Below are 59992 nucleotides of genomic sequence, written 5' to 3'. Positions count from 1 at the left end.
CTTTCCTTTTCTTGGTGTGTATTCATCAGTGCACCTTATTCCAAAGGAAAAAAAAATGTTTGATTTCTTAATCTCTTATTAAAATGAACGTGCTCCGTCTCTGAAATGACTTTTCTGTTGACGTCCCTTGGGCCAAAATGCGATGCATGGAGATGCTCTGGAGGGTGAATGTGACCTTCAGCCTCTGTGTGCGGGGCACCATCTCATTCCCTGCATGTAGACACTCAAAAATGACATTGGATTCCTTGAACTAACCCTAACCTCAAATTCAGGTCTTGCTCCTTTCAAGTATGGGAACCTCACTTTCTGCAATCATTCACTTTCCACTGAATCAGTGTTATTATTGCTAAGTCTCCCTGTAGTCAATAATTTTATCCCTTAAAACTCATCTTTAATCACCAAAATGACATATTTATTTATGTGAAAAAAAATTCTTCATGCCTTAAAATAGCTTAATTGCAACCTGGTCTCATAGGAGAGACGTACCCGTGGGCACATTTTCGCGAGACACAAAATTACGTACCGACAAGTACATCTCGCTGCAGTTTCCGACAGAAACGAACGCTAGAGGCCGGTAAAACGTCGATAAGCGCTTTTGCTCGTTTTCACACACAGGAGGCGTTTCTCAATGTCAAGGAAGGATCCTCGGAAGCCAGAATTTCGAGGATGCTACGTCATCGACATCCGTCAAAGGACTGTTCCAATGTCGAGGATCCTCGGAATTTCAAACAAGGACTGAGTCCTTCGTTTGAAAAATATCCTATACACAGGAAAGGATGCATATGTGTATCCTTCGCGCTCTTCGCGCTCTCAAATCACCCACAATCCTATGCGTGCAGCTTTGCAATCTTGTTCAAAAATGTTTAAAAAAATGTTGGACGTTAGCGGGCAATATGCTTTCAAATGTAAGTATATTTACGTTACCAAACATTTGTTATAACTGTAGTAAATATGTCAGATAAATAAAGTTTAACGTTTAAATGCCAGTGCAAATTACTACCGTATTGATATTATAAATGATACAAGTACAAATTACGTTATTGATGGCTAACTGAACCGGACCGTTGTTAGCTTGTTTGCCATCACCGGCATCCTTTGTAAATAACTAGTTAAGTTGTCTAAAGTAATTTAACGTTAATATTATACCATTCACAGTGTTATTCATAGCTTCTCGTATTTTTTAACAGGGACCACAAACAGAGGCGTTCATATGTCTCCGTGTAGAAAACAAGCAGCTGTTTACCGGGGGGTAATGACGCAATGACGTGCACTTGCTAGTCTGTTCCATTTACGTGTTCTCTGAATGCTAAAGAGGAGCCTCTCCTAGACTCTGAAGGAAGTGACTTGGAAGGACCAGTCCTGCCAAGGAAGTATCCTTGACATTGAGAAACACCTAGGGTGCTTCTCAATTCTTATTTGTGCATCCTCGTTTCCTTCCTTGCTTCCTTTCGTCGCGTCTTAGCTCCACCCCTCCAGGATGCCAGGGAAGGACGCAAGGAAAAGACAAGGGACGGAGGAATTGAATCAAGTGAAATGATGGCTGCGTCCGAAAACTGGAAAATGCTGCCTTACAAGGACACATTTCAAGGTAGTAAGGCATCAAGGCACGTCCGAATCCATTGTTAGCTTCACTTCCTCTCTCATGAGATACCTTCATCTGATCGATTTTTGAAGGAAGCATAGATGTATCCTTAGCTGCCTTTGATATCCCACAATCCTGTGCTTTCCATTCTGTGACAGTTGAGCTAGAAAAATAAAGATGGCGTCCGAAAGTTGCGTTTGCTGCTCAGTTTTTGTACAAATGTATGATTTTGATCAACATATTTAAATTTTGATATCATTTCTATCGAGAAATTACTACTGTAGTAATTAAATATTTGTTTAGTTCTCACCAAAGCTCGCACTATATTGCTGTAGATCATTAAACTGTTACGCTGCCTCAGAAGTCTGTCCGAAATCAGTTTCGTGAGGTACCTTCATGCACAAACGCTGCCGTACAAGTCATTCTCTTATAAGATAGCGAGGCAGTAAGACAGCTATCTAGGTTTTTGGACGCAGCCCATAAATCCTCGCTCCCTTTAGCGTCACTTCAAAGCGTCATCAGCTGCGCTCGAAGGATCTACCCACTTGTAGTTAAAGTTTGGTTATTTTAAAAAATATAATAAATATGAATAAAGCAAGATGCCTAGTTGAAATATATGAGATATAAAGTTTATTTAATCTGTAAAAGTAAAGCATACATTTAAATTATTGTGACAGATAAGAAGGGGGAGGAGACTTTATGCGTGCGTCACGTTTCTCAATGAGAAAGACTTCCGCAAAGGATGCACCTGTGTATCCTCGCTCATGATCCTCAGGAAGCTTCCTCACTCCTCAATCCTCGCCTCCTCACAGTGCAATAGAGTGCCCCAGGGATGACGCGTTTTTGTAGGCAAAACCCAGAAGCGAGTTAGCATTTTAGGACTTCCGGTTCCAACGCCGTAAAGTCTATGGGTTTTTTGAATGGGTTTTTGCTAAATCGCCTGAAATAAGGTCTATGGTTAACAAAGCCTCTAAATACTTTCACGTTTTTATCTATGACATAAAACACACCAGTTATAACCAACTTGTGATTTTTTAAACTTTTACTGTGTCTTAAATTCGGCGGTTGCTAACAAATTGCTAAAAGGGACTAAGTTACTTCCTTTGGCGGGGACTTTAGAGGTCATCATGACAAACGGGACATTTGGACAGCATTTCTCATTTAAAAGTGGATAAGTATTCATACACAGCGCATATCATAATCAGCGAGCATGTATTTACATAGAGTTGTTTTCTAAATAAAGTTTGAGTACGGTTGGTGGTGGTGACGTTGATCCGCGACCATGGTGTGCTGTAGTCCGTTTATAGCCTACTGTTAGCCTTTTATATCTGACGACTTTATATAGGCTTCAAAATCTATAAATGTTGTGTTAACTTGTAAAGATTATCTTGATAGACAAAACCTGTAAGTGTCATAACCCTTTGTTAAACACAGAGCTTATTTTCTGCGATTTTCCAAAAGTCTATGGGAAAAATTAATAGGCTTTCAGTCGAGGGAACCCGTGCGCTGCTAACTTCTGGGTTGGCCTACAAAAACGCGTCATCCCTGGGGCACTCTATTAGAGAATTGAGATGTCCTTCAAGATGGCTGAGCTTGAACGTTTTCCGGGTCATAGGATGGAGGACGGACGAGCGAGGAGACGAGGAGGGATATTGAGAAGCACCCACAGTTTCGATGATGGCTGGGGTTTCCGGCTCTATGCGTTGGACTTTCCGGCTCTATGCGTTGGACTTTCCGGCTCTATGCGTTTCGCTTTTTTTGGCCGTAACCAAGCTTGCTCGGTAGCTCAGCCAATACGGAGTTGGACTTACGACGAGGAGCACACCCCTGCCTAGGTACGAATCCAGTGAAAGGCGATAGCAAAAAAAAAAAAAAAAAAAAAAAGAGAGAGATCTAAACGAGCTGAAAAACGGATCGCGGATACTTCTTACGTCACGTTTGTTTTGTTAACATTATCGGGTAAGTTTAGGTGTAGTGTCAGTGGAAAGTTATTTTAAAACGCAACGGAGCGCAAATGTCAAATCAAGAACTGATTCGTCTAAAAACCAACGTCATAAAAACGTACCGCATTCACCATATTATCTTCTCCGGAAAAAAAAAAAAAAGGAACATGCTTTTAGCGCCACTCAGTGGACATTTTGCAGCGAAACCGCAGCGATATGTACTCATTGGTACGTATGTTTTCGTCATGAAACCAGGTTGCAAATGTAACTCTACACCCTTGCTTCATTTAGTATACGCGGATCTATGAATATGCTAATTAGCCCCGCCTCCACTCACTCACACAAGCTCAGAGATCCACTCTGTCAACTTACTGAGTTAAACGCTGCACAATGGTATCGCTTTTCACAATGTCGGACACATAACGGTATAATCTTTTGTTTGACGATGTTATCAAACAGCTAATAATGTGTTGCTACAAAAAAACATGTTCCTGTTCGTCATCTCAGAGTCAGATGGCTGACTTCTAACAATCAGCATCCCTACAAACGCTTTGAACACCCTAGAACATCAGTGGAGAAAGGCATATAGTTCATAACATCTTAATATACATGACACACCCACTATTTTGCTAAATCTACCTGATTTTTCATATCAACAGAACAATATACTTGGTTTCTCTTGAGACTCCCCTGCTTCAGAGCGGTCATAGTTAATGATATGCTAAAGCATGTTGATGTGATTGGTTACAAGATTGTTTGTGACATCACAAACACCAGCAATTTCCAACCATATTTTTGAAACTGTAGATCAACTGCAGTTTTAAAGAGAAAGTACTCAGCAATGGTGTTGACTTATGAATTTGCACATGGTTTGTCTTAAAAACACCACATAGACATATAAACAACATTAAAAACTTGATTATAACCACAGAGGGACTTTAAAACTCGTTAATGTTAATTGAAATAAAGATTAAATAAAATAAAACAAATATTACATGACAGACTTAAAAAACTGGCATCTAACTGAAATAAAATGTTGAAGTTAAAGTACTAAACTTAAATGAAATTAAATAAAACTAAATTAAGGCTAAATAGAAACATTTTTAAAAGTCTAGATAACTTTCCATAAACTACAATAAATGCTGACAATTTAAACAACACGTAGACAGCAAATTGACAGTGCAAAATAATTAGACAAATTAATAGTATCTGCTCATGTTGTAGGCCTCTACCATTAATTTGTCAAACTAATTTGCACTGTAAATGAATAGACTGGACAATGTCCATATTGACTTTACTGCAATGATAGTATAAGGATAAAAGAGGGTAGTGTAAGCCAAAATGTAAATGATTTCCACTCAAATATTTACACATTAAAGCATGCAAAATAATCTGACCTGTATGACATTTGTGGTTGTTTAATGAGGACGCTGAAGCATAGAAACATGTAGAGGAAGGCATGAGGCACAGATACATGATTTAAAGGGGCGTTTACCTCAGAGTGGAAGGTAAGATGAAAGCAGTTGAGAAATAATTTATCTGTGCAAACAGTAAGGTTGACTGTGGAGGGGGTTTTCCTCTGGGGTAGCAGGGTTACCTAGGGTGGCTAAGCTCTCTTTTAAACAAGGCTACACATTTCTGATTGCTAGTGGAGAACTGTTGTTACCAGAGCAGAGCATGTCCCAGGAGCCATTTTGTTCCCTTTTTCAATAGAATGCTGAAGTGAGGGCATATTTTTGTACGCCAACTCTGAAGTTAACATCACCCTGATTCCCTTGACGAAAAAAGAAAAGAAAAAGAAAACCATTGTGTGGGGGAAATCCATTGGCTTACTGCAGAATATAAGTACTGTGACCAACAATTTTTTTAAAAAAAGGTTTGTTTTATCATGATAATCTTCACAAATAAACAGAACTCTTATTCAAAATACAATCGCTGGAAGTAAAAAATAAACATAAGCTATTCACGAACTACACCACAGTCACATGACTTCAGCATCACCATTCAGTGTTGCCAAGTCCGTGGGACTTTAACACTGTTGCCACAGGTTGTTTTCATGTTCGTGGGTTGATGTGACCACAAATAACATGATATTTAGCCCCTGGAATGCGAATTTCACCATGGAAACCCTGTCAAAACACATATTTTACCCCCCAGAACGCGATTTTTACAGAGGGACCCCCCTGAAACGTGACCGGGCTAGTTTTGGGGTAGTTTGGAGTAGAAATTGGGCGGGCTTTGTTGTTGAAACCCAGCAACCCTGCCACCATCATGCTTCTGACAAATCCTTCAGTATTTATTTAAAAACATTTTCCTGAAAGTTTGAGTTGGAATAGTTTGTAAGTCTCTGCTCAGATTACATATGGTCCCTCTCTATATATAGTGTTAAAGTAACACTGAAGCAGAGTTAAAATTAAAGGTGCCATCGAATCAAAAATTGAATTTACCTCAGCATAGTTGAATAACAAGAGTTTAGTACATGGAAATGACATACAGTGAGTCTCAAACTCCATTGTTTCCTCCTTCTTATATAAATCACATTTGTTTAAAAGACCTCCGAAGAACAGGCGAATCTCAACATTTCACCGACTGTTACGTAACAGTCGGGATCATTAATATGTACGCCCCCAATATTTGCATATGCCAGCCCATGTTCAAGGCATTAGACAAGGGCAGCCAGTATTAACGTCTGGATCTGTGCACAGCTGAATCATCAGACTAGGTAAGCAAGCAAGAACAATGGAGCAATAATAACTGACATGATCCATGATTTCATGATATTTTTAGTGATATTTGTAAATTGTCTTTCTAAATGTTTCGTTAGCATGTTGCTAATGTACTGTTAAATGTGGTTAAAGTTACCATCGTTTATTACTGTATTCATGGAGACAAGAGCCGTCGCTATTTTCATTATTAAACACTTGCCGTCTGTATAATTCATAAACACAACTTCATTCTTTATAAATCTCTACAACAGTGTGTAATGTTAGCTTTAGCCACAGAGCATATAGCCTCAAACTCATTCAGAATCAAATGTAAACATACAAATAAATACCATACTTACGCGATTAGACATGCTGCATGACGAATACTTTGTATAGATCCATTTTGAGGGTTATATTAGCTGTGTAAACTTTGTTTATGCAATGATAGAGTCAAGAGCTCTGGGGGGGCGGAGAGCGCAAGCAATTAAAGGGGCCGCAGCCTGAATCGGCGCATTTCTAATGATGCCCCAAAAAAGGCAGTTAAAAAAATTATTTTAAAAAAAATCTATGTAGTATTTTGAGCTGAAACTTTACAGACACATTCAGGGGACACCTTAGACTCATAGGCGTAATTTGCGGGTGGGACGGGTGGGACATGTCCCCACCACTTTTTGAAAGGGTCGATATTGTCCCCACCACTTTTTGAAACATCTCGCGGCATCTCGCGGATATCTAATCCAAAATAAACACCTCTAGTTGATTATCAATTTGTGTTAATAATAGGCGATGTGGCGCTGGGATGTGTTGTTTTTAAAATCATGTTGAGTGCTCGTTGTCGCTGTTATCCGAGGCACAACAGTGTTCTCTTGGCGCTCGTTCACATTGCGATGTCTTCACACGGACGAGCGCTTCAATCTATGAATAGAGAGTTGCAGAGACTCTCTATTCGTTACGTTGAAATCACAAATCAAAATACACATAAACGTGTCCTTGCTCTTGATATACAATCACTGATGAACATCTTTGGTTTTAATGAGAAAAAAAAAAATGGTTGGATTCGAACCCAGAACCTCTTGCACGGCAAACAAAAATACTGCCATTCATCCATCAGGACATTCAATTACCAAGAGCGGATCCTAATATTTATTAACTATCGAGACTGACGACATATTGTATTATAGCAGATGTAAGGAAGAAATTATCATATTAATATTAATATCTAATTATTATTATTGTAATAATACAATCCCCCCCCCCCATACACGTTCCTGTCCCACCCACTTTTTAAAGCAAAGTTACGCCACTGCTTAGACTTATATTACATCTTGTAAAAAAACATTTGATGGCACCTTTAATTAGATAATTAAGTGATTAATTAAGTTATGATTGAGCATTAGTGATGAACACCTGCTGTTAACAAGCAGAATCACTGAACTACAACTGACTTCAGCCATTCTTAGATGAAATCAACTGAACATAAAAGACATTAAATCTCTCAAGATCTGATTAAACAGCTCCATATTATCTCATTAACTTTAACTCTGTTTCAGTGTTATTTTAACTCTGTGTAGAGAGGGACCATATGTTCTCTGAGCAGAGTTGATTTAACTCTGGGGATTTTTCTGTGTAAACACAATGGGCCTCATTCATGAAACACGAGCAGAATTAATTTTTTGTGTAAATCGTTCGTAAAGCCATTTTAACGTAAATTTTTGGATTCATGAAAATGTTTGTATTTTCAAAATACACCTGCTCCCTACCACATATAAATGGTGCATAAAACAACCAAACGTTCTGTGTTCTTTTAGGCAAACTGATCACACTGCATTTTGATGCACTATTTACTAGTTGCCAAAAGTACAGACTTTGGTACCACGTCGGTACTGAAATTTAACAAATGTGACACTTTGAGCGCTGTTGAGCGGATTCGTAAACATCTCTGATTGGTCTTTGTGTTCACATGCTCATCATGCAGATATGTCTGTGATTGGCTTCAATGATCAACGCTTCAAAAACATGTTGTAAATAAACATCAGTGGCCTTATACATATAAACACTGGAGAGTTTGAAAGAAGGCATCTATTGCAGACCAGTCCACTGATAGACCCTTTCTTTCAAACACTCCCACTTTCAAATTCAAACACTTCGGTGTGCTTTTAAATGCTCCCATGTGTTGATCATTGAGACCAATCACAGACATATGCTGAGCGCGTGAACACAATGGCCAATCAGAGGTGTTTAAGAATCCGCTCAACAGCGCTCAAAGTGTCACATTTTTAAAATTTCAGTATCGATTGGTACCAAAGTCTGTACTTTTGACAACTTTGCTGTTCAACTTTGGATAAAATGCAGTACTCATCACTGTTACTTTTTACCCAGCTGTCCAATCACAGTGGAGATTGGACATTACACTGTTCAATCTCTCCCCGTCATTCTCATATGCTATTAACATTGCAGCGCTTCCAGGTTCTATGTACGAATGTACTGATCGGCCAATTCTGAGCCGGCCGACCATGGAGGTTTTCATTAAAATATTTACATTTTTGTTTCGAAGATAAACAATGGTCTTATTGGTGTGGAATGACATGAGGGTGAGTAATTAATGACTTTTAATGAATTTCATTTTTGGGTGAACTAACCCTTTAACAGTCACTTTAGCAATAGTTGTCTCTTTATCCATGTTTATGGATGGATATGTCTATGGCCCTCCCAACTCATAAACTTTTTATCAAAATCATTTCATTTCCAAGTCGTAAATATGACCGTTCATGTTCAATTTCCCACTAGGAAACTTACGATAATTCCAAAAGCACATGAAGGCAAAAGAAGTTGTGACAAAATTTTCAAGAATTGCATTGTTTGTTTATGTTTTTAGTGTCAGCCTTCCGATACAGAGAGATTGACTTGATAGAGTTCAACAAAGAGTTCAAGTCTCTGAATTCACCTTAAAAGGAGTCTTGATTCTGGATGTCAAGTTCTTGTGTCAAGTTCTCCACTTTCATTTACATCTAAAGCATGATCCAGTTACAGCTGATGTAAGCGGCTGTGAAGATTTTGAGTGGCAGCATTAAATCTTGCTTGATCATCCCTAAGGAGTCATCATTATGATCCCTGAGCCAGCAGAGCGGTAAGGAAAAGCATGCATTATTTCAGTCCAAGTTGACATTGTGAGTCTACAACAGATGTTTATTTGAAAGCTGAAACCATTTATCTTCAATTTAGTTAGTGCAATTGAAGAAAGTCCCAAATTAACAGTTCACATAGTCCAACAACATGACTGATTCCATATCATTCTGCCCTAAAATGCAAGTATTAATGTGTTTAGCACACCTTACATAACAGTGCAACTTAATGGCATAGTCCTCACGTCTGTTCTGCATTAAAAATATTAGCTATATCTCTGAAAAGCAACAACTGTGACTGCAGCAGCTAACCTATTAGTGTTGGTTCATTAAAACAGTCTCAGTCTTTCTCAGTGCTTTAATACAATATCCTTCCTTTAACATGGAAAAAGGCTCAAGTCTTTCATCATTATTGTCAAGGGAAGCAAGTCATCTGAGCTAAACACATGATTCAAGGAATGAGAGACCGAGAGAGGTTAACAGCATGAAGCCTCCTTTAAGTACCAATTGGCTACAGGAAAAACTTCTGTAGAAAAACCCTGCTGGGAAATGGAATAAATGTTCTGTGATTAACTGCAATAAATAATAAATTACATTCTCCTGCTGCAGGACATAATTCTCATGGGCACCTTTAATAATATTACATCTGAAAATGCTGTCGTGGTGTTACCTGGAGCTGTGCTCCCACAAAACTTTAATGAGAAGACCAACCTCAGCACAATAAAGTCAATTAGCCTTTTCCAAGGCCCATATTTACAAAATATAGACTTCTGGGAATCCGTACTCTGGTCACATGAGACCAAATCAATCATTCTGAATCTAACAGCATCCAAAATGTTTTGATGTTGCTAGAGAAGGAGTACAGTGAGAAGTGCCTGGTTCCTACAGTAAAGTTCAGCGGTAGTATAGCTCTTATATAGGGATGTATGAGTGCTGAAGGTGTGAGGGAGTTGTGCTTTATCAATGCTGTCATGAATTCCCAAACCACTGTGTAATTTAATACACAAACGTGAAACAGAAGATGTTACCCTTTCCTCATTCCCTGCATTGTTGGGCACTTTTTCTACATGACAATGAGGATATGCATTCTCCCAAGGTGAAAAACCTTCTGTATTGTACTCAATCTTAACACTCTTGAGCACCTGTGGATGATTCTGTAGAGACAGGAGACAGAATATATTTAAAATTATGGAGGAAATACTAAGTACTAGAACATTATGCATTTGTTGAATTAAATCTAGGGTGTACTCATTTCTGCAATCCTTAATTTAAAAGTTGGAAGTTGGAGGGGGGAATCACAAAAGTAGTCTTCAAAAGTTTAAAGAAATTAATACTTTTATTCAGCAAACTTGATCAAACGTGACAGTAAATAGATTTATATAATGTTACAAAAGATTTCTATTAATTCAGAATAGAATTCTTAAAGGTGCCCTAGATTCAGAAATTGAATTTACCTCGGCATAGATGAATAACAAGAGTTCAGTACATGGAAATGAAATACAGTGAGTCTCAAACTCCATTGTTTCCTCCTTCTTATATAAATCTCATTTGTTTAAAAGACCTCTGAAGAACAGGAGAATCTCAACATAACACCGACTGTTACATAACAGTTGGGATCATTAATATGTATGACCCCAATATTTGCATATGCCAGCCCATGTTCAAGGCATTAGACAAGGGCAGCCAGTATTAACGTCTGGATCTGTGCACAGCTGAATCATCAGACTAGGTAAGCAAGCAAGGACAAGAGTGAAAAATGGCAGATGGAGCAATAATAACTGACATGATCCATGATATCATGATATTTTTAGTGATATTTGTAAATTTTCTTTCTGTTTCGTTAGCATGTTGCTAATGTACTGTTAAATGTGGTTAAAGTTACCATTACTGTATTCACGGAGACAAGAGAGCTGTCACTATTTTCATTTTTAAACACTTGCAGTCTGTATAATTCATAAACACAACTTCATTCTTTATAAATCTCTCCAACAGTGTGTAATGTTAGCTTTAGCCACGGAGCACCATCAAACTCATTCAGAATCAAATGTAAACATCAAAATCCATTGAAATCCATTTTGAGGGTTAAATTAGCTGTGTGAACTTTGTTTATGTTGTTTAAGGCAAGCGCGAGCTCTTGGGGCATGGAGCACGAGATTTAAAGGGCCACACACCCTGAATCGGCTCATTTCTAATGATGCCCCAAAATAGGCAGTTAAAAAAAATGAATAAAAAAAAAATCTATGGGGTATTTTGAGCTGAAACTTCACAGACACATTCAGGGGACACCTTAGACTTATATTACATCTTTTAAAAAAAAAAGTTCTAGGGCACCTTTAACAATCCTGAAAAAAAGAGAAAAAAAAATGTATCTCAGTTTTCACAAAAAGACCCAAAACAGCACAGCTGTTTTCAACATTGATAATAATAGGAAATCTGTGCAGCAAATCAGCATATTAGAATGTTTTCTGAAGGATCATATCACACTGAAGACTGGAGTAATGATGCTGAAAATTAAAATAAAATTAAAAGTGTAACAATATTTCAAAATATTACTGTTTTTTTATTAAATAAATGCAGGTGAAAGGTCCACGGTTCTACACACTGAAAAAAAAAATAGTATAGAAATAATTTTTCTTCTGAAATTGCTGATAAATTTTACAATTAATTACAAAGAAACAGCGAGTAACAAGTAGGAAAACTTTTGTTGTAAAACAAACAGTATATACTCCAATAATAATATTGTTTTATTTACAACTTTGAAAAACAATTTTTTACAGTGTACAGCTTAAAAACCCATGTCTTAAACACACACATTCTGCCTTACTTCTCACCTGCTGCCTCAGCCTAAATTCTCATCAGCTGACCTTTAAAACTCCAGAGTGAGTGAGTAACCCCACACACACACACCACTAGAGAATTTAGACCATTCACATGATTACAAGCAGGAAGTCGGCATGACTGCTGAACTATTTCACATCGTCTTTTGCCAAACCCACGGTGCACTGCAGGGGACACAGTGGTAACATCGGCGTCCAGTAAATCTTGCACACCACCGGTCACACAGTTCTGTTCCTTTAGCCTGAAGAATAGTTAGCAAAAAACTGACACTAAAAAGCACTGACATCAGCCAGTGTTGGCTGTAGCTGGTAAAAACAGATTTGCGAGCATTCAACATCCTCTAGCTTCATCTTTTGTCTGCCGATGCATTTAGTTCAGGCAATTGAACGATGGCCCAGCAAAAAAGGGCATTAACAGTCCAGCCTGAGGCTGATTCCTTCAGCTTTAACACACAAAAACTGATGAGCCAGGCTGTTACGCAGCAGATAAATGTATATAGCTTTAAAACATAGTGTAACATACAGTATGGCCAAAATAACCAATAATGGTTACAATAATGGTACAGTTTTCCCTTAAAATAATGTTTGTATAAAATAAGAATTGCTGCAGGAAACAGCTTTTTATTTGTCAGTCAGTTGCTGTCTTTGCTAAAACGCTGAAGTCTCGGAGAGGCTAATTCCTTCGGTTGAGCACATGATTTACTCCAGGGAAAAGGAGAGAGATACAATGAAAAATAAAGCTGCGAGCAGCAATTATCAGGCTTCAGACCCTTTAAGGCCTTTAAGCACATGCATAAAAAGTTATGATGTTTTATTTAGTAAGCCTATAACCATCTCGATCATAGATCGAAAGACCATTTACAGCCAATACAGGCAATTTACCATATTGTTTTTAAAGTTTTTTGACAGTTATCGAGGTTGAGCCAAAAACCTAGGACTAGTTCACCAAAGTTGTTTTTTGAAATAATCTCCAATATTTAAGGAACGATTCGATGGACAGCGGCAGTTCTAGAGACAAAGTTGCTCAGAATGAGGAGTTCTACCATGTGGTATGAATATCATGGGTGTGTGCGAAAAATCTTGTCATTCACAATCCTTTATGCATGTGAAAAACACGAAGGCGCCCCCCGGTGGCCAAGTTCTTTTGAATTTCTCACAGGCCTTTAGGGCCGTGAGTCAAACAGGCCTAGTGAGTTTTGTTCCAATCGGCCTCCGTTAACTCTGATAGCTGCTCACAATTCATTGGCCGAAGGCAGACATGTTTTTTGAGATAGGTCAATGTCCTCACAGACAATCATAGCACCTCGGACAAAGACACTGCATGCCAATTTTCATGTCAATAGGACTAACTATAAAGTAGTTATAGCTGTTTTTTTTCTGTTATAGTGCCACCAAGTGGCCAGTCGCCCCGATCTTTTTCACGCAACCACAGAATGAGCTTTTACATAGGTGTGCTGATTTCGGTGAAAATAGAGTTATAGCCATTTTGGTAAAAGTGGCTCCACTTCAAACGTTTTGGCGGCCCTTAGAATTAGTGAATCGAAATTCCAACTTTTTTCCGGCAATTATTGACAATCAGTCTCCGGAGATTCTCGCTGCACTGGTTTGTTTCTGATCGGGCCAAAAGCCTGGGACTAGTTTGCAAAAATAGGTTTTTCAAAAGATCCAAAATACTGAAAATTTCGCTGACGTATGACGGGCGAATCTGAGAAGCCTAACCTACTTTTGACCTCTGTAGCGCCCCCGTCTGGCCGATCGGGGCGAGTCTTGGTGACGGTGTGAGCACTACCATCCCTCAAAGTTTCAAGTCTCTACAACTCTCTGCTGATCCTTGGACAATTGATTGATTAAAATAGGGTTTCAGTGCAGCTCTTAAGACAGAGATTGGGAGTAAATAAAACTGATATTCCTAAATATGATCATCTACGTCAAATCTCACCCCCTCTGATGGGTCCTGGGTGACTCTCCATGACAATCGGAGCAGTCTAATGATTTTCAGTCCCAACCATCAATCTTACTGACCGTCCCAGTCATTAAAAGTGTATCAGTCAATAATCCAAAAAGCAAATGGGCACAACTTTTGAGACTGAAACTAGTCTAACCATTACCATATTTTTGACTACCAGCATACTGGTTCACTGACTGAGGCTGAGACTATGGGAAGGAAGTGGCATCTGTTCTCAGAAAATCATATTGATGAACTGAATTGAACCTGAAGTCACTGTCATAAAAAAGGTTGAAATCAAAAACATTTAGCTCACACAAACTACACTATATGTTGGTGGAAACTGATCAACCAGAGGTTCTCTTTGACAAGAATGTGATTTCTTTGTAAATATGAATGACATTAAGGAAGGTTATTAGGTCAAATCCCAGACTGCATTCAAATGGTATAGGAGGTTTGAAGTGGACAAGATGTGTTTGAGACTTTTTTCCATTGCAGACATACCATTTAGGACTTTATTATTCGGTATTATTTTGAGTATTATTTTTTTTTTATAATATATCTCTGTTTCTAGAAATTAAATCCATATGTTTCACAGCACCGAATTGAATCAGTTTCCAATTAATCAATTCTGTTGTGAAAATAACAATTATGTGCTTAATTTTTGTGACTAAATAAAATAAAGTCATTTTGTGTTGCATTAGGGAACTGACCTTGACCTAATGTTTTCTAAAACTACATCATTGCAACAGGAGACAAAAATAGCATTTTTTCCTTTATAGAAAGTACGACCATTGCATCCTGTGGTCACTGCATTACTGAGTTTATGAACCTTTTTTTGTAATTTGTCATTGTAGGGCCTCACACAATAAGAACCCATGAAAAAGCCTGGAAAAAAATGTTTATCAGCCATTCGTCACCATGTAAGCTTCTCACTAAGTGACTCACTAATGATTAATTTATGACAGCCCGTCATTTTAGGAGTGTAACTTTAAGGAAAAGTTAAAAAAAAATGTTTAGTGTTTGTGTGTTTACTGTTTTACACAATATTGCAATTTGTAGTATACAGGTATTTAAATGTGACCCTGGACCACAAAACCAGTCATAAGTCGCACTGGTATATTTATAGCAATAACCAAAAATACATTGTCAAAATGATCGATTTTTCTTTTATGCCAAAAATCATTAGGATATTAAGTAAAAATCATGTTACAGGAAGATATTTTGTAAATTTCTACTGAAAATATATCAAAAATGTATTTATTTGAGTGGATATGCATTGGTAAGGACATTTGGACAACTTTATTTAGATTGTTTTTGTACCATTTTCCAGATTTTTCTCAGCCAAATATTGTCCTATTCTAACATAGAATACTATACATCAATTGAAAGCTTATTAATCCCAATTTTTTTTTTTTTAAAAAATGGACCTTATGACTGTTTTTGTGGTCACAAATATTAAATACCAACTGATATTAAACATTAGTAATCTTTTTGGTAATTAAAAAAACATTCAATGGCATTTTTAAATACATTTTATTTTTTTTAAATGGTTGACGATTAATATTATTGAGGCATAGTCATGCATGAAGATAAAAAAATATATATATAGCTGATGAAAACTTATGAAAACTACTGAATATTATCATTAAAATTCACTTCTGCTCTCCAAGGCTGAATTCATTTGAACAAAAATACAATTAAAATTTTGAAATATTATTACAATATAAAATAGCTGTTTTATATTTGAACATATTTTAAAATGTAATTTATTTCTGTGACAGCAAAGCTGAATTTTCAGCATCATTGTTACAATCTTAAGTGTCACATGATCCTTTAGAAATCAGAGTAATATGCTTTACTTTTTGTGGAAACCGTGACATTTTTTTTAGGATTATTTGATGAATAGGAAGTTCAGAAGGATACTTTTTATTTGAAATGTAACATTATTAATGTCATTTTTGGTCATTTTAATGAATAAAAGTATACAATTCTTTAAAAAAATCTTCTGATCTCAAACATCTGAAAGGTAGGCCTGATGTAATCACAAGAAAATAACACATAGCATCGTATAATTAAGGGAAACTTAGTATTGAAAATACCTAAATGTTTCATTAACACATAATTCAAAAAATAATGTGATCATTTCTGAATTTATTATTAATTAGTGTGATATACAGTAGTTTACAATTTTAAAATGACCTATGGTTTAAAGGATTAGTTTCAAATTAAAATATCCTGATAATTTACTCACCCCCATGTCATCCAAGATGTTCATGTCTTTCTTTCATCAGTCGAAAAGAAATGAAGGTTTTTTAATGAAAACATTCCAGGATTTTTCTCCATATAGTGGACTTCAATGGCCTCCAGACGGTTGAAGGTCAAAATTAGTTTCATTGCAGCTTCTACATGATCCCAGACGAGGAATAAGAGTCTTATCTAGAGAAACCATCGCTCATTTTCTAAAAATAAATTACAAATTGTATACGTTTTAACCATAAATGCTTGAACTAGCTCTCTTCTTCTTCTCTATTTGAATTCCAGCAGTGTAGACACTGCTAAGTGTATTACTGCCCTCCACAGGTTAAAGTTTGAACTAAATTGTCATGTACAATACGCTAATGTAAGTATATAACAATTAGTTCAAACTTTAACCTGTGGAGGGCAGTAATACACTTAGCAGTGTCTACACTGCTGGAATTCAAATAGAGAAGAAGAAGAAGAGAGCTAGTTCAAGCATTTATGGTTAAAACGTATAATTAAAAAAAAAAAAATAAGAAAATGAGCGATGGTTTCTCTAGATAAGACTCTTATTCCTCGTCTGGGATCATATACAACGCTTTGAAGCTGCACTGAAACTAATTTTGACCTTCAACCGTTTGGAGGCCATTGAAGTCCACTATATGGAGAAAAATCCTGGAATGTTTTCCTCAAAAACCTTAATTTATTTTCAACTGAAGAGAGAAAGACATGAACATCTTGGATGACATGGGGGCGAGTAAATTATCATGACATTTTAATTTGAAAGTGAACTAATACTCTAAATAGAAATAGCTTACACTGTTTGTATGGCACAAGCCATGCCTTTTCCAAGGATTATAGTAGTCCAGTAGTAGGCTCAGTGTGCAAACGTCATCAGCATCACGTGAACGCGCTCACATGTAGAAGTCACAGCAGCTGCATGAGAGGGAGATGAAACCTCAACTTGAGAGCACGGATCCTAAAGACGGCACTTATATATATTTCATGAAATAACAATACACCTAGCTCGCCCTGTATTTGGTTTTTATGCCAAAGAAAATATGTTTTTTAGTCTTATCATCATCAGACAACTGTGATGCCCGGCTGCATTCCGTCCAAAATGCCCAGTGATTAATTTCAGCTGATTATAATTAGCATTTTCTCGCAACAGGACACAATTATTTTAATAATACAGCATCAGAGCGAGCGCGTGGACGCACCTGGGACGGAATCTCACACACATGCACGCCGCGGCGCGCTCCACTCCCACACTGCACGCGGGATCCGCGCGCTGGACATGAGGAGGACCTCATCCCGAGCCTGATTTCCTGCGGTCCCGGCCATCTGTGTGGCTTCGCTTCGACTCTTACAAAATGACACAGCCACAGACGACCACGGAGCTGGAGCAGAGCTGCAGTCTATCAAAAAAGAACATGATCACCAAAATTTTTAAAGTTCGCAAAAGAAGAGAAATGCTGTTTGTGCAGGTGTGCTTCATCTGCAGCGTCCTGTTCGCGGCGTGGTGTATGTCGGTGCTGCTCACAAAAACGGGTAAGTGATTGTCCCTGTATGTTTTGGTGATGCTTTACATCACTATTTATGAGGGTCATTATCGTATAATGTATTATTAATTCGCAGCAGTACATACTTGTCTTTTTTTTTTTTGTTCAATTATTCACAGTGGTCTGAATGGAAAGGCGAGCATCCCTTCCCTCAGAATTCAAATGATTACACAATAACGTCCATTATTTTGTGTGTATGACGGTTGGCATAACGTTAGTTACACATTGTACTGTATATTCTCATTTGTGTGTATAGACAACGCGGATTTAAAGCTGTTTAATTTCCAACATGACACTTGCGCACAATCTCAGCGTCTGTAATGGGTTTACAAAAATAATAACAATAGTAATACACCGTTTCATAGTATTCGACGACTGGCTGCCATTTCAAGCTGTCAGAGTTTGAATCGAGAGTCAACCGTTTAAATGGGCGTGTCAGTGTTCTGATGGGCGGAGTCAACGTCGCTTACTTTCATGAATATATTACTTGAATTAAAGGGTTAGTTCACCCAAAAATGAAATGTCACTAATTACTCACCCTCATTGCATTCCACACCTGTAAGACCTTTGTTCATCTTCAGAACACACATTAAGATATTTTTGTTGAAATTCAATGGCTCCGTGAGGCCTGCATAGCCAGCAATGACGTTTCCTCTCTCAAGATCCATTAATGTACTAAAAACATATTTAAATCAGTTCATGTGAGTACAGTGGTTCAATATTAATATTATAAAGCGACAAGAATATTTTTAGTGCACCAAAAAAAAAAAAAAAAATAACGACTTGTATAGTGATGGCCGATTTCAAAACACTGTTTCAGGAAGCTTCGGAGAGTTATGAATCTTTTGTGTCGAATCATGATCCGGATAGCGTGTCAAACCGCCAAACGGCTGAAATCCTGTAACTCTGGTGCTCCGAACTGCTGATTCGACACGCTGATTCATTACGCTCCTAATCTTCTTGATGCAGTGTTTTGAAATCGGCCATCGCTATATAAGTTGTTATTTTGGTTTTTTTGCCGCAACAAAAATATTCTCGTTGCTTTTTAATATTGATATTGAGCCACTGTACTCACCTGAACTGATTTAAATATGTTTTTAGTATCTTTATGGATCATGAGAGAGGAAATGTCATTGCTGGCTATGAAGGCCTCACGGAGCCATCAGATTTCATCAAACATATCTTAATTTGTGTTCTGAAGATGAAAGATCTTTCAGGTGTGAAACCGCATGAAGGTGAGTAATAAATGACAGAATTTTCATTTTTGGGTTAAAGTTTAGAATTACAATCATATTTCTACTCCAGTTAGTTTTTTTTTTATTTAGTTTTTTTTTTTTTTTATAAATATAAACATTTAAATCGCGGCTGTCATAACTGATTTATTCAAACATGCATTAAATATTGAAGAACAATAATAATTATAATGAATATGTAACTGTGCATAGCTATATTTATCAGAATGTTGCTTTCTATAGTTCACTTTTCTAGCTGACTGAGTTTATGGTCACTCAATATAGTTATTCTGAGGTAAATGAGACGTTATGTTAGGTATTGTTTACGAGCTGTTTTACTGACGTCTTTCCGAGGTTGAAACACTGAGTGATTACACAAGACGTTATACGGATTTTGGTAAGTTGTACTGTATTTTTTAACATGCCTTCAGATGTTTAGTCGTGTTTATCTTGTGTTGTAACTGGTATTAAAGCGTGGGAGAGGATGTTCACGTTGCCGCTTCTCTGAGGCGCTACAGCGATCTGTCATGCCACATTACACGGTGCCAAAACGGTATTTATTTTTTGAATCTCATAATAAGATGGACGTCATTTGAAATCTGATATTTTGCTTCATATTAACAGTAACGGGAGGCGCTACATATTCTGCGCATTCATCAACTTAAAAACAGACTAGACTAATCGATTCTTGGGATTTAAGAATTGATATTGCTTCATAAAAATGAGAATCGATTAAAATCGAGAAATTGATATAGATAAATTGATATATATATTATTTATTTTTTTATTTTTTTTTACCCAGCCCTAATACTTACATCACCATGTTGGCATTTGCCTGCCCCTTATTTGCTAACAACTATGAAATTCATTTACTCAGATGTTGCTAAACAATTACAATTTAACTAGGGACCTGTGGCTCTTAAAGTCGTTATGAAACACAAATAGCGACAGATCTTTTCTTCCATATTGTGATGTACATGCTACTGTAATGGGATATCAAAAAAACATTAACGGTGGGGACTTGGTTTTATCTGTCATTCATAGATGCTGATTTATTTTTCTGCCGGTGGGTGCCCCATGCCTCATCCTCCTCTCCCCCAAAGCAATGAGAAATGCACATCTTTCATCTTTCTTTTAATTGGGAACTTGCAAGTACGAATACATTACCAACCAAAAATAAGCACATCTTTATTCTCATCTGTTTACGTCTGCAAAATGATAACTGGGCTAAGCAAGGTGACACACAAACATATGCAACATTTTAACATGCTCATTACTCAATAATTATACTTTGTGTTAGTTTATCAAGAGGAATATTTAATTTGCATGACCTTAAAACATAAGTGTTCTCACACTGTGTATTAGTAATGTGAAGTCAGACTCATGTCTGTGAATCATTTTGTTTGTCTCAATGTTAAAAAATTATTCAAATTTAATGATTTTATTTTTCTTTTATTCAATGGGAAAAGTGCAATCAGTTAGCATCTTTGATTGTATTTTATGGAAGAAATAAGGTAATACAGGTTTGGAAAAACACAAATTCTTTAAAGATAAAACTGGAGATGTATGCAGAGCTCTGAGACCCCCGCTGATCATTAGCCAGCAGACCGTCTGATATTGAAAGTCTGTTTTGTTGTTTTTTTTTTTTCTCTCTCTCTCTCTTTGAGTACTATGTAAGGAAGATGAAGAATTTAAAGCAGGGCAGTTTTACAAATTGGATTACAAATCACAACTGTAAGATGAATATGGAGGGTATAACAATCTCATGTGTAAATTTAAGTATGGACATGAAAAATTGCCCTAGAGGACGCAGGAAATGGAATCAATTCCAGACAAGGATCTACACAGACAGCACAGTATCCAAACTATGATATACCATTATAGCGTAACCCACACTTGATAAAATTAAAAAAAAAAAAAAAAAAAAAAAAAAACCTTGACAAAATGTGACATTTCAGCAAAATACTATGTTGCTTCTTGCATATCTTGTGACGTGTTCAAAGTGAAATGTTCGTAGAAATTATATATGACAAGTTTGTTGTTGTTCAGTCATGTCAACTGCATCTGGGCCAAATTTTATCAAAGCAATCATAGCAATTTGGCAAAGGCTGCGATTATTTTATGCGCAGCTTGTCAGAGCTGTACGACTCTGTGATCAGTAGTAAATGCTGCTCCATCTGAAAGCCAGATGGCGCTCTTAAGCAGAAAGTCCAAATATGCCCTGCCGTAGAAGTAGATAACATCATACTATCACTGATGCTGAAACAGAAGATTGAAACGCTTTGATTAAACATGACTAATAAACACACGACTGCCTTATTCTGTGTAAGAAGCCACATCACCTCACAGAAGGATGCTCAACTGTCATTTAGAAGTGAGTTTGGAGTAAAAACATGTTATTATATGTTGTCTTTTATTGGACAAGATGTTAATAAATGCTTCTCATGTCTGATGATGTTTGATGTTTGGTACGTGTTGCTTTTTCAAATTTACCTTATAAGCGACTCAAACTCGCACTGCTTTCAGATGGATTAGCATTTGGAGCCATACTTCATTGACAAGCTGGACATAAAAAAAAAAAAAATTCGCTGGCTTTGCAATTTCACAATCGCACTAAGCCAAATCATTTAAGCGTGATTTCAATGTTATTTTTTTAATCGTGCAATTAATTGTGCAGCTTGCATGTGTAAATGCCACAAAGCATAAAATATTTATAATTACTTAGAATAAGAATAAATATCTTCCAGTGCTGTTTAGCATGTTTTTAGATGCTGGGAACTGGGAAATCTATTTAGGGTGCCTTATTTTATTAATTAAAATATTAATTCTCATATCACACGGAGAAGGACAATGGTATATTGCCCTATAGATATTTTTTCCCACCCCTACTACCAACCATACCAGAGATCCATTTCTATTGGTTGAACTGTCAAGTGATGTTGGAAAACAGTGCATCATGATGATCAGATCCTGGAAGTCCTGTAGCTTTAGCCAAGCAGCGTGTCATGTCACACCATGAGGATTTTCTCAAGGTCTACACATCATGGTGAATTGAGACAACCTGCTCTAAATTATGATGTGCGATTTACTATAGTTTACTAATGTTGTACGAAGTTAAAAAGCAGAATGTGGTGCAAAAGCCTCATCTGTATACAGTTTACATCAAAATCATCATCTTTCATCAATTGCAATTGATCATCAATTGCAATCAGTTCGTGAGATTGGCCAAATTCAGTGACTACTAGGGGTGTGACAAGACCCCAGATCTCACAAGATTAAAATACGACAAGATTTCTTATCAGAGTAAAAAAACTCACAATTCTGCCATGACAGATGGTGTGAGGGTGAAATTAGGATAGAATATGCATCTAACACGAGCTGCAGAGTTTTACATAGTGCAGCAGGAAACGGAGTTCACTGATCACGTGACGAGATGACTGACAAGACCATGGTGGAGGATTTGTTGCACAACAGAGCCAAAGCATCTGACCAATGTCTTATCTTGTCAAATGCATGCCTATTCAGAATATACCCGACCGCGTACTCTGTGAAAAGCGAAAGTAAAATGTGAGCGCATATTTAAACGTGGTTTCTAATACCCCGCATTTTGAAAGGCTCCCTTATGCAAGCAATTGTCTCCCAATATGAAAGCTGTGTTTGCACTTTAAATATTGAGAGTATTTTGATTATGGTTGCACTTATTGTTTGCACTTAAGACTAAGAGAGGACTGTTATTCATTTTTTTATTTATACTGTTTATTTTTATGAGCAATTTGTGGAAAAGAGTTCTGTTAGAAGGTCAGAAGTTCTCATATGAAATCATCCAGGAGAGAAGCCAGGCAGTTGAGTTTGTGGCAAACCTTTTACAGTGATTTGAGTATTGTTGTCTTGCATATGACAATTCATACTCAAAGTAGAACTGAAATGAAATCCATTACAAGATGATTAGTTAAAGCATTTCAAATGCATTGAATATGCAAGACTATTTTTCTAGTCATGTATTTTGGCATTGAGGATTTCTTAAAATTGCTGCGTGAAAATCTTACAGAAGAGGATTGGGGCCAAGCAATAATAAAAAAAAATAAGACCATCTCAAGATTAAATTTGTTAAATTTCCAGAAAATGTCGTTAAAATTCGAGCAAAAAGTCGAGATAAAATGTTGAGAATAGTCATTAAATTATGTGAGACTTGTTCAATTTCGAGAAGTCGAGAATAAAGTCATTAAATTACGAGAACAAATACGTTTAATTACAAATTTGTTCTCATAATTTAACAACTTTTTTTCTTGTAATTTAATGACTTTATTCTCATAATTTAATGAGTTTATTCTCGTAATTTTACGACTTTTTTCTTGTAATTTAATGAGGTTATTCTCAACATTTTATTTCCACTTCTTTCTCAAAATTTAACGCGTTTTTTTTTCTGGAAATTTAACAGCTTTAATCTCGAGATGGTTTTATTTTTTTATTATTGCTTGGCCCTAATCCTCTTCCTTAAAATAATCTTGTTCTCGTGAGCGAACTGTCTCGTCACACCCCTAGTGTCTACCGATCGAGTCATAGAATGTGATTTATGCAGAGCATTCCTAGTATAAAATAACCTCCTGCACAGGTTGTTATAAATGGAGCACAGATCAAACCCCTGTGGTACAAGCACATCTCAGACACAAATGATTTCTCATTACAGGAGATTTTGTATCACACCTCTCCACTTGCTCTCATTGTCTGCAGAGTGTACATCATTGCCCGCCTGGGTGAGCAACACTAGTGGGTGCGGTTGAGTTTAATTACGCCGAAATTACAAGCGGCTTATAAGGGATTACCTGCACATGATATTGTAATAATGAGGATGCTGAATATGTGCTTTCTGCTTAATGGCTCCACGGATACTGGCATATCTGATAAGCCTGTCAGGAGTCCATCTGCTGTGCACTCCTGCTTCCCAAATCTCATTCCTGTTCTTTTGCACCTTCTCATTTACCTCCATCGATAACTGTAGTGAAGTTAGTGTGGGCTGAAAATGCTGCTTAATGAACTTTATGGCTGCTGAGTTAATTATCCTGTCCTCCTTCTTTGACAGTTCGTTACACAACTTTACTGGCACTTTTTTCTGCTTCTCATAAGCTGTAAGTGGGTCATTCTCTTCTTGATTAAGGAGCAGTTGGAATAATTTGACAGGTTTTGCTGCAGTAGATTTCAGCATGTGGAGATTTTTCAGACTCTATCTGGATACTCCTTATTTACTGTAGTAAGTATTTATAGAATCAAGAGTGGCCCTTAAAAGATTTTCTGTGCATTAAAGGAGTAGTTCACCCGAAAATGAAAATTGTCATCACTCACATAAAAAATACTGTTTTTGGTGAGCGTGAAAAAAAAAAAAAAAAAAGCATTTTATTTGAGGAATGAGAGGGGAAAAAAATGCATTTTATTTGCACTTTTCAGGGGAATTGATATGTAAAAGGCATGTTATATAGTTGACTATATTAAACTGGCGTAGAAAATAATGTAACTTTTTTTTAAAATAACACATTTCACTCCTTTAAGTAAACGGTACAGTAACAGTTTTCACTTTGAGTCAAACATAATGAAGGTAAAGAGCCAAAAACCACTTAAACCATTTGTAATTGGGCTTATTGAAACTGATGGTTTGAAAGTGGTATTTGGACTGATTTATTATTGACTGGTTAGTTCACCCAAAAATAAAATTTCAACTTCAACACAAATTTAAGATATTTTAATGAAATCTGAGATTGACAGTCCATGCAATTACCGATTTGTCGGTTTGAAAAGAGATCTAATCCATATGAGTTGCGTGGTTTAGTCCAAATTTTCTCAAGATACATGATTGCTCTAGCCTGACGTGGTCATACTCCATTCTAGTTCGAATATGAGTCTGATACTGCTCCATTGGGTTTTGATTATGGGGGCGTATTTCAACCGATCCAGGAAAGACCTCAATTGAATAGACCTACAACCAATCAGAGCTACAGAGTAAGTGACGCATGTTGAGCGACGCATAGTTGTCAACAGAACTCTTCTTGGCGACCATCGGGGCCAGCTGATAAATCAAACTTTTGCCGAATCCCGCAGGAAGGACATCTTTCCCATCGACAAATGCCTTGATCGCAGTCCTCTGTTCCTCTTTTAAAATTAATGTGCTGTCGATATCTTCTATAACGGACGCGATGGCGGAATCTATACATCTCAGTTCTTCTTCAACAGCCATCATTGTTGTAAACTAATTGACTTTTCGCAAAGACTCGCCCCCCTTAGTTACTGTTGCTTTGTCCAAGCCGTTGCGCCGTCACGCCACACAGCGTGGAAAATACATTGCGGAGCAAAGAGGACACTGACAACACATCGACAGATGAGACAGAGCAGGTTACTTATGATATTAAACAAAGTCCCAGCTTTCAAACTGTGTAGTTATTAAAAAAAATTCAAACAATAAAAAACGTTTTGTGGCTCTTTAATGTGTTGTGACCATGGTCGTGACAGATTGCTGTAGCGCCTCAGCTCAAGAGGCTCGTTAACCGATCATCTCTTGCTACTAGTCCATTTATAGCATCAAATAAACATAAATGAACATGAGAATGAATGTCAAACGCGGAAAGATGTCAATATGCACAATTTTTCAAGTTTAACTCCACCGATGTTAATCTTCTAACTTCTGACTGCTTTGTCGGACAAAATATCGGATGCGGCGTTCTGATTGGTTAGATCGCTTGTCAATCAAACTCCCCAAGCGCTCTTTGATGACGTGGCTGATTACGTTTCTGGTGATAATCTGTCAGTCATCGCCCTGACAATGTGATTGGTCCAAACAGTTTCTGTTCGGGCATAATTACTCCTCTACCGATCGAGTCTAGACCGAACTACCCGACCTCAAAATGTTGTGGGCGGGGCTAAGTTCGGCTGGCATCCAGGCTATGATTGCTCTATACGATGAACAGATTGAATTTAGGCTTTTATTCACATGTAAATATTAATCAACGAAGCTCCAGCATATTTGCTTGACGTGCAAGAATCAATGAGGCTTATTCTCGTGTTACACGGCACGTTTGAGGTTCCGGAAGAGGTTCGTTCTCATGTATCAAGCAGGTTCGGTTGAGCTTCTGTTTGTTCGCTGATATAGCCAAAAAAATTTTCATGATAAAATTTTTCATATCAGTTGATATTATAATTATACTGATAAATGTTAAGTCTTTATTTCGTTCAGGGCAGATTTTTGCTCCTCTGTTAAAGTTGTAGAAACGGTTAATTGTGGTTTTAAACTACCCTTTATTGTCAGAACATGACAAACACATTTTTGATTTCTTTACTCTTTAGTCATTTTCCCTTAACAAAATAAATATCTCAATACAAAAATTAATTTCTTAGTTTCTGCGTGTTTTAACAAGTGATATTGTTTCAAGTCATGAAACAGGTTTGCGTTGCCCGAATTTGATGTGTATCTTCAGCACAGTTTGCAGTGCAGGGTGTAATATTAATATTACATGTTTTGTCTCTTGCTTACATGGCAGTTTTTAACTAAAAATGTACAGATTTCCATGCGTTTTGGCTGATCATTTACATGACAACGGTGTTTTTGGTGCCTGAAAATGCAAACTTTTGAAAACTGGTTTCAAGGTTATGAAAACGGTCTCCATGTAAACAACAAAAACACAATCTGTGAAAACAATGATGTCATGCACATGCATGTTACATGTTCAGTCTATAGTGTTTTCTCATCTAATGACCTGCCAGCAGAATACAGCGTTTGGTTGTTTTCACAGATTTGTGTGAATGGTGATCGTTTTGACAATGGTGTCGTCTGTACACAGAAAACTCAAAAGAAAACCTTCTCTGTTTTAACCATATGTGCAAACGTAATCTTAGAAATACACATTTGATAGTAGTAGTAGTAGCTTGAGTTAATATTGCAGTTGCATATTGCGATAATTATTGTTATTGTTTTATCACCCAGCCCCAAGTACAAGTTATCAGACCACATTGGTGAGAGAATCCAAGAAAGAAAGTAAAGTGTCTGGATTTGAATGTAATGAAAATCCTCAAATTGAACAGATTGCCAACCCTAATTATGGCTACAGCTGCCTTGTCATTCTGCTAGATAATTTCTTTTGTGTTTATACAGAAAATGTATCCATACTTTTTTTAATATTTTTGCCAGAAATTTCATTTTTCGGTGAGCTGTTTCTTTTAATAATATGAATAAACACAGTGTGTTCAGTGATTAACAGCTGTAATGCCAACTGTCCAATAAATATGTCCAACTAAATGTGTGCTATGCACAGTTTCAAAAGATAAATGTGATTATCCCGTTTTTTGGACCTCACTGCATATCCTCATGAAAAAGTCATGTGCTGAAATCAACTACTGAAGCATAGACATGCAGACATGAAATCCTAATTCAAGCTCTGGCTGTTTGGACAGAATGCATGGCTGAATCTTCACACCATTTTTTTTTTTTTTTTTTTTTTTTTTTTTCTCTGATTTTCCCAAAATAAATACCCCCCTTGTGCTGATAACCATGATACAATGCACATCCTGTAGGAACACTGATTAAAACAGAAAGCCAGGCAGATCAAGGCCACAGTATCACACTAACCCCAAGCCTAACCGACAAGTAATTTAGCTAATTGGTTCCAAGTTGTTAACCATGCCTTGATGATGAGTATTTGGGTAGTTGACATGAAATGTAATGCAAGGTGATATACTGAACTTGTAAAGTTTTATTTTAAACAATATTTGTTTGAAGTGATATTTAAACAATATTTGAATGTTTAAGTGAACACTTTTACAGAAATATTTTGTTAATAAAATACTAACACTTACCATTTATACATTACATGTTAGGCCTAAGTTTCTATATCTACAGCTAATTCAGAATATTTTATGTAATTAGATGCATCTTCATTCACAGGTCATGGGCTGGTGCTACAGGAGGGTTTTGCTGTTCCCCGAGATCACATGGGCCGAAGGCTCATGGCCATAGCGGGAGACAATGAGACTGATGAGAAGAACTGCACACAACCAGGTAATGCATAGATCACTTAATTGTATGCAGTGTTTCCCACAGGATTTTGTGAGACAGTGGTGGGTGGACCTTGTTCCTTCTACACACAAGACAATTGTGTAAATTTTAAAGTTAAATTCATAAATCGGGTTCATTCAAAAGTAGACATTTTAAGTTTCCCATAAAAAATACATTTGTTACGTCTGTGCAGCAAGTATATGCTGAGTTTTGGTTCATTTTTGTGACGCACTCAAGTTCACTTGAGACGCCAGAAAACGCTTCCTGTTTGTTTTCATTATTTTACAAAAGCACATTATTGTGAGTTTGAATAAAAGCAAACCATTTTACAGTTTCGAATGTTGGATTACTCTTCTCTATGACCAAAAATGACGGAGTATTAAGTTGAATGCCTTCCAAACTGGCATGCTAACACTGCACCCGAAAACCTACCCGTAGTTTTGGCAACCTGTTCTTCTTAATATTGTTATTGAAAGTTTTCCTTGTTAGACATTGTCCTAACAGGACATGATGCATTAAGATTCCAGCAACAAGCAATTTGTATGTCGACACCAGATGCGACACGACTGCGAGGTGCGAAAAAAATAAATAAAATAAATCAATCAATCAATCAGCTGAGTGTGTGGGCGGGCTTTCTGCAAGGACACTGCATTCACAACAAAATCGATAAGTACATAATCAATTTCACAAACATAACACCATTCATGACATTTTAACATTATTAAAAAATGTGACAATCTTTGTCATAAAATACATTTGAGTTCACAACTTGAACGTTGTTACCTTTTATTTTCAATATCTGAGGTAAATTATCAATTGTCGCTTTCAGTATGGCTATAATGTTCACGCTAAATGTTCAAACTCGCATTAAATTCTAACATTAAATAAAGCACATATAATCAGTACTTGAGATGATTATTGTCATATTTGTATGTCATATTTCTATTTTGCAGAAATAGAAGCAGTTTCTAAAATACAATCCTGTCACTCATTGCGTATCACCATTGCAGCTGGTTAGGTCGACAACTCTGATTAACATGGAAAAGATACCATCATGTCTGGTTAGGACACAGTGTTAGAAATTAAATGTATTCCACATAATGAAATTTCAATGTCTTTGATTTATTGTGTGCGTCCCTTGGCCCACACTTTTGTCTATTGTCACATATATTGACAAGGCAATGCTGATAGACATAAATCTTGAATGAAATGTAATCTATGCATGAAAATGTCAATGGAATGGAGCCGGTCCTGCCAACTTATTGAAATGAATTGTTCCAACAGTAAATTAAGCTGGAAGTCTTTATCGCTCGGGAAAGCTTTGTGGAAAGACAAAAGAATTGTAAGGGAAAGATTTGTGATTATGAGAGGAATGGATCTGTGGCTTTTCTTTGTGTGTTCTATAAATGGAAGCAGGAAGGCTATTTTTAGATGTTTGTCTCCTCGACATTGCTGTGACCATTGGAGATGCTAGGGAAGATGAGACCAGATCTTCAGATATATCTTGGGAGTCCTGGCATCTCAGGGCCCCAGGGATCCCTCATTAAGCGGCTCGTATTTGCCGAGCACTACAGTTTGGTGTGTCTTTGTGTGTGTGTGTGACCCTGCGTGCACTGCGATGTAAGATTCTGGAACGTTTCAGGGGTTGTGTCTCTATTAGTCGTGAGCTGAATAAGTTGGTCATCGCGGGCTGATGAAATCTGCCCTTTCAATTTGCTCTCTGCCCATAATGAATGTTTCAATGTCTCTGGGTGTGTGGAGCAGCACCGCTTTCAGGCACATTTGCTCAGCGGTACGCCATGCGCCGTTGTCAAACGCTGACATCATGGATCTTGGTCTTGCTGCTCCCAGCCAGAATGTGAGCGAGCAGTGATCTGAGGTCTTTGCCAGCTACATGAGTGAGAAGGGAGAAGAAAGATGAGATATGTCCATCTCCGTCAGCAACCCTCAGAGCTGAAGGCCAGGTGGAGGTCACGTCGGCTGTCACTATTGTGAAACATTCCCTCCTGCATTTATGTCCCGCTGCGTGTGAGTTTGTGAAGAGCACTTTCTTTTTGTAATGTAATGCTGACTAGGTTGGTTGTTGTTTTTTATGAATTAAAGTAGTTGGCGGTGTTAAAGGATTAGCTCACTTCAGAATTAAAATTTCCTGATAATTTACACACCCCCATGTCATCCAAGATGTTTATGTCTGTCTGTCTTCAGTCGAAAAGAAATTAAGGTTTTTGAGGAAAACATTCCAGGATTTTTCTCCATATAATGGGGTTCAACAGATTGACGGTCCAAATGTCAGTTTCAGTGCAGCTTCAAAGAGCTCTACATGATCCCAGACGAGGAATAGGTGTTGTCTAGCAAAACGATCAGTCATTTTCTTTAAATAAAAATGTATATACTTTTTAACCACACATTCTCATCTTGCATTGTTCTGTGATGCACCACGCATTACGTAATCACATTGGAAAGGTCACACATGACGTAGGTCAAACGCCCTTTACAAAAAAAAAAGGTAAAACGAGTTTTTCATCCTAAAAATACTATATGGAGAAAAATCCTGGAATGTTTTCCTCAAAAACCTTAAGTTCTTTTCGACTAACAGACGGACATTAACCTCTTTGACATGGGGGTGAGAATTTTAAACCCAACTTTTTGGGTGGCTTTCACAGATACAGGTGTGATACTTTAGCACAACTAATTCAGTAATATCTGTCTGATGATAAAGGTATTTTCTGAATTCCATTCCTTTAAAATCAAACCTTTTGAGTTGGAAAATATCCAGTCAACATTTAGTGTTTATTTTGCAGAATGTCTCCCTGTGGTAAAAATGCTGATTATTTCTATACAGCTTTTAGTTTCATTTGAGCTCCAGCCCAGATCTATGGTGGCTTCTTTCCAAAATGCATCAGAGCAGCAGTCCAGCAACATCTTATGTTTTTATGTTACCATTGTTCATCCCTTGCTTAGACATCAACACAATGCCCACACATACCTAAAGCTACAGTATAATTGAATAAAGGTGAACGAGTTAAACATTTTCTCTTGAGAGGTTTAGCGTCTGCCCTTATATTGTCATTAAATTAAGGTGTTTCACAAACCATCATCACTAAATTATACACTCGCAGTCTAAAACATGATGATGTTGCGATGTTCTGGCAAATAATAACGTACTCACAGAAGAAAAGTCGACATTAAAATCAACCAGCCTTGGTTATTAGCTTTGTGATATTTAGAAGCAGGTAAATGTGAAATTCGATGATGCCACAATAATCAGCCGATGTGCAAAGTGGTGGCGCATTCAAGTACTGATACAGCAATCTCTGTGAAAGCTTGCACAGACTACACTTAAGCAATTTGTCTCGCAACTTTGTGGTCAGAATTTTCATCCATCTAAAAGTAGTGAGGAGCAATTATTTCGTAGACATTTCTGTAAACAGTCTTGAGTATAGAGAATATCATGTTTACCTTATACTAAGTGCCTCTCAAATATCTTTTAAAGATTTTATGCCACGCACCGTGCACTCTTTGGTGAAATGTAGCGTTTGCTTCTTCCTCTGAACTCACTAGCTATGTCTCCATCCATGCATAAATTCTAAAAATTTGCATAATCTACGATGGAAACACTTTTACCAAATAATTTCCTTGATGCGCATCAAAAAAGACCTGTGATTTTGCGATGGGCCGCAAAATGCTGTTTTAATCATTCTATAATGCCTGAGCAAGGTCTGTCGTTAAAGTGGTTTGATATAATTACCTCCCAGAAACACCTCACATGACTACGTTCACAAACACCTGGCATCTGAATGCAAGATAACATGACAGCATTTGTGTTTCATCTGCACATTCTGAGACGCAAGTAATTATATACGAAATGAGATATATATATATATTATATATAATATATAATCGCAAATTATATATATAATCGCAAATGTTCCGAACTTGTGCCCAAGTTTAATTCACACCCTTGCTACTGTAGCTGCTTGAGTACTCGGTAAACACTCCTTCATAGCAGACTGATTAAAGTCAATTGCACACTGACTCACGGAAGTTGCTTAGCAATCAGCCAATCAAATTGGAGTTGGCCAGATCCTGCCATTTCTGCATGTAATATACATACAGTCCCTAAGCTGTCCATGGACACTTTCTGAAGCTGAGACTATAGGGTAGGTTGTCATCGATACGCTTAAGTTTCTCTTTTTGCTAAATAAGAGTTTCCTTTATTGTCAGTTGGTGTGAAGGGAGTTGATATGATTTGATGCGATGAGGACATCACACCAATCTCTTCAGAATGACATGAAACGCATCTAATAAAAACGCACACACACATAGCACACAGAATTCAAACATGTACAATTCAATTAGCATGCACAATTCAATATATAGCTGTAAAGAGAAGATATTTTGCTTGGTTTTGTAACGGGAGAATCGCACTGAACAGGCATTCACATAGGCAAACAAGCAGGTGCTTTGATGAGAGTGGCATCCATTATGTTTGTGCTCCTCAGAAGCTGCTCCAATCAATAAGTAATCTGAAAGAGAGAGAGCGCTCAGACAGTCTGGGTTGGATGCCAGCTTGTTGACTGAAATTTGAATAAGCAGAATGCTCCTGTGCCTGAAGAGGGGTTATTTTAGGAACTTGCATATTTACAGACTGGAAAAGATTGATCGAATCATTCGTAAGGAAAAAGGTAGTGTGTTTGCGCTTTGTGTGTGCACTTTTAAGATGTGACATAACTGCAAGCTCAGGTACTGACAAATAGGTTAATACACTATTCAACAGCTTTACAGTTATACAGCATATCTCATAAAGAAAACATATCGTTTCAGCTGGAGGCTTGTCAGATAGAGCTGGGGCTCGAGGCGGCATTGTATTTCATCCAGAATTAATGGTGCTCTTTACGGATTGTTCCTGCATGTGAACTATGCAGTTTATTCAGTAAAAGACTATTTATTGACCTTTTAAATGCTTACAGACCTTGACTGGTGTAATTCTGCTCGCAAATCAAGCAGTAAATAAGTTGTATGTTGGGTTGTAATCACTGGCAATAACCCTACAGTTAAACATGAAACGGCATTTGCAACATAACCACCTCCACAGGATGGCTAGCTTGGCCCATTCCTGCAATCATTGATGTCCAGCCCACCTTGAGAGTCCTATAGGAGCACACTTTGCATAAGATTGCACCCTCTTGCAGAATCTGCAAGATGTTTATCATTTTAAAAAATAAATAAAATGAATTATTATAATTTTTTTTAATTTAGGACTGATGTTTACATGTATTCCACAAGATGGCTAATAGCTGAATTCACCCAAAATCAAAGTTCAAAAGTTGTCCTCTTGGTTATCTCTTGTTCTAATTCTGTGACAACAGGGAAAGCCACACCTATAACTACACTGAAAATGATTTCAACCATATCATCCCACTATGATTTTTAATGATGACTGATGCCAATCTGCATCCACCTGACTGTACAGAGTGTGAGCTTTTAAAAGCGGTCAGTGACATAACTGCAGTGTGCACTTACAGTAACAACATTGCTGTCTGTTGGTATGGACCCTAGTCTATTTATGAATCTTGGTGTAAATGGGTCTTAACTCTTGTATATGGCATTGATTGATAGACATAGCGAATACCGAATTCAGAACAACTGTATTAAAAAAAGGTAAATATGGTTTTGACTTCCTTTTCTATGACAAGTAGGTGTCAGAAACAAAAAGATGTAGAAAAATCAGAAAAACCTGCTTACTTTTGCACAAGCGCCACCTACTGTCAGAGAGTGAATTGGCAATTTCATTCAGCATCGGCCATTTTTAACCATTGCTCTAAACAGACAAATCGTACATTCTTTTGCTCATTGAGTTCAAAAGTGGTAATGTGATGTTGGGATCCATCTTGCCACTAAAGACAGTTGCAAACATTGGTGCTCAAGAAGGCAGTGCACTGTAGTGAATGCATTATTAAATTATGTTTTATTAACGTAGTTCAGGAGGATCAAGTCAAATAAGCTACCCAATCATTATGTCATCTTAATGATTACGTCATCTCAACCAGCTGTCAACAATCTGTAATCAACGTATCTACCCAATCGGCATGCGTTCAGGCCTGTATATAATCACAGTCAAACTCACCCAAGGATCCTCGACAGTTTCCAGAATCCCTCCACCACCCCGTCTCCTCACACTCTCTGGATTACTTCATATAATCTAAAAGGGGGGGTACTCTGTGTTCGGGCCGATTACCGAGCTCGGAGCCCTCTCCCCGGACAGCATGCCAAATACGTTTACCAATTTATTTACCTGACTTATTTGTAAGTGTGAACTCGTGAACAAAGGTTATGTAAACTTTTAAGCTCCACAAAAAAGTAGCATGTAGTATATGCCGTTCTAAACACATCCTATGATTTCTTGCATAAGGCAGAGACTCTAACATGCTACACTGTCACTGAAAACCACACACATCCAGCTCAGCACAGTACAGTATGTCCAGCTGTAAGGCACTGATCCTGCCATGTGTTTACATCAGGACAGACGTTGATGGATAAGGTCATCAGATGACAAGAGACAATGAAACGCATACTGTCTCTCTCTCTCTGCCTGAGATGCTTCTCCACAGTAACTCATACTATATGTGCTTTGGGTTTGTAGCTACTATATGAACAATATATGTGCTTGTACTGTATATTGTTCACCATTTGTTTGCGGACACCGACAAAGCCTCCACCTGAAAGTACTGTCATGATGTCCACAGAGACAGAGTTTGTTTTTAATGGTATCGTCATTAATAATTGATGCAGCATGCCAGAGCTCCAAAGGACTTTAATGGATTTACCTGCAAGAGATTGTGACGCTTCGCATAAGTGCATCAACCTGGAGAAAAACAAATTCCACTGTCAACAAACAGCAGGTCCTGCTGAATACCACATGAATCCGATCCTGCAGAAGCAACACCTCTGGAAAATGGTTTCTTCATCCTGCATATAGGCTGATATTTAATCATATTTACTCGTGTTTATATACATGTTTTTAAACCTCATGTTTATAAACGCCTAAACCTCATCTCTTCTCTTGTCAAGAAATATAATTGAAATATTTGATTAATCAATCGACATACATGGAGCTAATGTCCAAGTATGAAATAAAAGCCTAAAAAATTAATCTTGTCATATAAAGTGATTATGCTTCTTCAGAAGACTTGGGTTGTGTATAAGTACAACCATTAACTTCATTATGTGGAACACACACAAAAATTGTCTGCACAATGAAAGTCATTGAGGTTCAGTATTTTGGACTCCATCGACTTTTTTTTATTTATTTTTTTTTCTTCATATTTATGAAACTTAATCACGTGCCTTGAGGAAGGATGTGCTTTTCCAAATGACCAGTGGCGTCCATGTCCCTTATAACAATGTAACTCACTGCTTCACTACCACAGTAAAATGCATCGTTGAACCAATCAACTAGCTAGTCACAACTTTTTCCCGAAACTGTATTGTCGCAAACCTGTCGTTCAGCCACATTGATGATGTTATGCAGGTGGAGTAAGTAATGGGAACCAGAACAGAGATTTGTTGGTGGACTGTTTGATTTGGGTCCACCTATTGATGGCTTCATATCCTCCAAGAATGCCCTAGCAATTATTTACCAACACCCTGCAATGACCCACAACACTGTAGCATCATGGTGGTCTTGGCTTATTCCATAGCGCCAAGCAGTTCAGTTCTTTTGGATGTGGCTGCTGTGAAATTCTGGAGTCTCTGTATTTTGTTTCTGTGTGTATGTGTGATGGGTTGTACATGATACTCTCTCTATGTCTGCATGTGCTCTGTGGGTTCTCTCAAGAGACGACCTTGAGGGTGTCCTCTCCTCGTGATATGGGAGGGACGAGCTGTTGGAAGGGAAATGACTTTCTTCCGCTTGATGGATAAAATGTTGGGATTGTTCGTTTGTTCTCAACCCTTCAGATAATGACGATGGAAGCGATGATGGTGCTTGTGATAAAACATCATGCCACAATTGCTGTCATTTATGATAGATTACTTCTTAACGGCGAGAGCTATTAGTGCCACGAGTGTTTTAATGCGCTCTTCAGACTGAAAAATGTGTTGGCAGTAGAAGATTTTCAAGCCTTTCAAGATGCATTCACAGCAGATTCTTTTATTACTGGTGTTTGCTTTGATGGATAATAATACGGGTGGACAAGTCTCAGACTGGCATTAAAGGGATAGTTCACCCAAAAATGAAAATTTGATGTTTATCTGCTTACCCCCAGGGCATCCAAGATGTAGGTGACTTTGTTTCTTCAGTAGAACACAAATGATTTTTTATTTTTATTTTTTTTAACTCCAACCGTTGCCGTCTGTCAGTCAAATAATGCAAGTGGATGGGAACTTCTACTATAAGAGTAAATAAAACTGGTCTGATCGTGCTCTGACAATGGCAGTGATGTCTATCACTCGTTGAAGTATAAGTGCAAGACATCACTGCCGTTGTCAGAGCGCTATCAGACCTCACTAAGCGTATGCTGAACGCAGTTGGACATAGTGGTGTTTTAGAGGTAAAAAATTATATAAATACGGTTTATCGCACAAACCGATCATTTCGTGTCTTAGGACATCAATGTGTTATCACGAGCCGCAGGGCTTAATTTGGACTTGTCTATGCAAGTTTTATTTACTCTTAAAGTAGAAGTTCCCATCCACTCACATTATTTGACTGACAGGTGGCAACAGTTGGAGTTAAAAATCATCATTTGTGTTCTACTGAAGAAACAAAGTCACCTACATTTTGGATGCGCTGGGGGTAAGCAGATAAACATCAGATTTTCATTTTTGGGTGAACTATCCCTTTTTAAGCAGGGTTCCAAGCCATATATAGCACCCAGAATATCATGGAGACTTGCCATCCCAAAGAACCACTCATGTTGTCTTCAAAAAATGTAGTGGGATAACATTTCTATTTTATTTATATATTTTTGTGTTTGTAGAATGCAAGCCCAAACAGTGGGCTTCATTCATAAAACTTTAGTAAATATACAGTTAAGTCTGATGTCACACGGCAGAGCTTCCGTTATTTTCTTGTGGAAACGCTCTATTTCATACCACAAGAAAATAACAAATGGTGCTAAAACACACACATAATGTGATTGTAATACAACCAAAAAATTATAATCATAACTTTTATCTCAATACCAAAATCCCAGATGTCCAGACAGTGGTTAATCTTTTATAAATCGTTAAAATATAAGTCTGTGACGCTGTGAGCTGTAGACTGTAAGTATTTGAAGTGTTTAACTTTTATAAAATGTTAAGCATGTAATATGAATAAATAGGCCGTCGTGATGGCATTCTCAAGTGAAATGAAACGAGGCTTGGACCCATAAACGTTCGTTACGTCACAACTTAACAAGGTGTAAATTCAGAGTAATTAATTATTCATAAAATAGATCAATTTTAATCCATCCGAGATGATTTGACAGATGCCAGATCTTCTAATCGTGATAACTGAACTGAACTGGTTCTTCAAACTAATTTGTGGATTGGATTAACATATCTGGGTTAAATTGTCTGCAATTACTGCGTGTTCTTGTTCCTCGAAAAGGGCAAATGTATTTAAAATTAAATAAAACCAAGATCAAGTTATCTGCAACTCCTGCTATAATACTATTCAAATTAATGCACAGGCTGACAGATTTTAAGTATCAAATCCGCTTAAAAAGATGCAATCTAATCCTGTTTACATGAAATAAGCCTGCTCCCGAGCAGGTTTAAGCTTATAGACCTGTTGCTATGACAGCAACTCTGGGATGAGCTTCGAAGAGCCAAACAATCCAAGATCATGCCAAATCGTCAACAATCAAAAATGAGTTTGTGACGTACAAAGAACGGACCCCTGGATTTACAAACTGTTCATTAACCTCAGATTTTGTAGTTAAACATGTGCATGTTGATCAATTCCAATTCTGGGGACACCAGAGACTTATATTACATCTTGTGAAAAGGGGTATAATAGATCCTCTTTAACCCTTTAAGACCGGATGGAGCGTCGGCGCTCCCATTTGCATGTCTCTCTTTAAGAGCCAATAAAAACCTGACCCATATAGGTAGCACAATTTTTTTGCATACAATACCAGAGACTGTACACGTTCAGATCAAGCCTTCAACATGCTTCTGTCGTGTTTGCACCCTCTGAGTCGGAGTAATATGCGTTTACAACAAAAACGGCACAGCCGCTAAATGAATACAAATATGTAGATTTCACATGCTCATAAATTTCATGAAAAATGCACAGATCATAGAAAATGGCACATCATTATTTAAAGCAGATTCTCACTATTAAAATTATTAAATGATTTAACATACTTCCGGGATGCAGTGTGTATCCAATGTTCCCAGACCCATCCAATGTGGAATAACACAAAATAGGGATCATCTTTTTAATGCATCTAACCACTCATAACGAGTGATGAGAAGTGCCTCTAAACCGGAGTTTACCGCCCATGGGCGCCACCTGGCTGCGAAAAAATGAATAGCAATTTATTCAACTATACTTTATGCTATCACTACAAAATTTGAACCAGATGCTGCTCGCATGTAGGAGAGCATCACCAAAAAAAACTTGTAATTTGACTTTTATCAGCAGTTTCTCAGCATGAAAATGTCCAAATGTAATTCATATTTTCTAAATATTTAAAAAGGGTTCTATAAAATGATACATACCTTTTGACTCTCCTTGCTACAGTTGTGGAGTTATGAGTCTTTTGTGTGTCGCTCGCAAAAAGATTTTTTTTTTTTTTTTTTTTTTTTTAAAGCCTTCAGGGGCCAGTTGCATAAACTTAGTCACTATATTAAGACTGTCTTAAGAACTAGTTTGACCAACTTGCAATTAACCAAGGGGTAATCAATATTATTTTTCCAATCTACCTTTTTATGTAATGGACTTTAAAAAATTAGGACTACTCTTCAAGAAAAGTGTCTTAACTTTTAAGACTAGTCTAAGTGGTTTATGCAACCGGACCCAGGTCTTAAACCTTGTGTTATTGTTAGACTAGTGGGGTAACTGCTTATTTACCTTGACTGTTATAGTAGAACTGACCCTTATAAGCCCACATGTTTTATTTTAATTCATATAGTTTATTTTATTTTATTTTTTTGACATTTTTACTTCAGAAAAATTTCACTGCAGATAGACTTGTCATGGGGAAGTGACCCCATTAAACCCACTTATTATATAAGCTAGGGCTGGGCGATATATCGAATGCTTTTTCAGAGGGTTAAGCCAACATATAAGATTTATTTATCTGCCTGTTTTAACTTTAAATATCAACCAAATCATAAAAGAAATTGGATTGCAAATAGGCATTTCATAGGGCAAATGACCCTATGCATCATACGCACATTTTAATTAATTTAATTTCCTTTATATTTTTTATTTATTTGTACAATTACTGTAGTTGCATTAAAGCTTTGCTGTTTGAGAAGCACTACAGCAATGTTTTTTTGTTGTTGTTGTTGTTTTGTTTTTCTAAAGTCTGGTATTGACACTGTGTGTGGAAATTCATATTGCGTTAACCTAGTCAACCCACCCAGATCCAAGAATACTAGGTGTAGTGAGCAAGGCATCCCTCTAGCAAAGCTCCATGTTGATGCACCCCTGAATAGTCTCTCTGATGATTAAGTCGTTTGTCCCTTTAGGCATGATTTATATTCTGGTGCCCACACATTTTAATCGTTCCTTGGAATCTCATGCAGATCTGGTTTTATGGACTGTGCTATCAGGTTTTTATCTAGATCATTTTTATGGAAAGTGACAACTTGCGCCAAAGTGACACTTTCTTTCTCATTTCCAATGCAGCCATCCACGAGTTCCCCGAGGATGTATTCACCAACAAACAGCGTACGCAAGGAGCTGTCCTGCTACACATATTTGCGGTAGGAGAGCTTTGTGTGCACACGTCAATCAACATCTAGCCTTACTCGCCAGTTGACCTTGTCATCCAGGATAAATGGTGCATGTCTGACAATTTTATGACAATTATAAATAGTTTGTCAGCGCTTGTCATCATTTGTGACTGGTCATGAGTTTGGTCACTATGAGTTCACAGCGCTGAGGCCACCCTGTCAACAACTGCTTATAGATCAGAAGACCACTTAGATGCAGCTTAAATTATTTCTGCACATCAACCCCATTATGGTGCATCTCATTTTTGTCTGTCTTTAATGGTTTTTTTGTGGTTTCTGCTTCCCATTTCAGGCTTTATATATGTTTCTGGCCCTTGCTATTGTCTGTGACGACTACTTTGTGACCTCTCTAGAGAAGATCTGTGAGGTGAGAATAAATGTACAGCGGTAAACCCAGAATTTCCCACACATCCTGTAATGCTGAGTATTAGATCCTATAATACTAATTTGCAACTCTTATAGGTCAGGATGGTTGGTTTGTGAGTTTTAAGTTTTAATTTTTTTTTTTTTTGCTCAAATATTTAACAGGCAGAGCTTTAAGGGGGATTACATTAGAAATGCAAGGTTAAAGGTTATAGTTATTCAGCTGATTTATTTTTTGAATGTCAGTTACTCTGCATTTAGAAATATGCCTGATTAGTGACATGACCCTAAAACCAGCCTAATTATATAGTGTTCCTTAAAGGGATAGTAAAAAAAATTGTGCCATTTATTTACTCCCTTCATGTAGCGTAATTTTTGAAGAAGTTTTATGTAGATCTTTTCGATGCAGTGACACTGTGCATCGACTGATTTTATGCTTCTTTAAGGAACAAACACCACAAGTGAGTCATATAGGGGAGTAGTGAAATGCATGTAACTTAGTTACGTATTTTAAATGGGTGGTAATCAAATTAGTTACAACCGAAAAGTATTTTAGATTACCAAAGTGATTACGAATTTTAATGTCTATTTTTAACAAAATATGAGGGATCATATAATTGCATGTTGTTGTTATTATTTAGTACTGTTTCACAAAACAGATGTTTACATATACTCCACAACACAAAATGACTTAATTTTATAAAAATTGCCCATTTCAAAAATGTACACACCCCTGAATCTTGGGTTATCCACGTTTTCATGTTTTATGATTAGTTGTTTGTGAGTCCCTTGTAATTGTTAAACAAGGTAATTGTGACTCTTTATCTCACAATTCGGACTTTTTTTCTTACAAACCCACAATTTTATAGTCAGAATTGCGTGATAACTTGCAGTTCTGACCTTTTTCCTTGCAATTGCGAGTTTATGTCTCTCAATTCTAACTTATTTTCTCGCAATTGCTTCATGCTTCTCATTTCCAGTTCATAGTGTTAAAGTAATGACAATCTCCTTTTAGAGTGAATGACTAGCAGCTAATTGTGGCACTCACCTATCCTCTGTGTGAATCTCCACATTCCTCCCATCCATTAGAAACTGCACCTGAGTGAAGATGTAGCAGGAGCGACCTTCATGGCAGCTGGAAGCTCCGCCCCAGAGCTGTTTGCCTCTATAATTGGTGAGCCACACATACATGTGCTTGTATATGCATTAATCATGTGACAACAGATGCTGTGGATTAGAATCCTCTTGTTTTTTGCAGGTGTGTTCATTACACATGGAGATGTGGGGGTGGGAACCATTGTGGGCTCAGCAGTGTTCAACATCCTGTGCATCATCGGCGTGTGTGGGATATTTGCGGGGCAGGTGAGCTGAGCTCTATATTACAGCTTGCCTCCTTCAGAGCTGGTGCCACACTTGACCTTTTCATCTTTTCATCTGAGCATTACAATGTGAAAATTGCTCTCCAGGCTTGCTTTTTTGTTTTTCCCCTCTCATTTCAAAGAGTTTTTGAAGGCAAATTTTTAAAAATAAATCCATGTAAGAGTTGGACCACTATAAATGCAGGATTTACAGAAAAACCTTTTTAAAGTACATCACTACTGTTTTTTTTTTTGTTTGTTTGTTTGTTTGTTTTTTTTTTCTTTTGAGAAATTAAACCGTTGACCCTAATAATTAAAAAAAGAAAATTGTTGCTTTTGTTGACTTCTTCTGTTTCCCTTCCCCATCTAGGTTGTTTATCTCACCAAGTATGCTGTATTCAGAGACTCGATCTACTACATTTTTTCTGTGATTGCCCTTATTACAGTAAGTGTTAATCTAATGAGATCTGGCAATTAAGTGGTACAATAAAAAAGGTTCTGGAAGTAAAAATCACATTAACTTTCTCCACAGAGAAACTGATCATTAGCAATAACACAACTTTTAGGACAAATGTGCTATGAGCTCTGAGGTTGTTAAACTATGGCTGAGAAGCCTTTATGAAGAAAATGTAAATGATGCCGGCAGAAGTTGCTGTCATTTTGCTAGAGTGTTTCTAGATGGGCCAGTAACCACTTTGAACACTCAAATCTTCTTGTGGTAGTTCTAAGATGCTGTTAAGCATGTAATTTAAAATTAGCAAAAGATTTCAACTCCCATTAAGCATTGTGAATTATATAATGGACTCAGTCTACCTGCACTCCTGAACAACTTGTACATCCGTTTATTAGGGCTGTGCAATTAATCGATTAATTGATTTCAATTTTGGCTTCCAACAACTATAAAACAAAATAATCAAGGTAAAACGACTATTGTACCGCTCACACAGCGGTGTGCTTTAGTTCGTCCCCAAGCCAAACTTAAAGGATTAGTTCACTTCAGAATTAAAATTTCCTGATAATTTACTCACCCCCATGTCATCCAAGATGTTTGTCTTTTTCTTCCGTCAAAAAGAAATTAAGGTTTTTAAGGAAAACATTCCAGGATTTTTCACTATTTTGGACTTCAGAAGTTACCAACAGGTTGAAGGTCCAAATGTCAGTTGTAGTGCAGCTTCAAAGAGCTCTAAACGATCCTAGACAAGGAATAAGGGTCTTATCTAGCGAAACGATTGGCTATTTTCTAAAAAATAAATAAATAATTTACTTTTAACCACAAATGCTCATCTTGCACTTGCACAGGAATACTTCTCCATCTGAAAGCCAGAGGACGCTCTCCCACAGAAACTCCAAATATGCCCTACCATAGAAGTAGATAAAACGCATAATTCCAGGAAATCCCTATGGGCATCAAACCAAAGATTAAATCACTTTGATTAAACATGACTAATAAACATACAACTGCCTTATTCTGTGTAAGAATCATCTGATAGATGTACATTATAAGCAACTCACTCAAACTTGCAGTGCTTTCAGATGGATTAGCATTTGGAGCCATACTTCATTGACAAGCTGTGCAGCCTTTGCGATTTTTATAATCTCACTAAGAATCACGTTTAAGCGTGATTTCAATGGTATTTTTCGTATTGTGCAATTAAATCATTCAGCCCTGGTTTGGATCTAGTCATTATTGACCTTTTTTTTTTTTTTTGTGTGTGTGTATATATCTTTGAAGTAAATGCAGGAAAAACACTTAAAGGACCATGGCCAAAATGTGGGTTGTCACTGTTAATTTCTAGAGCATGTAATTAAGATGAAATTCTGCTGCCACTCCATGAATATTTACAGATTCTTTATATTTCTTTCAGTTCATTTACGATGACAAGATTTTATGGTAAGTGAACTTCTGTCTGAGTATACCTAATATTGACGGGTTGAAGGCAGAGATCTGATTGGCTGTCTCTTCCTTTTGTCTCTGCAGGTGGGAGAGTCTGATACTGATTCTCATGTATTTTGGCTACATCATCATAATGAAGTGAGTCCCCTTTCATTTTGCATACTCATTTAAACATCTGATTCTTTATTTTAATTAAAACAACCATTTAGCCTTCAAGCATTTTTAAATAATTTATGCATTAATATTTAACCATTTAAATAATTAAAGGAGCATATTAGCAAAGTACACTGGTATTAAAATCAAGGTATTGAATCATTAATTTTTGCTGGTATCCGCATACTGACATACTACTTTGATGAGCTGAATTAAGGTGCGGCCATATTGTTCAAATTTTTTTGTGGGTGAAATCCAATTATTTCAATAAGAATTCACAAGATTGGGAATTCCATGTGAGGGCAAAGATTTCCTCAGGCAGATTTTGCAGTGATTCAAGTTGGTCATTCGCCATGTTGACCAACAGGAAGTTTGGCTTGGTTTGAAAGACTTCATATATCGCTTCACTACTGACAATAGAAAATGGACTGAAATTTCACCAAAATTTCACTAATGTCAACACCTTTGGTGTTTAAATTGTTTAAATCAGTTTGTGGTTTTAATATTTATAATTTATTTTTAAAGGTTTAACACTAGCATGCAGAACTACTTTGTGGGGAAGGAAGACAAGGGCGTTGGCAACGGTAACACGGTCATCAGCGAGATGGAGGATGGTAATGAATGTTATGGGCAGTTTTGGGATGATGCATCATGGCCGTTACTCAGCCCAGGTAAGGGTAACTAGACAGGCTTCCTCATGGGATAGCGACTAACCCTCTGCTGCTTGCAACAAAGTCGGATCTTGTTCTCTTCAAATTAATTCCACTACTATCTGTATGTCTTCTGTTTGCAAAACCTACGCCAACAGCACTTACTGAATGCGTAGCCGTCTGACATCTCTTATGAGAGGCTGACACTTTGCTTCCTTGCTGAATAACCGCGGTGCGCTTTCTGTTTCAGAGTGTCCTGTAGTGCAGCTCTAACCGTTGTGCTGCGTGACGGTCTCTGTCACCCCCCTGCTGAAGCCTGTCTGTTTAGCCTTACTAAATCTGCCCTGGCTCCTGTCTCATCCTGCAGTGTTCTTCGTGTGTGTTTTCATGTCTTACTTTCAGTACCAGTAATACATCCTTCCATTCGTGTACAAAATGGTATCCGTCACTGTGCCTGTATGATAAGGTTTGTATTCATGTATTCATTTGAGGTTTTTTGAAGATATCTTCCAAGGACAAATGCAAGTGAAGTATAGATATGGTAACGTCAACATTAAATCAGAATTGAGAATGTTTCTCAATTTATCTGTGCATGTAGTTCCAAAGAAAAACGTCTTTATAATCTTTGATCAAAATGTAATAATTGCTCTGCTTCTAAAACGACATTCCTTTTTGGATGATGTCACTTTTATTTGGATGATGTTATTTCTTTTTTACCACCTCCCCTTTTATATGCCTGTTATACAGAATATATATAATATGTGTGTGTGTGTGTGTGTGTGTGTGTGTGTGTGTGTGTGTGTGTGTGTGTGTGTGTGTGTGTGTGTGTGTGTGTATTTTATACCCCTATATTTTACTTTTATAAAAGCCCTTTTTTTTTTTTAACCTTATTAAATGCATGCGTCATCTTTCATGTCAAATTCTTACATTTGATAGATAAATTAATTTATAATATTAAGACACTATAGGACTTTTACCAGTCAAATTCAAGAACCTACACTGCAAAATTATGCACCTGCAATAAATGTTGCATTTATGCATTTATATTTTTTTTAATATACAAATGATAAGAAATGTTAGAAAAAATACAATGATACTTTTAAACATGAAACTAAACTACCAGTAGGTGGCGTCAAGTCACTAAATGAGTGAGTCATTGAGTTGTTCGTTCAACCGATTCATTCAAAACACAATCATTCAATAACAAAACACTGCTAAGTGTTGCTTTGAGAATGCGCAATAGTTCTGCTGTGATCTTTGTTTGGTGAAATGGAACAAAAACATTCAATATTGTATCTAAAATGTAAGGAACTTAATATTAACTACTTGTTTTTTGAACTTTAAAAATCAATGTAAAATTTGCAGTCGTGATAATTTTCCACAAAACAGCTCCCTGGTCATGTTATGTCATATATCTGCGATTCATTGGCGGATAGTTGCTTCAGTCTAGTAAGTGTTCATCTTGAAATGTATTCTTACGTTTACTTTAAAAAAATAAAAAATAAATAAATAAAAAATCATTAATGATTTCACACCAAAAAGACAACAATCTGAAGGGAAACGTAGGAATTTGTGTATGAAGTACTACAGTAGGCTTTATAGGGTTATACAGTATATGTTGTACAGTTATTGTCAGTACCAATATATATTGTGACACCCTAACAATAATAATGATTCGGTGACATGAGATTTGGGCAGGATTATCTGTTTAGTCAATGAATGCCAGAAATGAGTGTTTGGGAAATGCTACAATTATTAGCACTTAAAGGCACAGAAATTATATACTTTTCCTTTAAGTTGCTTTTAACACAGAATATTCCTTTTAATATAATGAATGTCTTGGGTCAGTGTGTTTTGTCTATACATTGTTGATAGTTTATTGTCAGTAGAGCTCTTCCTGTGACGTCCAGCTGTAATCTGGAGGATGACTGAGAATTTAATTTCATGTCAGTATTCTGTGTGTTGATGGTTTCTGACAGTATCCTGAGGGGCTCAGAGGTGGGCCTACAGTCTATCCCAGCAGGAATCAGTTTCTCACTGACAGGCAGGACTTAGATTGAAAATTGTGACATCCTTTTTCTTTTGAGTGTTTGTGTTTATGGTCATGCTGGTTTCTGTGCACAACTGTTGTTGTTTTTTTTAGTCTCTCAGGGGAGGTTTGACAGGTGTGTGTGTGCGTGTGTATGAACAAATGCTGTATGTGATGTGTGTTTTAGGCACAAGTACCATCATGTAGGTACACTTACAAATGTTTTTTTTTTCTTCCGTGTCCACAGTAAAGCCCAGTAAAACATACTCTAGGGGCTCTGTTGTGATGGTGGACGAGATGATAAATTCAAGCCCCCCACATTATCGGTTCCCTGAGGCCGGCCTCAGGGTCATGATCACCAACCACTTTGGACCCAAGACACGTCTGCGCATGGCAAGCCGACTTATCATCCATGAGGTAAGAAAATACACCTGCTGAGTGAATGCGGCTGGAAAAATAAGCTAATAATCCACAAAAGTCTGTGGGTTATGGTGGTTTTAGCACAGGAGGAAATTGAGTACCTCAAGCCCATTTAAAAGGAAAATTCACAAAAAAAATAAAAATAAATAAATATAATCTACTTCATGTTGTTCAGAACCTGTATGACATTGTTCTGTGGAACACAAAAGAAGATTTTTTTTATTTATTTATTTATTTTTACAATGAAAGTCAATGGAGTTTAGTGTTTCGGACCTTATTTTTTGTCCATAATATGGACAAAAAAGAAAGTCATACAGGTTTGGAACAACATGAGGGTGAGTAAATGATACAGCTTTCATTTTTCTTTCAAGGAATAGTTCAACAAAAATGTTGCCTTAAGAAATATGACTAAAGGTCCTTGCACACTGTCTTTTCTGAAAAATTACTAAATTCACGTCTGAAATTTTTGCATGTTAAAAATGAAATGCATACTCATGTTGTCAATCACATTTACACACTGCCTCCGAAACTCTCATTGTCATAAAAACATTTGAATTGGATAAGAAACGCATACGAAAATTTCAAACTCGGTGTGCAAGGATCTTTATTCTCTCTAAAATATCTAAAAAACATTTATTTTCCGCTGATGTCAGTGCTTCAATGTATTTCACAACTTAAAGTATCTAGAGAATTTTTCAGAAAACATTAAATTCGTGATTGATAAAATTAAGGCCCATTTTATTGTTTTCGAACATCATCTTTTTTTTGGAAAATCTCAAAATGCAGAATTAAAATGGGTTGTGAATGCTGATTCATGTTAAATTCAATAAGTGTGAGTCAGTTGTAGATTTTAAGGGCTTCAAATGCAGCTCATCTGTTCAGAATTACGGGTCTGCATTATAATAGTGCATTTCACACTGGCGACCCAGAGACTGGATTATAAACCGGAGTTCTGAATATCTTATGCGCCAGTCTTTGTTGGTTAACTCAGCGCTGTGGAGTTTTCTCATCAGGTAGCCCAGTTCTTGGTGTGAGGCTGATTAAACTGTTTCTATAAATATCCACTTGCTGGAATTCAAAGAATTGTGTTAGAAATTCAAACCCCTGCTACAAAGACTGCTGAGGAATTTAATATAGACATGTCAGCTAGTTAAGAAAGAAATGAGGATGGGAATGGTGTTAAACTGATCATGGATGAACGTTATGGACACAGAAGGTTGTCGGTCTTCTCAGTATAACATTTTAAGGGATAGATCACTCAGAAATAGAACAATCTGCTCTTCTATTGCTTTTATGTTGTTTCTAACCCATGTGTTTTGGAAAAAGTAGCACCATACTGACTTGGAATAGCTATTGCTTCAAAACATGTTAATTGAAAAGAGTGGAATTGTGAGGTAGCAGATAAGAGTGAAGTTTTGCTCTTTATACATGCAGCAGCAGCGGCTAGTGAAGACAGCCAATGGGGTGGATGCAGTGCTGGTGGCTGATAAGAAAGCTGACACCATGGAAAATGGCAATGTAGCGGAGGACAAACTCGCTGAGGAGCTGGAGAGTGAGATGTCATCTCCTTTCAACTTGCCTGGTGAGGCGGTTTAACACATTAACACATCGTATGATGTGGCATATGTGGCATCTGAAATGTATACCTAGTCTTTACCAACAAGGGGTTCCTATGGTGATTTTTAAAAAAACTTGAAATATCAAGGTATTTAAAAATTAGTATTTCCGTGGTAAGACTTTACATGAGGTTTCATGAATTAACAATGAACAGCAATTTTTATTGCATTTATATGTCAATTAAACTAACTTATAGAAAAGTTTTAAATAAAAATAATGGTAACATTTTAAAATATACTTTGTGTACATTATCATTCAAAAGTTTCAGGTCAGCAAGGACGCAAATCAATCAAAGTGATGGTAAAGACTTTTACAGTATGTTGTTGCAGAAGATGTCTATTTCAAAAAAACAAAATTTATTCAGACACCAACAATTTCACACATTTATTACAGTTTATTCACAATAGTTTAATAAAAGGGTAATATAATATGACAAGAACTCAGAGTTAAAATGTGTCAGAAAAAATTAATCTTTATAATGTCAGATGACACTTGAGCAAAACATGATCAGGTCAAAGTGTCTGAATAATTTTTGGTCCCAAATTTGTATCAATTTTACCATGTTTGGGGCCCTATAATTTCAAGTCATAAAAACGGAATTTACTATATAACGCGGAATGTCACGGAATTAGTCAAATTTTTGATGAATGAATTAAAAGCAGGTCAGTACACGTAAATTCACAATATAAACTAGTGACTGAATATTAAACCGCAAAAAGACTATTTAAACATGAATCTTGCATACCTGTGTGCCTCTGAAATGAATGATGCGGCAGTGCAGTTTCATTTACCTCACACCGCCTCACACACAGGCGCACGCACGCTGAAGCACATGCGACGCTCGTGATGTTTTCGTCCTCTGCCGCCTCACTATATGAACACACAAATTCATCTCCAGAGCTGCTCTGAAAGTCACTTCATCAGCATTTAACCGCTTCGTTTGAGAAAACTACAGTCATAAACAGAAAAACTCAAAGCTCAAGGCAAACCGTCAAAATAAGTTTACATTTTACATTTACATTTATGCATTTGGCAGACGCTTTTATCCAAAGCGACTTACATTGCATTATACTATACATTTGTATCTGAGTATGTGCAATCCCTGGGATCGAACCCATGACCTTGGCATTGCTAGTGCCATGCTCTAACCACTGAGCTACAGGAAAGTTTGATTTAACTTGACAGAAACGTATTACTGTTGTACAGTAGAATTTAGATGAATTTAATAATAAATTATTAAAATATATTTTAAACAATAATCTCAGTGTTTCTTCCATGTTTTAATTTTAACAGTAAAGCTCTGTTGTGCAGCACATTGTTTGACAAAAAAGTTTAATTTCCTGATTAAAAGATAAATTAAATGCTATGCGTTCATTTGATTGCCAGAAAAATTTAAATACACAACAGAACTTCTGAAGAAAAAAAAAAATCATAAAAATATATTTTTTAATTAATTAATTTTGTTGTTTTTAAGAATTCAATTAGACATGCTTTTGATTAATAAAATGGAATCCAGAAAACAGAATTTGGTTAAAAAAAAAAAAAATTTGAGGGGAAAGAATAAACATTTTTTTTTTTTTTTTTTTTTTTGTTAAACATTTATTAAATTGTTGGTAAATTGGACAAGATTCATTATTTCAATAAATTAGACATGCTTTTTGATTACTAAAATTTAATTTGACCATTTAAAATGGAGACAAAAAATAAATAAAACCGAAAAAATGGAATCCAGAAAAATTAAACCGGAATTTGGGAATTTTATAGGGCCCTACATAAGCTGGGTTTTTTTATCTACAGTTATGAGTGTTATAAGCTCTTCCCAGAGTGAGATATCATTGGTCACAGTATATTTTGGGGGTTTTTTTTGGTGCGTTGTGAATGTGCCTGGTACAGTAAGAACACTGAATTGAATGAACAATGCACAGAGCTTTACTCTGTGTGTGAGAGCTCAATTGTGAGGAAAATCACATGACAAAGGTTCTTATGTTATTGTGTTGAGATTATGGCTTTTTCTTTTTACTTGTGAGCTGTGCTTTGATATGAGATATGTGCTGTGCTGCCTGCGCAGTGAACTTCTAAGTCACCATAAATACAGGATGGTCAAATGAATGCCATGAATATAAAGAAACTTTTTATTTGTGGAGGCTTAATTGGTGATGTGCTGTACCATGTGACTGTAGGAGGCAGTTTGGATAAAGTGAAGTTTTTCATTTCCTGGCCCATTTTGGTGTTGCTGTACTTCTCCGTGCCCAACTGTGCCAAGCCACGGTGGGAGCGTTGCTTCATGCTGTCCTTCTTCCTCTCGACTCTGTGGATAGCTGTCTTCTCCTATGTCATGGTGTGGATGGTGAGTTCCTTTGTGTATATAAGCATTCACATTTGGATACAATTCCCACCCCCTGCATTATTTAATTTAATTTAGTATTTAAACGTAATGAATTGTGTAAATGCTGCATATTTAAAATCTTAACACATGAAGTTAACTAACCACTACATGTATTCTTCAATAAAACGGAATGATTCGTGAGATATTATTCTCAAACTATTTACCTCAGGCAAGTCATTTAGAGTCCACAGCATGTTAGTTCATTAGAGAAATGAACTCTTGAGGTAGCATTTTACTAAATGTATGCACTATATTAGCTTATATATTCATTATATTTACTTTACCTGTTAGTAATGTCTTATTCACTATATATTTAAATATAATTGTCAGTAAAATAATGTGAAAAGCACAATACAAATAAACTTGAATTTAATATGCATTAACTTTGGCTGTCCTAGTAGTTTGTGAAATCGTTTTTATTTTTTCCTTAAATTTATTTAGACCCCCCTGGTGGTCCTTGGATGCCAGTTGGGAAATGTCTGTTTTGACTCTATTTCTTTGAGTTTTGGCTTATTTTAGGTCATGCTGCTTGCAGGCATGTTTCATCATTATTCCTGTAAGCATCTCCATTTCTTTGAGGCTCATTAATGTGGGTTGCTGTGTGCAGGTCACAATCGTTGGATACACACTTGGAATCCCAGATGTCATTATGGGTATAACTTTCCTGGCTGCTGGCACCAGCGTTCCCGACTGCATAGCCAGTCTTATTGTCGCACGGCAAGGTAGATCTCTTCTTTGTTTTTTATTTCTTGGTTTTCTTACCTTTTTATTTATCTTTTATCCATGTTGAGCTTACTTTCCAGCTCTGGATTTGTTTCTTTGTGTGCTCAGGCCTGGGGGACATGGCTGTCTCAAACTCGATTGGCAGCAATGTCTTTGATATCCTGGTTGGGCTCGGTGTTCCCTGGGGCATCCAGACGATGGCTGTCAACTATGGCTCTGTGGTATCTATCTTTGTCACTTCTCAAACATGCGCACACACACACACACTCCCCCAAAGACTGTAAAATGATCTTTTATTTTTTGTGTCCTATTTAGGTTCAAATCAACAGTAGAGGATTGGTTTACTCCGTTGTTCTGCTATTAGGTTCAGTTGCATTAACCGTAAGTAAATGTGAAGAACAATTCACCTCACAAATACAAAAGTACTGTATGTGGACACCTCATGTTAGTTTTAATTAGGCCCCCTAATTCACGAAACTTATTCAAAAGTTCTATGGCTGGGTATTTAGATATAACAGAAATACACCCAAATTAATTAGAATAATATTTTGCTTGTGTCTATAAAACAAAAATACTCTATCTGCACATTTTAAATTATACCGGGTATTGTTTCAGATAAATTCAAACTGTTACAGTAATTCCTTTTTGAACTCCTTTGAACTGAAAGCACTTACTCCTAAGAGTCATTTATTTTGGGAATCAGGCTACACTCTTTGTATTTACTGCAGGGTCCAGGGTTCCTACGCGGTTTGGAAAAGTATGGAAAAGTATGGAATTTGATTTGAGTTTTTTCCAGGTCTGAAAAAGTATGGAAAAAAGAAATCAGAGTATGGAAAAATATTTGTGTTTCCAGACTATTGCCTCTATTCAGTTTTCTAATTTATTATACCTGCAAACTAGTCACTTTGTGGCGAAATTAGCAGTTTTGAATCAAAATACATCATTTATGTGAATCGTTTACATCCGAAGAGTTATTTTTTCGGGGTGAGTGACTGTGTGACACAAGATTCTCATAAGAATTGCAAATGGGCTACTATTTTTCCATAGACTGGAGTTAGTCACTATCTTTCTTGGCGCTCTGTAGCGTGACCAGCCATCTCTTTGGCTTTACTAGTTACAACACAAAATGATTGAACATCTGAAGGTATATTGAAAGATACAGTACAACTTACCAAAATCTGTCATGTCACATGCAATTGATTAATCAGCGTTTCAACCGCAGAAAGGCGTCAATAAAACAGCTTGTAAAAATGTCACATTTAGCCTACCTCAGAAAAGCCTTACAATGTCCAATAACTCATCATTTAGCTACAAAAATTAACTTTGAGAGGAGCATTTTGATAAATATATGCTCTATAGGCTATTACATATTCATTGTATTTGTACTTAACATGTGCTTCTATATTGAATACATAAATCTGTTTTATGACAGTCACTATTTAAATGTTTAGGCCTACTTAAAGAGTAGAAAAATAATTGTCACTTTTATTATAACGTTATTATAAAAACTTCCTTATGTGTAAGTTAGCCTATATATAAGTAACTTACGATCAATTTAACCTAATATTATAATGACGTACCAGCTGTGGTTCCCTGTATTGTTTACAGCATTAGTTGAGAGATTTTTTTCTTTGAGGAAATTTGCCATGTACTGTACCTGATAGGCCCAAATTAATCAATACTGAATCAAAGGTAATCAAATCAAAATCAAATTGCAAGCTTCTGAATCAAAATCGCATTCAATTATGAAATTTGTCAATGCTCAGCTCTGGTGCCAAAATGTTTTATTTTTAATTTTTTACTTGAAGCAAATGTTGTTTTTTCCATTTATGTTCTTTTCAGAGTGCACCAGAATGCTTCCTTTACATGTTAAAATCACAAAAATCTTCTCCTGGGGGAGGATGCCCCCAGACCCCCTACAACTATCTACTTTCTACATGTCACCTTTTTCACCTCTCTTCACTTTGCAAATATGTTTATAGAGTTACGAATTTCTAAAATATTACGGAAACTGCTTGTGCTACTCATACTCGTAGGCTACTCTATAAAAATACTTTGATACATATAATATATGATACATATAATGTCGAGAACAGAGCAGATGGATAAATCACAGAAGGATCTCTATAAAGGAAATGTATCGAATTAATAGACAAATTAAATATTCACGCCTATGTAGCGAGTGGTATGGCCGGAAAGGGAAACAAACTAAGTCATGACAACTTGTTAAACGGAATATATTAGTACTTGTAGATTTTATCCCCAACAAAAGTTACAGAGGTACGTGGTTTTTAAGAAGAGAAGGGCCTAGGACATGAATACTAAATACAAAACTTTATTTCAACAATCAAACACTAATTTAAAAATCACTAAAAGACTGTAGGACCCGGACTACAAACATGAAGCAGTGACATTTCCTCTCTCAAGATCCATTAATCAGTTCATGTGAGTACAGTTGTTCAATATTAATATTATAAAGCGGCGAGAATATTTTTGGTGCGCCAAAAAACATAGAAAAGGAGACCGAGGCTCACCAATGGCAGAAATCGTTTGGAAGGAGGTCTGGAAATTTGAGTATGGAAAAGTATGGAATTTTGAAATGGAAAATGTGTAGGAACCCTGAGGGTCTCAAATAGAGGTTGACCAATAATGAATTTTACAGATAACAATAATGATAATTGGTAAAAATAAATAAATAAACTTAACTAAAACATTTTTGTACATCAAAAGACCTGAACTTTATTACAATGTTTTGCACCCAGTATGGCATTGTGCATTATCATGCGAAAACAGGCCAATGTCATCGAGGAACACTGTCATGAAGGGGTGTACCTGGTCTGCACCAATGTTTAGGTAAGGTTGGTGACACGTGTCAAAAATCCCAGCCCATAGTTTCCCAGCAGAACATTGCCCTGAGCATCACACTTCCTGCACCATCATCTTGTCATCCCACATTGCATCCTGGTGGAATCACTTCCCCAGGTAAACGGCACACACGTACATGGCCGTCCACATGATGCAAAAGAAAGCAGGACTCATCGGACCAGGCGAACTTCTTTCACTGCTCCAAGGTTCAGTTCTGACACTCATGTGCCCATTGTAGACACTTTCGACAGTGGGCAGGGATCATCATGGGCACTCAGAGCAAACTCTGCTGTGTATGGGTCAGACTGGTCAGTTTTAACACATTCCTCCCATAGCCATCATCAATTTTTTCTGTGACTTGTGTAACAGTAGACCTTCTGTTGGTTCAGACTAGAGAGCCTTTGTTGCCCTCACACATTGATGTCTTGGGCGCCCAACACCCTGTTGCTGGTCTGTGGTTTCTCCCTCCTCGGACCACTCAGAGGACCCCACTTACTTTGCCATTTCAGACCCATTTATCTGGCCATAACAATATGGTCCTTGTGAAAGTCTCTCAGGTCTTTACTCTTGCCCATTTCTCCTGCATACAACACGTTGACTGAGAAATGATTGTTAGCTTATGATTAGGGCTTGAAATTAACTTTTTTGCGCACCTGTCACTTTGGCTAGTGGTTCTCCAAAGATACTAGCCACACAGCATTTTCACGGTCCATAATTGACATTGATACCATGGGGAAAACTGCCATATTGGTATTTTTAATATTATCTCATAATTTGTCAGCAGGTACATTAAGACCTGACATATGGATCCATTATACTGTTTCAAATGCGTTTTCTTTCTCAACCGTTTACATTCACTTAAAACAACTGACAGTTTACGTGAATACCCACCAAGACTGGTATTTTGACATCATTTTGTGTGTATTCGGGTGTTTAAGCGCAATAAGCAGCAATAAAGAACTCAATTTAGCACTGAGAGGCAGCTTTATGTGTGCACACTTTGGGTGTGAGCACAAAATCTGCAGGAATGAGTAAAATTTTGAATCTTCAGAAATGTATGCCTTGTAACACCAACAATATTCATCCGGAGCAAATGAAACAAATGAGTGAGGGGTGGTGGGTTTGTGTGTCTACTCGCTGTCGGAGAGATGAGAAAGTGCAGCTGGTATCGTGTATCTATTTTGCGGAAAATTAATATTGGAAGCGTTTCAGATATTTCAGTATTAGTATGTCAGTCCGTCCAGAAAAACTTGGAATTTTTTTGTGATTGTTGCGGGCAAAAATCCTTGATTTTTTCGGCACGTTTTCTTAAAACATGCAATGGAATATGCAGGATATATTTGCAATTTTATGCGATGAAATTGCGGGAACTTGCAAAAACTGTGGTTTGATGAAAAAGAGAAAAAAAGGTGATTTCCCCCAACACATTATTATTATTATTATTATTATTATTATTATTATTATTAGGCTTCTACCTTAATGTAAAGAGTCATTTCTTAATACTTCCTATGATAAACAAGCATACTAAATCACAGAATATTTAAGTTCTCATTCTGTTTTATTTCAGACCTTAATCAACACATGGCTCAACAAGTCAAACAAGTTATGTAGCTTTACAAAAGGAATATGAGTTTGTAGAAAGGCGCTATATAAAAAACTTAATAATAATAATAATAATATTCAACAACTTCTGTAAAAATAAATAAATAAATGTGTGCTTCTTCCTGCCTGCTTCCGCTGCTGCTTTAACCATCCTTGGCGGTGGCAAAGTGAAAGTGGTTTTCCAGCGTCAACACACAGTTGCACGGAGATCAAAATATTTTGCCCCCACTGTCATGTAACACACCAGGAAACTGCTTTGCGCGGTCTTTTGCGCTTATTTTTGTTGACAAATGAGAATGATTTACGTGCTTCATCACGGTTTCATGGTTTGCAGATGATGTTCACTTCGCGTAATTACGTCACTTCATAAGTTCCCATGACAATAGGGGGAAAATAATGGCGCTTTACTGGTGTGAAGTAAATGCAACATTTTTTTTCAACTTTCTGCTAAGATATGTGACTTTTTTGCAACGAAAATTCAGGGATTATGAAATCATGCTAGCCCCGCATATTTTGCTTGCTGAAATGGCAATTTATGTGGCGAAACTGCGGCGTATTTGAAAAAATGCGACCCCCACATAAATATGTGGACTTTATGCGATAGCCTGATTTAATGCGTAATCAGCTAATCGCATAATCACGTTTTTCTGGAGGGACTGGTATGTATCGAAAAATCACTATTTTTGACATTTCATTGGACTTGGTTTATTATTTCAGCCTTTTTAGAAGACTACAATTGAAGCTTGTGTATATTATATATATATAATTCCACCTGCCAAAGTGACTAGTAGGAGTGACAGCATTACACGCCACTGCTGAAATCCACCCGCATTTGATGGGATAGTGGATGGTAATGTCAAGCCCTGCTTACCATCTAATCAACCCAGACCTTGATGTGTGACCTTGTTTAGAAGATGATTAACATTTTTCACTTCACCTGTAAGTGGTCATAATGTTTTGGCCCAGTGTGTAATTGTATAAATATATCCCCCCCCCCAAAAAAAGGATAGTAGTAAAATGAACTTGCTGTCTTTTTTTTTTTTAATGTAGTTTTCAAATGGCATCTATATATTTTGTATCCATTTGTCCTCGCGTGACTGTTACACCATTCAACGCTAAAACTGATAAATTGGTCAACCTCAAGTCTAAACCATGCAGTTATATGCATTCAGTAGAATGTAGCAGCATGGACACATTTTTACACAGCCACTAAAAATAGGCATGAAGTATAAGATCACTCTTGGGTTTCAAATAAAGATCACAATAAATTGGAATTTTTTTTTTTTTTTTTTTTTTTCCAGCCCTACTTTTCTGCTCCAGCATGACAATGTTTAATTTTCAATATGGTGTATATAAGATGTTGTTCTCTGACTTTTTACTCCTAATTTTGGTTCTTCACCTTCAGGTGTTGGGGATCCATGTGAACAGGTGGAGGTTGGACTTCAAGCTGGGCGTGTACGTGCTTGTTCTGTATGCCATCTTCCTCTGCTTTTCCGTCATGATCGAATACAACGTCTTCACGTTTGTCAACTTGCCCATGTGCCATGAGGATCTGTAGGCCAGAAGATTTTCATGGGTTTGAACCAAAATACCTCCAGGATAGACCAAAATTTCCAATGATTCTGCTGTTTCCTGTTTAATCTCTTTACTGAGCTGTTACTGTTGAAGAAAACCACAGTCACCCCTTCACATTTAATCCACTGTGATTCAGATGGAAGAACTGCATTTTCCAGAATACCATTGACTCTCTCCATCAATTCCAGGAAACGAAATTCTCCTTGGCAGCTCTCTTTATAACTGGAAATTCTTCCACTTCTGAACCTTGGACAATCACAATGCAACCCGTAATTGTCTTTACTGAATTGACAATTGTCTATACAGGATTCAATCTGTACACTTTCATCACAAACTGCACACACTGCAATGACAAAGAATGCTGCTCATTCTTGTATGCATTAGCAATCTACATTTTCTAATTTCTGTCTTCCCTTGAGACACTCTTTGACATGAACATAATGCACTTTATATGTAGCGTAAAACATCTATATCACATTAATTTATTTCCTCCAGTACGGGAAAATGAAAGTACGTCCTTGATGTGGTGCAATAAAAAGATGGAACTGAACATGAAATCACTGCCCTCGGGCAAGAAAGTGATTCTCGCAGCTCGTTACACACAAGAAAACTCTTGAAAATATGCCGCATAACAGATGTGAAGCATTTTCTGTTATGGATCGTGCAGCAGGGGGTGAGATGTTATGGAGTCCTTATGAGCTGGACAATGTATTTCCTGCTGAGAGCTTCCGGCAGGTGTCCAATGGAGAGGTCAGTGAAGGGGACAAATTGAAACAGAAGCTCTACTATTAGACACGTTTTGTTTTCCCCTTTATCATTCCAGACCTGCATTATTGAATGGAACCAATCATAAAGCACACATCAAAAGCTGCTCCTCACCTCTCTCTCAGACCAGAGCAGACGACCCTCAGGACCGCTCTTTCCTTGTTTTGCGGTGTGAAAGATTAGACTGGCAACTATGGCTGCTTTAATACACATACTGATGACATCACAAACAGAGATCCTGGATTTCGCAAACATGCTATAAATCGACATTTTTCTTGTTTATATGTAAATATAACATTGCTGATCCTGTTTGAACCAGTGCTTCCTTACAGATGAGGGGAGGGGGGTGGATTTATGTACGGTATTTCCAATGCACCCGTACCTCCCTCTCTGGATCTTTATTACCGTTTGTCTGTAATGCATGATTTGACACAAAGAAGCCATTTCTAAAGCAGGGCGAAAGCTTTGTGAGCTCACTGTCAATGTCCCTATAAGGATGAATCTCAAGAAAATATGCCCAGGTCATATTTCACCCTAAAATCAAAAGAAAAGCATAAATTATATTGTGCAAGTACAGTAAGTGAAGTTTTATGACCGTTAAATGCATTTCAACATTTATTTCCATGGCAGTGAAGCACATTTTCAATCTCAAATTCTCATTGATGTAATGCATCTGGACTATATGCTGTAACAGGTTTTTTATATTTAATTTGGTGTAAATTAAAAGCAGTTACCATACAAATATTACCATGATTTATAAATACTTAAAATTTATATTTTAAAATGTACTTTAAATGTTTTTTTTTTACATTACTGTAAAAAAATATATATATATATATATATATATATATAGCGGTAATGAGAATATTTTTCATATTATTGTAATGACATTTTTTGCATTGCGGTAATTATTTTCATTGAAGTAATTAAAATTACAATAACACAAAAAATCATTACCGTAATTTTAATTACTGTAGTGAAAATCAATGCAAAAAATGTCATTACAATAATACAAAAAATATTCTCATTACTGTAATTAATTACTGCAATAAATCATTAACGCAATGCAAAAATTTAATTACAATAATAATAAAAAAAATCATTCTCATTACCGTAATTTTAATTTTTCCAATGAAAATCTTTACTGCAAAAGTCATTACGGTAATGAGAATTATATTTTTTTGTATTATTGTAATGACATTTTTTGCATTGCGGTAATGTTCATTGCAGTAATTAAAATTACAATAATACAAAAAATTATTACTGTAATTTTAATTACTTAATAAAAATAATTATCGCAATGCAAAAAAAATGTCATTTCAATAATACAAAAAATATCGTTCTCATTACCATAATGACGTTTTTTTTTGCATTGCAGTAATGATTTTCATTGCAGTAATTAAAATTACGGTAATAAGAATGTGGGATGAGGAA

At 36.8% G+C, this 59992-nt stretch overlaps 1 protein-coding gene across 2 annotated transcripts; it reads left to right on the top strand.

The window, feature by feature from the left end:
* Window positions 1-17748: 17748 nt before the first annotated feature.
* Window positions 17749-57937, top strand: slc24a4a (solute carrier family 24 member 4a). Of its 2 annotated transcripts, none has more exons than XM_067367642.1 (17): window positions 17749-17926; window positions 28093-28206; window positions 40052-40128; window positions 40451-40525; window positions 41611-41695; window positions 41780-41883; window positions 42250-42324; window positions 43745-43770; window positions 43858-43911; window positions 44452-44540; window positions 46853-47022; window positions 48460-48607; window positions 50823-50989; window positions 51636-51750; window positions 51860-51972; window positions 52067-52132; window positions 57624-57937. In XM_067367642.1, the coding sequence occupies exons 1-17, from the start codon at window positions 17749-17751 to the stop codon at window positions 57774-57776; spliced, it is 1809 nt and encodes a 602-aa protein (XP_067223743.1). In that variant the 3' UTR covers window positions 57777-57937. The 2 variants fall into 2 exon arrangements, with proteins under 2 accessions (XP_067223743.1, XP_067223742.1); XM_067367641.1 differs by having other exon boundaries at window positions 44452-44597.
* The last annotated feature ends 2055 nt before the right edge of the window (window positions 57938-59992 follow it).

This window comes from Chanodichthys erythropterus, chromosome 18 (assembly GCF_024489055.1).
Source record: "Chanodichthys erythropterus isolate Z2021 chromosome 18, ASM2448905v1, whole genome shotgun sequence".
In the NCBI taxonomy this organism is placed as follows: domain Eukaryota; kingdom Metazoa; phylum Chordata; class Actinopteri; order Cypriniformes; family Xenocyprididae; genus Chanodichthys; species Chanodichthys erythropterus.
This window is presented reverse-complemented; position numbering and strand designations above follow the sequence as displayed.

Bases quoted from the DNA above. Each gene is read 5' to 3' on its own strand.
- slc24a4a (XM_067367641.1), top strand. From the start codon at position 17,749: ATGACACAGCCACAGACGACCACGGAGCTGGAGCAGAGCTGCAGTCTA. The intron at 41,884-42,249 runs GTGAGCTGAGCT...TTCCCCATCTAG, and splicing joins GTGGGATATTTGCGGGGCAG to GTTGTTTATCTCACCAAGTA. The intron at 50,990-51,635 runs GTGAGTTCCTTT...TGCTGTGTGCAG, and splicing joins CCTATGTCATGGTGTGGATG to GTCACAATCGTTGGATACAC.